At 60.2% G+C, this 66,077-nt stretch overlaps 18 protein-coding genes across 18 annotated transcripts in view; 9 read left to right on the top strand and 9 right to left on the bottom strand.

Moving 5' to 3' along the window:
* A1Q1_04034 (uncharacterized protein) overlaps positions 1–3,958 on the top strand; it is a gene marked incomplete at both ends in the record, with an annotated part of 4,777 nt that extends 819 nt beyond the window's left edge. Inside the window, one exon of the mRNA XM_014322411.1 lies at positions 1–3,958. This exon is cut by the window's left edge and continues 425 nt beyond it. Within this exon, the coding sequence (XP_014177886.1) occupies positions 1–3,958 (3,958 nt within the window).
* A 1,175-nt stretch (positions 3,959–5,133) lies between these two features.
* A1Q1_04033 (uncharacterized protein) lies at positions 5,134–7,330 on the top strand (the record flags this gene model as incomplete). Its single annotated transcript, XM_014322410.1, has 3 exons — positions 5,134–6,191; positions 6,416–6,641; positions 6,701–7,330. The coding sequence occupies 3 exons, from the start codon at positions 5,134–5,136 to the stop codon at positions 7,328–7,330; spliced, it is 1,914 nt and encodes a 637-aa protein (XP_014177885.1).
* Positions 7,331–7,810: 480 nt separating this feature from the next.
* Positions 7,811–9,124, top strand: A1Q1_04032 (uncharacterized protein; the record flags this gene model as incomplete). Its single annotated transcript, XM_014322409.1, has 2 exons — positions 7,811–7,963; positions 8,003–9,124. 2 exons carry the CDS (start codon positions 7,811–7,813, stop codon positions 9,122–9,124), a joined length of 1,275 nt encoding a protein of 424 aa, XP_014177884.1.
* Positions 9,125–9,862: 738 nt separating this feature from the next.
* A1Q1_04031 (uncharacterized protein) lies at positions 9,863–17,055 on the bottom strand (the record flags this gene model as incomplete). Its single annotated transcript, XM_014322408.1, has 12 exons — positions 9,863–11,060; positions 11,155–11,840; positions 11,908–12,220; positions 12,306–12,811; positions 13,040–13,164; positions 13,244–13,321; positions 13,451–13,884; positions 13,944–14,552; positions 14,612–14,736; positions 14,789–15,974; positions 16,102–16,753; positions 16,827–17,055. 12 exons carry the CDS (start codon positions 17,053–17,055, stop codon positions 9,863–9,865), a joined length of 6,141 nt encoding a protein of 2,046 aa, XP_014177883.1.
* Positions 17,056–20,301: 3,246 nt separating this feature from the next.
* On the top strand, positions 20,302–21,894 carry A1Q1_04030 (beta-1,3-1,4-glucanase; the record flags this gene model as incomplete). Its single annotated transcript, XM_014322407.1, has 1 exon — positions 20,302–21,894. The coding sequence occupies one exon, from the start codon at positions 20,302–20,304 to the stop codon at positions 21,892–21,894; it is 1,593 nt and encodes a 530-aa protein (XP_014177882.1).
* Positions 21,895–22,353: 459 nt separating this feature from the next.
* On the bottom strand, positions 22,354–24,854 carry A1Q1_04029 (uncharacterized protein; the record flags this gene model as incomplete). Its single annotated transcript, XM_014322406.1, has 2 exons — positions 22,354–23,581; positions 23,728–24,854. 2 exons carry the CDS (start codon positions 24,852–24,854, stop codon positions 22,354–22,356), a joined length of 2,355 nt encoding a protein of 784 aa, XP_014177881.1.
* Positions 24,855–26,487: 1,633 nt separating this feature from the next.
* A1Q1_04028 (acetamidase) lies at positions 26,488–28,148 on the bottom strand (the record flags this gene model as incomplete). Its single annotated transcript, XM_014322405.1, has 2 exons — positions 26,488–27,158; positions 27,212–28,148. 2 exons carry the CDS (start codon positions 28,146–28,148, stop codon positions 26,488–26,490), a joined length of 1,608 nt encoding a protein of 535 aa, XP_014177880.1.
* Positions 28,149–30,492: 2,344 nt separating this feature from the next.
* On the top strand, positions 30,493–31,647 carry A1Q1_04027 (uncharacterized protein; the record flags this gene model as incomplete). Its single annotated transcript, XM_014322404.1, has 1 exon — positions 30,493–31,647. One exon carries the CDS (start codon positions 30,493–30,495, stop codon positions 31,645–31,647), a length of 1,155 nt encoding a protein of 384 aa, XP_014177879.1.
* Positions 31,648–31,888: 241 nt separating this feature from the next.
* On the bottom strand, positions 31,889–33,742 carry A1Q1_04026 (uncharacterized protein; the record flags this gene model as incomplete). Its single annotated transcript, XM_014322403.1, has 4 exons — positions 31,889–32,830; positions 32,965–33,230; positions 33,309–33,399; positions 33,455–33,742. The coding sequence occupies 4 exons, from the start codon at positions 33,740–33,742 to the stop codon at positions 31,889–31,891; spliced, it is 1,587 nt and encodes a 528-aa protein (XP_014177878.1).
* Positions 33,743–36,002: 2,260 nt separating this feature from the next.
* Positions 36,003–36,291, top strand: A1Q1_04025 (uncharacterized protein; the record flags this gene model as incomplete). Its single annotated transcript, XM_014322402.1, has 2 exons — positions 36,003–36,072; positions 36,119–36,291. The coding sequence occupies 2 exons, from the start codon at positions 36,003–36,005 to the stop codon at positions 36,289–36,291; spliced, it is 243 nt and encodes an 80-aa protein (XP_014177877.1).
* Positions 36,292–43,573: 7,282 nt separating this feature from the next.
* On the top strand, positions 43,574–44,017 carry A1Q1_04024 (uncharacterized protein; the record flags this gene model as incomplete). Its single annotated transcript, XM_014322401.1, has 1 exon — positions 43,574–44,017. The coding sequence occupies one exon, from the start codon at positions 43,574–43,576 to the stop codon at positions 44,015–44,017; it is 444 nt and encodes a 147-aa protein (XP_014177876.1).
* Positions 44,018–44,727: 710 nt separating this feature from the next.
* A1Q1_04023 (uncharacterized protein) lies at positions 44,728–46,417 on the bottom strand (the record flags this gene model as incomplete). The annotated part of the gene is made up of 5 exons (XM_014322400.1): positions 44,728–44,896; positions 45,046–45,328; positions 45,435–45,803; positions 46,009–46,238; positions 46,368–46,417. The coding sequence occupies 5 exons, from the start codon at positions 46,415–46,417 to the stop codon at positions 44,728–44,730; spliced, it is 1,101 nt and encodes a 366-aa protein (XP_014177875.1).
* Positions 46,418–46,770: 353 nt separating this feature from the next.
* Positions 46,771–47,516, bottom strand: A1Q1_04022 (MBF1 protein; the record flags this gene model as incomplete). Its single annotated transcript, XM_014322399.1, has 3 exons — positions 46,771–47,084; positions 47,238–47,379; positions 47,514–47,516. The coding sequence occupies 3 exons, from the start codon at positions 47,514–47,516 to the stop codon at positions 46,771–46,773; spliced, it is 459 nt and encodes a 152-aa protein (XP_014177874.1).
* A 492-nt stretch (positions 47,517–48,008) lies between these two features.
* On the bottom strand, positions 48,009–49,340 carry A1Q1_04021 (uncharacterized protein; the record flags this gene model as incomplete). The annotated part of the gene is made up of 1 exon (XM_014322398.1): positions 48,009–49,340. One exon carries the CDS (start codon positions 49,338–49,340, stop codon positions 48,009–48,011), a length of 1,332 nt encoding a protein of 443 aa, XP_014177873.1.
* Positions 49,341–53,948: 4,608 nt separating this feature from the next.
* Positions 53,949–55,420, top strand: A1Q1_04020 (O-acetylhomoserine; the record flags this gene model as incomplete). Its single annotated transcript, XM_014322397.1, has 3 exons — positions 53,949–53,992; positions 54,047–54,185; positions 54,302–55,420. The coding sequence occupies 3 exons, from the start codon at positions 53,949–53,951 to the stop codon at positions 55,418–55,420; spliced, it is 1,302 nt and encodes a 433-aa protein (XP_014177872.1).
* A 2,590-nt stretch (positions 55,421–58,010) lies between these two features.
* On the top strand, positions 58,011–59,477 carry A1Q1_04019 (amino acid transporter, putative; the record flags this gene model as incomplete). Its single annotated transcript, XM_014322396.1, has 1 exon — positions 58,011–59,477. The coding sequence occupies one exon, from the start codon at positions 58,011–58,013 to the stop codon at positions 59,475–59,477; it is 1,467 nt and encodes a 488-aa protein (XP_014177871.1).
* Positions 59,478–60,598: 1,121 nt separating this feature from the next.
* A1Q1_04018 (uncharacterized protein) lies at positions 60,599–61,631 on the bottom strand (the record flags this gene model as incomplete). The annotated part of the gene is made up of 4 exons (XM_014322395.1): positions 60,599–60,831; positions 60,888–61,026; positions 61,240–61,270; positions 61,321–61,631. 4 exons carry the CDS (start codon positions 61,629–61,631, stop codon positions 60,599–60,601), a joined length of 714 nt encoding a protein of 237 aa, XP_014177870.1.
* Positions 61,632–62,884: 1,253 nt separating this feature from the next.
* A1Q1_04017 (uncharacterized protein) lies at positions 62,885–63,287 on the bottom strand (the record flags this gene model as incomplete). The annotated part of the gene is made up of 2 exons (XM_014322394.1): positions 62,885–62,961; positions 63,011–63,287. The coding sequence occupies 2 exons, from the start codon at positions 63,285–63,287 to the stop codon at positions 62,885–62,887; spliced, it is 354 nt and encodes a 117-aa protein (XP_014177869.1).
* Positions 63,288–66,077: the final 2,790 nt, after the last annotated feature.

The following is a 66,077-nucleotide window of genomic DNA, read 5'->3' as shown; positions in this document are numbered from 1 at the left end:
CGCCACTAACGAAGCGCGCCGTTTGGAGATTGCGAGGCAGGAGATTGCGAAACGCGAGGCTGCATCGATTGCGAAGCGTGACGCCGCCACGTTGTTTAGGCCTGCCAACCCGAGTCCGTTATCTCAAGCCACCACCGCATACACATCCGACGAGGAACCGCCGGCCAAGAAAAAGAAAGAGTCTAAGGCTGCAGCCTCTCCTGCCAAGAAAGCTACGCCCACCAAGTCACCTGCGACTAAGAAGTCTGAAGCTGCAGCGAAGAAGAAGGCGGACAAGCCGACCCGTCGGCAGAGTCGCACGTCTGACCTGCCTCTTGTCTATGGCGACATTCCTCCTGTCGTTGGCAGTCTCCCCACCACTGCTGCGGAAACGACTCAGCCCGCCGAGAGTACGCCCACGGCAACTACGGCCTCTCCGATCACCGCGTCCGGGTCAACGCCGACTACGCCGAAGGGTTCTGGCGCCGCGCGACCGGCAACGCCATTGACGAAGACTCAGCTGGAGATACGGGCGCTCCGACAGCGCCAGGCCGAGGAAGCAGCTCGCAAGGCTGCGGCTTCTGAGTCTGCCGGGACTCCATCGGGGCAGGATGCCGCTGGCGCTGGCACCTCGGACCAGTCTTCGCGACCGACAGAGCCTGCGGTTGAGGCGCTAATCCCACCGAAGGGTCGACCCGGTCGGCCACGGAAGAGTGACTCTGTCGCTGCGCAGGGACAAGAAACGGCGACGTCAGACGTAAGCACCGCGCCGGCGCCTTCCACTGATGCGCCCACTGCGGAAGAGGTCACACCCAAAACCGCCGCCCAGCGCAGGAAGGAGGAAGCTCAGCAGCGCAAAAAGGAGAAGGAGGAGGCGCAGGCCAAGAAGAAGGCTGAGGCGGCAGCGAAGAGAGAGGCTCGTGAGAAGGCACGGGAGGAAGCAAGGGCCCAGAAGGAGGCAGAGAGACGGGAGAAGGCTGCTGCCAAGGCCTCCAAGGCTGCCGAAACTGTCAAGCCGGCGCGTTCCCAGAAGGCGAAGGCCGCTAGCCCTGTTCAGGACAGCGAACTGGAATCTGAAGAGGGCCAATCGACAACCGACACTGCAGAGAAGGTTGACGATGCGGAAGACGACAGTGGGAGCGACGCAGTTGCTGTCGAGGCCACGGAGGTCGAGGTCGAAGAAAGCAGACATTCGACCCCCTCTCAAGATGGCGCGGACGCCAGCGAGGCCCCAAACGCTCCGGGTCCGTCTGCGGTCGCTGAGGAGCAAGCTTCTGCGCAAAAGCCACCTTCCGGCAAGAAGAGGCAATCCAGCTCTGGGAAGGAGCTCTGCATTTATTGCGGCCAAGTCGGGCTTCACAAGCTCCTGAAGGACTGTCCCATTGCCAACGATAAAGCAGCTCTGCTCAATAGAATGGAGGAGCGTAAGGCCGACCTGGCGAAGTGGCGACGGGAGGCGAAGGAGACAGGAGGAAATCCAGCAGACTACTCTGAGGCCTCAGACCTCGTGCTGAAGCAGGTCCGATCGCGGTATCACAGCGCCGACCAAACCATTTCTGCCAAGGTGAACGGCGTCCACAAGCCTTTGGCTGAGTTGGGTCCCAGCAAATACCCGACCAGCGCTTCTGAGCCTATAACTCTTGCCGACGATGACGAGCCTGGAGAAGCATCCGCTGCCGAATCAGGAGCCCCTGCTGCGGAAGCTGTTGCTGAGGTGGCAGACATGACGGTCGAAAGCCCCGAGAGCAGTGGCTCTTCAGAGGCCGACGAAGCCATGGATGTTGATGTCGTCGAAGTGGCGGGAGACGAAGAGGCGAATGAGACGGCGAAGCAGGCCCCTGTCAAGAGCGTTGTCGGCAACGCGATGGCAAGGGCCAGTCCCCGAGCTCCGGTGACACCGCAACGTGAGGCGGGCGCCGAGTCTACTTCTTCAGGCTCCTCCCGCTCCAGTCCATCCGAAAGCGGGGAGGGTGGCACCCCCTTCTTGCCCCAGATGCTGCAGATGAAGGCCGCAAGGGCACGCCGACCCGGGTCCCGACTCAGTGTCTCGGACGCCGTGATCGAGACAGGAGACTCGGACTCTGATGATAGCGACAACTCGGGCTCGGACTCAGATTCTGACTCGGACAGTGCAACCACATCCGATTCCGACAGCAGTTCGTCAGCTGCTGGCTCTGATTACGATGGACAGGTCTTGGCGAGGCAAGTCATGAATGGGCCCCTCAACAAGCGACAGCGGCATCGCGTGAGCGTTTCCGCCCCTGGTATACACGAAACGCAAGCGCTGTCTGATGAAGACATTGCCTCGGCCGATGAGGAAGACGACATCATTCCTCGTCGTCTCACTCAGCGTCGCGACAGCGAGAGCTCAATCGGCGAGTTTGAGGAGGACAACAACTCCCCGGCTCCCTCTGACGTGGAGGAGAGCGACGAAGACGATGAGAGGCGGAGGACACTGCTCTCGGCTGTCGCTGACCGCTCGATGGCCATCGATGACGATCAGGAAGACGCCGTGGAGACCGACTCTGACGAGGAGCCTCCAGCAGCCGACATCGCCAATCGATCCTTCACCCGCTTAGCGGAGCGCGCTGGAACCTCCCCCGCCCTTGACGACCTGCCCGGGGACCAGGCATTGCGAGAGGTCATTCAGGAGGACGACGGCATGGAGTTTACGCAGAACTCCGCGAAGGAGTCGGCGGAGTTCAGCGCGACCCAGCCCATCGAGATGGAGTCTGTCGAGCCTGAGTCTGCCGAGCCTGAGCCGCAGCCTGCCTCATCGTCGCAAGCTAAGCGACGCCCTGGCCGGCCCGCGAAGGCCGCATCCCAACCCGAGCCGTCTTCCTCCAAGAGCAAGACGCCGGAGGAGACTGAATCACCTGAGCCCTCAGCGTCTCAGCCCTTGCGGAGAACAACGAGGGGCGCGGCCGCGAAGGCCAAGGAGCCGCCTGCATCGCAGCCTGCTCCTGGAGGCCGTGTCACGCGTTCATCTGCTCGTGTCGTCAGCTCGAGCCAGCCGGTCACCCGGCGGACGACCCGCAGTAGCTCGAAGGAGCCTGAGGCCGCTCCCGTGTCCTCGTCCAAGGCGCCAACTTCGCAGGATATCGCGGAGGAGGACTCTGACGCGGAACCGGAAGAGACCCCTCGGTCGAAGAAGAAGGTCGTCACGTACTCGCGGTCATCTCGCTCCAAGCAAAAGGCGCCCGAAGTCGACGGTAAAGATAGCGACGAGGAGGATAATGCCGCCAATGAGGAGGTGCTTGTGGAGCCGACGCCGGCGCAGCCCGTGCCCTCTTCGCTTCCGCCCTCATCTCTGCCTCAGTCGAACGGCGTCCCGTCCAGCCAGCCTGCGGCATCATCCCAGCCGGGCAGGACGCAGTCCTCACCGACGAAGCAAAATGGCGAAGGCAGTCCCCTGTTCCTGTCGCAGCCGACGCAGCTTCCTCAGACACAGGCATACAACCCGCACCCCGAGCCGCTCGTGCCCGAGACGCAGGCGCCCGACAGCGGTCCCGTGAGGCCGTCGAGCCCGGTGCCGCGGTCTTCGCCCTCTCCCTCTCCTTCCGAGCGCGGGTCTCCGCAGCCCAACGGCAGGGCGAACGGCAAGGCGGTCATGAACGGCGATGACAGCGAGGACGATGGCTCGGACCAGGATGTCGACTACGCACCCCCGATCAGCCTGTCTCTGTCCCGCCGCAGCACTGGCCCCCCGATGCCCGCGACGGCCTTCCCGACGCTCTCGTCGCTGCCCAAGGAGCTCCTGCGGCAGGGCAAGGACGCAACGGTGGGCTACATCTCGCGCATCACGAAGGGCTCAACGATCGGCGGTGGCCTGCCGAGCGCGACGCAGCAGCACGACGACAGCGACTCGTCGGACGACGATGTCGACAGCTCTGAGGACGAGATTCCCGAGGAGAGGCAGGAGCGCTACGCTGGCCGCAAGAAGCGCCGCAGCACGATTGGCCAGCAGATCGGATGGTAGTGTATTGAAGGTGCATGGTAGCGTAGATTACAATTCAAAGCAATGGTCTCTCAGTAGGACTCACACTGTATATGCATTTAGTTATCTGGTCGTGCCGGGGATGCGGTACTTGTCAGCTGCTTTGTTGCGTGACGGCCTTGTCCGAGGTGTCCGGCAGAACGCGAGAACTAACGCGTCGAGGTACGCCGAAGCGTCTGACCTCTTCGTCATACTTCTCGTTCTCACCGTCTCAAGCGTAACTCGCTTAGCATGAGAAGAAGATGTTGGCACACGACCATTCCCGATGGTACGGAGAACGCCGGTATGCTTCGGTGGGCGCGAGGTATTCCAACACGAACACCTGCTGGCAAACAACTCCACTGGCAATCATCTCGCTGGCAAACATGACAGCCATTCATGCCCTAGCCCAATGGCAAACCCGGGGCCCAGACCGTACATACCTCGCGCATCACTCATCGTCATGCCCAGTCTCACGCGCAGCAGTACAACGCGTCACGCTTCCCACGGCACAAATGCCAGCCTCGTTTCAGTTCCTTCAATCGAGTGACTGAATGGAGGAGGCGTCGAAGTCGAGAAGCCAGCGGCAGGTCAGATTCGGGTGCGGAATGTCGTTGTATTCCAATCTGACGTCTTTTGGCAGATTGTTGCCTGAATGTCAGGCGCGTCCAGCCGAGTGTGTGCCGATGCCGAGCGAAGTCAAAGTGGGCGGCTACATCCACATCTGGGCTGATTTCCAGTTCCGAGGATGATGGCAGCGTGCCTTACCCCTTCAGGCCCTCTGCCAAGCGAAGTCCCGCAGATGCCGCGGTCTTCAAGGAGCAGCAGATGTTAAGCTTATGCCAGGCGCCAACCTGCCCGCTCTCCGTTGTCTCCAGGAAGTCGGCGAAATCTCGGACCCAGCTTTCGGGTGAGAGAAGAGCAGAAGTGCAGGGAAATCGCCGCATCTCCTCCACGGCAACGGCACGATGGGTCCAGGCATATGGCGACCGAGAACGGACACAAATCTGTGCCCGTTTTGAACCTCCACCTCCTCCACTGGTAACCAGCCATCGTTGGTTCACGTTGTTTACATCGCTCGTGTCATTTACCTTCTTCACTCTCTCTACCACCGACAACGCATCTCAAGCGCATCACATCTGTTCCACAGCATTCCCCCGATTTTTCTCTGCCCAACCATGCCCGGAGATTACGTCGAACGGCCCCAGTTAACCTATTTCAAGCCAGGACCACCCTCCAGCGACCTGTCTGAGCAAGATGTCGTCGATCTTCAAGGTCTTCTCTATCTCGAGCTCACACCTATTATCTCATGGCTCGAGTCAGATGGTGAGGACCGTGACTACACCCTCCTGGGCGACTACATCCGCATTGCGGAGGACGTACTCGAAGGCTGGGGCCAGCTTTACGGCTCAATGCCTCGCAACAGGTTTACTCAAGTCTACATCATGTTGGAGAAGCTTTACAAAGAGCTTGCAGCCTGCCAGGACTTTCTAGTCGAGAAAGCCGCCGCTTCGATTGCCCCGGGACGTCTTCCCCCTGTCCCCGGTCTCCGTGGGGCACCTCGCTTGGATATCGATGTGGTCCAATTGACCTCTCTACTCTGCATTCGCGACATGACCTACGCCCAGATTGGCGGCCTGGCCGGTTGCTCAGGCAAAACCGTTCAACGCCGGGCAAAGGAGATGGGGGTCAATCGTCGGAAGTTCTCAGAGATCACTCAGGAAGAGCTGGATCGAGCGGTCATTGCCGCGTACCTTCGAGGATCTGGCGATCAAGGCTACCGAGCCATCCACACCTACCTTGAACTCGAGGGCATCAAGGTCACAAGGGATCAAGTTCAAGCCACCTGTCGCCGTCTCAACCCCGATGGGACCTGGGACCGCTGGATTCGCGCTCGCCTTCGACGAGTTTACCGTGTTCCATGGGTTAATTCTCTATGGCATATCGACGGCCACCACAAGTTGAATCCTTGGAAGATCGTCATCCACGGCGGCATTGATGGCTTCTCCCGACGTATTGTCTTTCTCCAGGCCTCGAACAACAACCTGGCTGTTACGGTGGAAGACTGCTTCATGCACGCCACGCGCTGCTACGGCTGGCCCTCGAGGGTACGCGTGGACTATGGCGGAGAAAACCTCGGCGTGAAGAAACGATTGGAAGAAGTTCGCGGCACCGTTGATTCCAAGGGTCCGCCAGAGGAAGGAGATGCTGTACTTCAACCGCAGCGGCGAACTCGGTATGGAAATGCACCAGTAACCGCCGTCCAAGCCCGTCATTGTACAATATACTACCAGGCCCCTCTCCCGACCAATCGATTAGCTATGTGTTGATCTATGTATGTTCTGTTTCTATGGAAGTTCTGTGACTCTTTAAGTCGTTTTCCATGCCACGAGGATGCATACTTACAACCGTATCGAACCTGGTAGTTGTGAAACCAGTGGAATTGGCTCCGTCCTTAAGTACCGCTAGGGCGGAGCTGGCACGATCTCGAGTCACTAGGGACCGCCCCGTCGGGCACGCCCCGACGGAGGACCGGCGGGGTCCCGAGGTACCTACCTGCGGGACCCGGCCGGGGATAATCGGTCGGGGTAGCGGGTGCTATCCGACCCAGTACCCCCTCGTCGGGACCCTCCCGACGGGGTGTGACAGACGGACATCGGGGGATGTCCGTCTCCGTCGCGGTGCGGTCCGTGACAGGGTCGTTGGCGAGGGACGTTTATTCAAGGTCCCTCTACCCGCAACCAGCGTATCGAGCGACTTTGGGTTGATTTGCAGAGGACCTGCACCTCGCGTTACCGAACGGTCTTCATCCACCTAGAGAATATCGGGCTGCTGTCTCCGGACAACGATCTCGACCTCTGGGCCCTCCATTATGTCTACCTGCCTGTTATCAATGAGGCCCTCAGGTGCTTTGCCCGCTACTGGGACATGCATCGTATCAGGACTGCTGGCAATCAGAGCCCTGCAAAGATGTGGGCCATGAACGAGGCCAAGGCAAGGAAGGTTGGCGTTGAGCCTGTCAGGTATCTCGAGGACCTCCATGGCGAGCAAGACAAAGACATCTCCAACCTACCGGATGATCAGACTCAGCAATTCTTTGAGGACTATGGCGTTGACGACTACGGGCGGCGACCTACAGCTCGTGTTAGGAGAAAGGATCCACACGTCGAGTTCCCCTCGCCTGACGAGGTTAATCCAATCAGCCACCGCGAACTCCTCAACGATCCGGTCTTTCTGCAGGCCTTGGCAGCATCAGTAGGACCATTGTGGCCTGTGGATGACACCTGCGCTGTTCCTCAGTACTTGACATGTCGAGAAATGGTGTACGCACGTCTAGGGTTACAACCACCTCGGCCCGAATGGTGGAATCACTAAGGTGAGCCTGGATCTCGAAGTTTTACAAGTTTATGCATGCCTTTTTCCTCTTTTCTAACAACCTCTGACCACTATGAGTGTATTGCACCTCTTGTTTCGCTCCTGCGTTGCCCAAACGATGCTGTTCTGCCGGTGGCAAACTAGGCCACCGACGAGGTGCAAGTGACAAAGGCCATCCTTTGCATGGCATCATCATTGACTGACATGGTGTTGGCGTTTCTGACCTATCTCGCCTAATACTGGTCCATTCATGCCCGTTCGACTTCGAGCGTACTCTGCTGTCCCTCACGGGGTTCCTCGTCGGTGTCGGAGCTCAATTCACAGGCTCAAACGCTCTCGGTGCCATCACGAGAGTTGAGCACACCGTGTCGCGCCCTCGTACCTCCTCTTCGCACGCCCCCTTCCCATGCTGCAGTATATAAGGCCATCCAGGCCCTTTGCGTTTCCCTATCACCCACTTCTTCACCTGCTCACCACAGCATGCCCGCGAGCCAGCTCAGAGCCTCCGTCTCTCGTTCTAAACGTCCCCGCGCCGCCGCACACAATGCCGGCGTCAAACAGATGAATAAGCTGCGTAGGGCCAAGTCGGGTCAGCGCTTCCAGAAGATCCATGGCCACACCACCCTTGAGGTGGTAAGTTCTCCAGCCTGGTCTCTTGAGCGTGACTGACAGCAGCTTTCTGTCTGGACCGGAGTGGGTCCCCGCGGTACCCCCTTCTCCGACGGCCAGGCGGCCCGCTACTGCGAGTTCGCGTTCGATTGCATCGTCGAGGGCGAACTTTGGCTCGAGTGCGAGAACAAGCAGGTCACCATCACCAACCCCGACACCGGGAAGCGTCAGAAGGTTTACCCCGTCTCGACCCTCGTTGCCCGTGGCTTCTCCGCTGCGGATCCCATCGATGTCGACGCCCAAGACGACACTGAGCAACAGGCCAAGGCCGAGGCCGCGCCTCAGGACGTCTGCCTTGCGGACGGTGACGGTGATGGTGACGTCACGCACAAGGAGGGCGGTGTCAACGCCTACGACAAGGACAAGGACCTGAAGAAGGACAAGGACCTGAAGAAGAGCAGCAATGACGACGGCAAGATGGTCGGTAACCCTCACGAGACTACGCACGATGCCAAGGACAAGTCGGAGCTGGAGACCGTCCCTGCTCTTGACGAGGGCAAGGCCACGGCGGTTGACCAGGGCAACGATGATGGGAAAGACGCGGAGAGTGAGGAGGATGACGAGTCTGTCTCCGACAGCGACAGCATGATCATCGAGGACGAGGAGGACTACGAGGTCCAGATCGTGAGCGAGGGCGCCTACCAGCCCGCTACGAAGCGCCGCCGTCTCGACGCCCTCGGCCGTGCTACCGACGTGATCTCTGTCCATCCAAACATGGACAAGATCACCGACACCCGCTGCCGCCGTTGCAAGCTCTACGGCCAACGCTGCTTCCACGGCACCGTCTTCGGCGATGACACCCGCGCCGCCTCGTGTGCCGGCTGCGTAAGCGTTATGGGTGAATGCCTCTTCGAGCATCTTTCACCCAAGCCAGCTAAGCACGGCAATGGCGTCCACCCCGCGCCTTATCCCCCCGAGCACACCTATGAAGGGTTCTTAGAGCCTTCCAACCGTATCCATTACGACAACTTCCTGAAGATGTTCACTGCCGCTGGTATCCATGACAACTCTTGGCGCGAGGATGCCCTCGACCTCTACGACCAGGTGAAGGAGAAGGCTGACTCATTCGTGGGCATGCTGTACTTCAACCGCAGCGGCGAACTCGGTATGGAAATGCACCAGTAACCGCCGTCCAAGCCCGTCATTGTACAATATACTACCAGGCCCCTCTCCCGACCAATCGATTAGCTATGTGTTGATCTATGTATGTTCTGTTTCTATGGAAGTTCTGTGACTCTTTAAGTCGTTTTCCATGCCACGAGGATGCATACTTACAACCGTATCGAACCTGGTAGTTGTGAAACCAGTGGAATCGCCACATAACATGTTACCATCTGTTCGGACTGCAACCAGTTGCCACGGGCAATGCAGCGTGTTCCTGTATTTATTAACGCGTGCAGATGGATCGAAGGATTGCGTTTGAGTAGCTTTTGCATGCATATGTCATCTTATCGCAGCCAGAATCTCGTGGAAAGTCTCCAAAGTGGAGATTTGGCCTGTCCTCCCAACGCCGTTGTCCCCGACCCTTCTCCATCGCGTCTGATGCATGCTAAACGCTCAGGCACATATGATGGCTGTCACTCTCCAGCCTCAGAGATACGGCAGCAAAAAAGATCGTGCAGAAAGATGCAGTGGTTGTGTAGTTATGCCTTTCTGGTGAGCTGTAGGTTGGGCTGGGCGGAGGTATAGGTGGCAGTGCAGTTTTGAACGTCTCGGGGAGGCGAGGGTCTGCAACTAGCTTATCTCGCCATGCAACATCGATTCAGACTTGTAAGATGGCAAGAGGACTGGCTTCAGTTCCTCTGCACTTATGGCAGGTTCACTTTCATGCATAGATCAAAGAGAAAGGGGGTATCAAAGTTTTCACGGCCGAGAGGAGGGTTGCAGTCTGGTAGAGCGACGGAGAGGTTCGGTGGTCGGCCCTGTACGAGTGGGCTGCGTTGGCGGCTTTCTTAGAGCAGGTACAGACGGCACTGGTATCTGTTCAGATACTAGACTACTCAGACTGCCTGTAGGTGAGCCTTGCGAGGCAAAAGGCTCCGGCAACGGCACTGCTGGAGGCGTGAGACCGACTGCTGGTCCTGGTGGAGTGAAACCAACAGCTGGTGGTGTGCGACCAATGCACTCGGGGTCGCTATAGGGTACGATTACGCCAGCCCTCTGAGATGTTCGCGAAGACCGAGGACCCCGTGAGCGGGGCGGAGTGGATGGAGATCTACTCCGAGCAAGTGGTGCATGTCCGTCAGGCCCTTTGGACCGGATGCCAGTAGCAGTGCGCCTGGACGGCACACTAGACCCATCCACGGGAACTGCAGTGGTCTTCCGTGGCCTGCCTCGCTTTGTTGGTCCTTTGGCAGCCTTCCGAGCGGCAGCAGCCTCCTTGGCTGCAATAGCAGCCTCCTTCGCGGCTGCCCTCTCTGCAGCTGCTGCTTCCTTTGCTGCCGCTGCAGCCTCCCTAGCAGCAGCCCTCTCTGCAGCAGCCGCTTCTTTGGCAGCAGCGGCTGCCTCCTTCGCTGCAGCCCTTTCCGCTGCTGCCGCTTCCCTGGCAGCAGCCCTCTCCGCTGCTGCTGCTTCCCTCGCTGCGGCCCTCTCCTGCGCCAACGCCTCAGCGGCCAAGCGGGCAATCTCCTTCTTCTCCGCTTCACGGCGTTTCTGGGTGAATCTTTGGTGGTCTCGGAGGATGAACGGCTTCGCGATGGCCGCCTCTACTTTCTCAGCCACCCTGAAGTCGACCGGTGACCATCGTTCTCCCAGTGGGATGCCTGCATCGCAGAGTTTCGGGTCTGTGGAAGCCCGGTCATCCGATATGTCACCATCGGAGATGTAATCATCGAGGAAGATGTAGTGCTTCAGGGCGTTGTTGCGATATCCATCCTTGTAGATCCGGCGTAGAAAGTCCCTCAGCAGAGCAAAGTCCTGCTGCTCATCGCAGGTTTCAGCGTGGTGCACAACAAGGAAAGGACAACATCCTTGGTTGATGGTGCACACTGCCTGGCCAGTGGCTTTGTCTAACGATTCTCGGAAGTTGAGTTTGGAGTAGTCTCTGTTGGTGCCATACCAACTGTCATCAGTCAAATGGCTTTTAGCTCACGTTCACGAACCTCAACGTATGATTGCAGCACAGCGGTGGTTGTGCATGGTATGGGTATACAAACCTGCCCAGGACATCCTCGACGAGAGGCTCTAGGTGATCCTTAACGTCCTGTGCCGACATCGTGGTATACAGCGAGGGAATGACACTCAATCCTGCATTGTCGCATGCTTCATGCAGGCGATTTATGCGATGTTCACCTCCGCCGTCCAGGTGCTTGTCGAGGAATGGCACCCAGTGAGCTGAAGGGATAACCGCAATCTGGGATCGATAAGAGAACGACGTAGTTGCAGCTCTACTCACAAATGTGTTCTTCATAGAGATCTGCTCTGCCTTGGTACGCCGTGGTGCAAGCTCTTCTTTCGGCGGTGGGTTCGGAGCCGATGGATTCGAAGCAGCGGGAGTTTGCAGCGGGGAGGAACTGCTTGACAAAGGAGATGAGGTGTGAGGACTTGTGGACACCGCAGACGTTCGCTGCTGTAATTGAGATCTCTGAGTAGCTTGAGAGCTCCCCCGGCGAGCACTGGGTACTGGAGGGAAAACAACATGCTGGGGGAGGCGCCCAACTACGGCTTGTTGACCTAAGAGCAGCGAGCTGACGCTGGACGAGGTTAGGAGCGGACTGTCTTCTCCTGAGGTGGATGGGGTTGACGGGACTTGCATCAGGTCCTGGCCCTCTGACATGCGCTCCCAAACCGCTGATCGGACTTCAGGAGAGTATCTTCCAGTAGCAAAAACCTTTTTGAGCGTCTGGGTGTCTCGGGTTTCGATGAACTGGGGTCAGAGGTATACAGAGATCATTGCCTTCGAAACGTACCCTATTAAGCATTACGACCGTCTCGGGGTCGAGCAAGGCGAGGGGATCGTCACATGACTGTGACGACAAAATTCTGCCGGAATCGTTGGTAGGCATGGGGAGAAGCTGCGAGCAGAGGTTGGTGAGATACGGTGACAAGAAGGAGATAAATGCAGTCGGTTGCAAGACGTCGTTGACAGATGTAAACAGAGGACCCAATACCCGGTGGAGGGATTCAGCGGGGTCAGATTTGTGTCCGTTCTCGTCTACCATACAGGCACGGCTAGCCGGGTCAAGTGACGAGGTCAAATCTGGGTGGTGGATCCCTGAGTGCCTGCTCTGCTCGTGGCGAATATTTCCAGAGATATTTGACCACTCCTGCACTTCCGACTTCCGAGTTTGACTGCTCTGCCGCCTACCTCCATCGGGCAACGCGCATTCCCCCCTGCGCATCTACACAGAGCTGGGAAAATCTTCCCCTCACCGGACATGCTGCATTTGTGCACGAAGCCTTGCAGGAAGGCAGGACGCCAGAGGAAGGAGCAGAAGCATGATGTGGTGATGCACCTCTCTGCAGAGAGCGTTGATCGGCTCGCTCGCCAGGTCCAGACCAAGATGCCGACCGGCACAGGGTCCAGTCACCGATATTGGACCTCGAGCATGCCTTGCTCGCTTCCGACCAGTCAGAATCCAGGAATAGTCGTCGAGATTGGACCACTTTGCCCAGCCTGCTCCCCTTCGTACAACCCGTTCTCACCGTTCCACCCGTCCAGCTCGCCGTACCTTCCACTCTTCGCATCCTCCGGCGGCATTCATCTGCATAGTGATTGGCTCGACCGTGCCTTCCCGCCAGACTTCCTGAGACGCCTGCCCGCGTCCCTGGGAGATATTGGACCACCACGGGGTCCTCACACACCCACCGGCCCTGAGTGGCAGCGCCGTGACAGCGAATATTGGACCACGACCAGCGCGGAAGCTGCGGCAGATTGGACCACTACCCGGCATATTGGACCACAAACCCAGCGAGCAGGTTTGGAATGCCGGCGAGTCCGCCCACACTTCCGGCCTGCTCGCTGCCAGCGGCTGAACGCCGCCTAGCCCAGAGTGGGCAGGAGAAGGCCGCATTTGACCACACAAACGCCAGGATACTCACCCAAATAGCTGGCAAACCGGGCAGAACGGGCCTGGCCAGACCCAACGCACCAGGGAGGGCTGGCGCACGGCCGCTCCGGAGTGGCAGATTTGACCACTCGATTTGACCACTGTCTGCACCTCTCGCTGGAGTTTGCCAGCCTGGAGAAACGCTTCTTCCCACCATTCTCCGGAACGAGACGAGTAGATAAAACCCATTGCTAACCTGGCACTGACGGTCTTCCCCAGCTCACTGCATCCATTCTTACTCCAGGTTTACCCACACCTCGAACACGCACATCCACTAGAGATCCCAAACATCATAACCGGGACTAGAGTCCGGAAGAAATAGAACAACCACACCACAGTAACAAACACTCAAAGAGACAGGAATGCGCCCCGACGCCCGCACCGAGTCCGAGACGACGCTGACGGACCTGCGCGACGTGCGTCTGCCCACTGTCTCGTACTCCTCCTCCCCTCTGTCCATCTCCTCCCGCGCCTCCTCTACCGAGACACTCCCCACCCTCCCTTCCTCCACTGGTGCCCCAGCCTCCCGGTTCCCAGACAAGAACCCCTCCCTCAACCCTACCCCCGTAGACGATGAGCCAGCCAAGCCGACGAAGCTCGAGACGGCCCTGTGCCTGCTCTCGGCGCACCTCCTGCTCGGCACGTTCTTCGGCCTGATCACCTCCTTTGGAGCCCTCCAGCCTGTGTACGGGCAGAAGTACTCCAAGTCGGCGGTATCCTGGATCGGCTCTGTTCAGAGCACCCTTGGCTTCCTCCCCTCCTTCGCGGTCGGGCTTATCTTTGACCGCTGCGGCCCGCGCTGGCTCTGCGTCGCGGGCAGCCTGGTCGGTTTCCTCGCTATGGTCGGCGTTGCTTGTGAGTACATACACATAACCCCCATCCCTCCTTGAACGGACCTGCATCGGACCATCACTGGACCAGCGGACCCACTGTACCCCTTCGAACACGACTGAGCCCCACGCGACTCGAGACCCATGGCGACCCCTCCCATCGGGCGACGAGGTAATGTTCCCCATAAGCACTTTGTCAGACCAGCGGCGCAGCACAGGCTAACATCAGACTCCAACTCGTACCTTGCCGCGACGTGCGTCTGCCCACTGTCTCGTACTCCTCCTCCCCTCTGTCCATCTCCTCCCGCGCCTCCTCTACCGAGACACTCCCCACCCTCCCTTCCTCCACTGGTGCCCCAGCCTCCCGGTTCCCAGACAAGAACCCCTCCCTCAACCCTACCCCCGTAGACGATGAGCCAGCCAAGCCGACGAAGCTCGAGACGGCCCTGTGCCTGCTCTCGGCGCACCTCCTGCTCGTCACGTTCTTCGGCCTGATCACCTCCTTTGGAGCCCTCCAGCCTGTGTACGGGCAGAAGTACTCCAAGTCGGCGGTATCCTGGATCGGCTCTGTTCAGAGCACCCTTGGCTTCCTCCCCTCCTTCGCGGTCGGGCTTATCTTTGACCGCTGCGGCCCGCGCTGGCTCTGCGTCGCGGGCAGCCTGGTCGGTTTCCTCGCTATGGTCGGCGTTGCTTGTGAGTACATACACATAACCCCCATCCCTCCTTGAACGGACCTGCATCGGACCATCACTGGACCAGCGGACCCACTGTACCCCTTCGAACACGACTGAGCCCCACGCGACTCGAGACCCATGGCGACCCCTCCCATCGGGCGACGAGGTAATGTTCCCCATAAGCACTTTGTCAGACCAGCGGCGCAGCACAGGCTAACATCAGACTCCAACTCGTACCTTGCCACCATCCTCTCTCATGCGCTGTACGGCCTCGGCGCCGCTCTTGTGTGGACCCCCGCCGCAGCCATCCCGGTGCAGTACACGAAGCGCTCGTACGCGATCGGGTTCGTTGGCTCCGGCTCCGGTCTCGGCGGAGTAGCGTACCCTTTCCTCCTCCGCGCGCTCTGGGCCCGCCTGGGTTTCCAGAGGGGCATGCTGGCGCTCGCCGGCATCAACCTCGCGCTCACGGTGCCGAGCTGGATCTTCCTCCGCTCGCCCCGCGGCGGCCTTAAGCCTCCTGCCTTCCGCGAGTTCCTGCGCGAGCTCGTCCGTCCCCAGGCCCCGCGCAAGGGGCTTATCGCCTCCCCCCTCCCCTCTCCCCCCAACAGTGCCATGAACTCTGCCGCGCCCTCCGTCGTCTCCTCCCCCGTCCCATCGCGCACGGCCAGTGTCGCAAGCGACCTGGACAAGAAGGGACTGGAGGTCAAGACCAAGAAGACCCCAGTCAAGGTCGGCCTGTTCACGGACCCGGAGCAGCCGCGCTTCCGCGCGACGTACATCTTCCTCCTCCTCGGCGTCGGCATCAGCATGCTCAACATGTTCTCGCCGTACTTTGACGCGGCGCTGCTCCCCGTGAGCTCGCCCGTGGCAATCCTGCAGGCCGGCTCTGCCGTTGGCCGCTTCAGCAGTGGACTCCTCGCGGACAAGTTTGGCGTCTGGCGTACCTTCCTCTGCGCGAGCATGTGCTGTGCGGCCTCCCTGCTCGCTTTCTGGCTCCCCGTGTCTCTCGGCGCGGGCGGCGTCAAGGCCCTCTCTGTCGTTGGACTTGTGGCCTACGGCCTCAGCTCGGGAGCTTGGGTCACGCTCGTGTCTGCGTCTTGCGCGGCGATCTCGCGCCGCCGCACCGGAGCCAGGATCGGGCTGCTCTGGACTGTGGTCAGCCTGCCCATCCTCCCCGGTCCTGTGCTCTGCTCCGTCCTCCTTGAGAAGAGCAAGGCGGGCATGATCGCCTTCTGTGCGGCCACCTTCATCCTTGGCAGCGCTGTCACTTCCGTTCCCGCCCTCAGGCGCCGGATCAGGAAGCACAGGCGCGACGTCGAGGAGAGGGCGGCGGCGGAGAAGGCCGAGAAGCCCCACGAGGAGGGAGAGGAGGAGAAGCACGAGGAGGAGCAGCACGAGCACCGCGAGCAGGCGTAAGTGAACACTGTGTGAGTTGAACCAAAAGTAAGCACTGTATCTTTGTACTATTACTCCAAGGGTTAATTGAGACCGTCACCATGAACTTGAATGCATTATCTGTTGTTACAAACACTGTTGTTTCACTCACTCACGACTCCCTGATGGACACGATTTGCCGGTTCTTGTCCAACTGCACGCGCACGTCGCCAGACGCATCCCAGCACTCGTACACGGGCATGTACCGGTCCACGAAAGCCCTCACCTCGTCCTCAGTCATGCCGCTCCCTCTCTCCTGGATGAGTTTCTCCTCCTGTTCAATCCGCCATTCGTACACCCATTCCCGCGGTGCGTCCAGCGTCACTCTCCGGTCGACCTTCTTGTCTAGCACAGCCTCGAGTTCCCGGAACCCTTCATTGATCTGCTCAAGCGAGGCGAAGGGATGGCGGCTCGATATTGGCGCGGTAGGGTGTCTTTCGGCAAGCAATGAAGTTTCAGCAGGGGAGGTGTTGATGCACCATCCCTCCAACAGGAAGAGGTCGAGCGGTTCGGACAGTTGAGTCGGAGAGCCTCGATCACCGAATCCAGAGTGTGCCGACTTGTCGAACGAGGGCAGGTCAACTGCCTGCCCGGAGCGGATGGATGAGAGCACCGATGAGAGGAGGGGTATGTCATGTGTACCAGGGAGACCGCGGCCTTGCAAGAGGGCATTGTCTGGAGTCGCAGCTGCGACGGCTTTCAGACCGGAGTAAGGAAGGTAGAAGTCTGTCGTCAGCTGAGCCGCGGTCCCGGAAGCTGGCATTTCCACTTCATACTACTCCCCATACTTAGTGCAAAGTATGAGAGAAGTATACAGTGAGAGCGGGAAGGTCTCACTCACCGTCCAGACTCGCCGCGGCACAGCGCACACCTTCCTTCCGCTTCAGCTCGACTAGCGCCTTCACGAGCGCACTCTTCCCCGAGCCCTGGGGACCTTGCAGCGTCACAATGCCAGAGGTGAAGTACGGCGCGAGACGGCGCGCCTTGGCTGCGATCTGCTCGGCGGCGGTGCTCATCGTTCCTTCATTCGGTTGGGGTTGAGTGGGCGACGGAGAGCTGGGGGACGTCATGACGAGCTCGTGTGGAGGCGACTGGTGGAGGTGGAGGTGCAGGCCAGGCGAGCGTGGGAGAGCAACGGGCTGGGCGTGAGCAGGGAGACACGGCAACCAGAGCCGTAGCCGTCGTGCCTTTCTTCCTCCCCTCGTCAGCACCGATCTCTGCAGGTAGCAGCTGATGCTATTGACGTTCATTACTGTCATCAATGCACAGCCCTCGAGAATCGATATAGCTGGACAGACGGTCAGCTCGTCCGTGCCAGTCGATCAGCGGGCAGACCGCGTGCCTGCCCGTCCAGTCCAGCCTCGCCCTGGGACTCGTTGTTCCCGAGAGCGTGTATCCTGAAGCCTGAGGAGTGCGTATAGCCCTCTCCTCCCTCTCCGCCTGTAGAGTCTGCACCGACTTCTGCACTGCTGCTGCACCGCTGAACGTCTCTGCACCGACACAGGTATGCGGCTGGAATGGATTCCTGCACCTGATGCGGGCACCTGAACTCCGAAGAATCCTGGTATTCCTGTGATTTATCCAACTCTGCTCTTCATGCATAACGATACAAGGCGGATGTCGACACCGGTCCGGCGACGTACCTCTGTTTCCCGATGAAATGTCACTGTCCTCAGTGGCCGGTGGCGTTACGGTCGCGCCGTTGAGAGCTGTCACTTAAGACCCACTGCGTGTGTGTCCAGAGACAGACGCAGAGAACAAGTGAACATGTGAACGCTAGATCCCGGCGCAGACATGCGCCTTGCGAGTGTGAGAGCTGACATTGGCGTTGAGGTGGACGCCTGCGCAACGGACACCTCTGGACGGAAGCTTCAGACTCAGCTGCGCCGGTACCGTTTCCAGCAGTAGCTTCCGAGGCAGCTACCGTAGCTGAACAACGCTCGGTCTGTCAGATGAGCTTTTGCTGGAGCGTTGCTGGGCTTCGATGAGAAAGTGCGAAGGAAGCTGCAGAGCAACGCGCAACGCGTCCTGGGCGAGGGACGGAGAGTCGTACTCCATGTTGTTCCGGGAACCGCGACTGTTCCACGCAGAGTCCTGTTAGTCTGTTCGGAACAAGCTGGCGTGGATCAATCTGTGTCTTCTTCGGTGAGCTAACATTGCTTCGAATTCGCCGCTACACGCCGCACACGCCGCATACGTCCTCGGACGCCCGGCGCCTGGCGGATAGGGGAAGTGTGTTTACGGCTTCGAGAAGTGTGCGGTGTGCAATGTGAGAGCGGTGAGGCGGTCGATCACTGCGCGCTAGCCCAAGCAAGGTCTCGCTTCAGGTGTCTGGTTAAGCTCGGCCCAGCCGTCGTTCCGAACGCCCCGGCTTCGCGACGTTACACGCCGGACGCGACGGAGACTCGATCAAGGTTGAGAGACGGTGAAGCCAAGCCTGTGCTCGCGTCGACGGGGGTACCAAAATGGACACGGATGACGGCATTGCAGATGAGGGCAGTACAGCAAGTGTCGAAGATGCAGCTGCGATGCGTGCGCCCAGGTGAGTCCAGGCACGATCCGGAGTAACCCTCTGGAGGTGTTTTGGGTTGCATCCCCTGGCACTGAGGCCCTGCATTTCCCGAGTTTCCTGAATTTCCCCCTGGTGGCCCTGGTGTTTGGAATGCAGTCCACTGCAACTGCTGCTCTTTCGCGTCTTGCAGCTCGCAGATGGTGGTGTTACAGTCCTGCTGTGGTGCAGTTGCTCGCGACTGGCGTGGGCGGGCGACAATTACACTCCTGGCGTCACAGGCTGCAGACATGCTGGCCCTCTCGATGCCATCACCGGCACACGAAAATCTCCCCTTCCATCTAGCACAAACTCAGGCTGACGCAAGGTAGACAAGGCAGGCCGTGATATATACCCACGCCCCGACCTTGCCTCACCGCTCTTCTCGCTGTCCTCGCTCTCTGTATCGTCACTTCTTCCAGACTTCAGCCTAACACCTGGCTGCACACACGCCTTAGCATCATCGCCCCGCCCTTCTCCGGCCCCGACTACGCACCCGTGGCACGCTCTCGATATCGACGACAAAACATTATAAACCCCGCCTCAACGTCCCTTGAATCCCCTCTTCCCACCAAAACAGCCATGCTTGCCACGGCACTTCTCGCTCTTGCGAGCTCGGCGGCTGCCTCGCCGCTCGACATGTCCAAGCGTGGTCCCGAACGCTCCCTCGGCTGGAAGCTCCAAGTACGTCCTGTGTTCTCATCTCGAACTCCACTCTGACATGTAGACAACATACCAGGGTGACAACTGGTACTCAACGTGGAACTTTGAGACCTTCGACGACCCGACGCGAGGCAAAACCAAGTGAGTCCTACCTCCATCTCCTCCTTCCTTCGGGGATCGTCGATGTGTGTAGTGTGCTCCCCCTCTGCGTTGCGCTGGCAACACATAGCCAAAGTTGGGTGCCAAAACCCAGCTGTCCCGGGAAGTTCAGGCCCGGTTCCTGGCACCTTGCTTGCACCTGGGCGGAGGATTTGGCCGGCTGCGTTTAGGTTCGCGCCGACACGCACACCGAGCGTGCAGTGACATCTCTTCCGCACCCGGTCGGATCGGCCGGGTCGTGTACGTGATGCGTGCATGCGTGCATGCGTGCATGCCAGAGGGTGGTTCGGACGCGAGTCACTCATGCGCATCTGGGCGTCCTGTTTGCATCGCATCTGTGCGAGATTCGGACACATGTGCATGCCGCCCTTGCCTTCTTTCCTTCGAAAGCTGCGCCCTTTTCCGGCTCCCCGCATCATCCGCAAGCCCGCAGGAGTCCGCGCGCGTCATGGGTGTGTGCATGCTTCGTGGGGAGCTTCTGTCGGATTCCCGCGATTCCACGTTAGCCATGTCCCTCTGCCCCGCTGCTCCAGCCGCGAGCACGTTTGAGGGATCCACGGCATTGTCCGCAGCGGATGGCGCGGAAGCAGGTGACGGGCCCGGGCCGGCGCGTTAGCATGCGGCGACCTGAGACGGGGCCAGAGGGGGCAGCATCGCATTTCAGTGGTCTCAAACAATTCGGCGAAAGGACTAGTGCCAGCGTAGATCCTGCCACTCCCCTTCTGCATGCCGTTAGTTTCGGAACCCGGTGGCCGGGACCACATCCTGTTGTTCGGTCACTCTCTGCACTTGCACCTCCCTTGCCGTTTTGGCGTTTCACCACCACCACCAGTCTACTGCAGCTACTGCATCGCAGAACCGGAAGCATGCTGACGGCAGCTACGTCAACTTGGACGAGGCGCGTTCGAAGAATCTGACATGGGTCGACGACCAGGGCCGCTTCGGCATGAAGGCGGACCACTGGAGCAAGCCTGCGCGTGACCAGGGGCGAGGGAGGGACAGTATCCGTATCCAGTCGCACGAGCGGTTCTTCGACTCGCTCCTCGTGCTGGACCTAGTCCACATGCCGACGGGGTGCGGCACGTGGCCTGCTTTCTGGACGATCGGCACTGGTGAATGGCCAACGGGCGGCGAGATCGACATCATCGAGGGCACGAACGACCAGGGCAACAACCAGTACACGGTGCACACGACTACGGGCTGCAAGATCCCAAAGAAGAACAATGACGACCTGTCCGGCAACAACGAGGCTTTCACTGGCGAGGCGCGTGCGCTCGACTGCTCCCCTGTGGCCGGGTGCAGTGTCGACGGCTCGGACCCGGACGGCACCACCTTTGGCCCGGGGCTGAACAAGGCCGGTGGCGGGTTCCTCGTCACGCGCATCAAGCAGTCTGCGGGCATCAGCATGTGGTGGTTCCCGCGCAGCAAGGGGATTCCCTCCGTCCTGACCGAGGGCAAGGACCAGGTGGACGAGAAGGAGCTCGGCATGCGTATCGCCCACTTCCCCGCTAGCGACCAGTGCGACCTCGAGAAGAGTCTGACGGAGCAGCAGCTCATCTTCAACCTTGCCATGTGTGGCGGATGGTGCGCCAGCAGGTACCAGGGTGCAGGACACTGTCAGGCCAAGTACCCCGGTAAGAGCTGGGAGGACGTCATCTACGACCACCCCGAGGAGTTCAACGAGGCGTACTGGCTCATCAACAGTCTCAAGGTGTTCCAGCCTTGTGATGAGTGTGGGTCTGGACCGGACACTGTCCCGCCTCCCGCTTCGTCTAGCGCTCAGCAGTCTTCCGCGTCCCCGTCTCCCTCGCAGTCGAGCTCTGAGTCTCCTTCGCCTTCGCCGACGCCTGAGTCGAGCTCCGATTCGCCTTCGCCCTCGCCCACCCCCGAGTCGAGCTCCGAGTCGCCTTCCCCGTTTCCCTCCCCTGAGTCCTCTTCCAGCGAGCAGACTCAGCCCTCTTCAACTATGGAGGAGGTCCAGCCTTCGACTTCGACCGAGGACACGTCCACGCAGACCCTCAGCGTCGGCGAGACGGTCACCATGGACGGCAAGCCGTGGACGTCCACCTGGTCAACTGCTTGGACGTCTGCCTGGACCTCGGCTTGGACGAGCACGTACACTGTCCCTGCCGCTCTGCCGACGGACTGGAAAGGCCACTTCAACGGCGGCATCTATCTCCCCGGTGAGGGCGGCAACGGCGACGGCGAAGCTGGAGCCGGAGACGACGGCGCTGCCCGTGAGAAGAACGAGTTCCAGTGCCTCGGCCAGCACCAGATGCCGGCCGACGATGCGTGGGACGAGGCGTACGAGCGCTGGGCGGACGAGTACCAGTGGCATTACCACTCGCAGGGCAACCGCCGCTGGAAGCATAAGGTGCTCCGCGGTAACGCGAGCGGCGCGAGCGGAGCAAGCGACGCTCAATCGGACGAGTCTGGCAAACAGGAGGTGCAGGCTGAGCCGGCCGCCGAGGCCGCCGAGCCTGTGAAGAGGGCTCAGCGCCATCGCCGCAGCTGGGCCTCGGGAAGCAGGAGGCACTAGACCCCCCACACGTGTTAAACACTGCGCGGCGCGCTCGACGACATACGACCTCTCATTACATAGAGACCAGTACACGGATATACTTCTACAGCGTAGAAACAGAGAACACTGTGACATAGACATAGCCAGATGGACAATTTAGGCACTCGCGCTGCACCCTGCGCCCTGCAGCCTAGCACCTGCGTGCATGCATGTGCATAACGCGCAATGCGCAATTCCGGTTCGAGCGGAGTGTTGACGGCGCATGACCGCGACGCGAATCGAACCTGCTGACAACATGGTTGGCTCCGAGCACAAGGCACGAGGAACGCGGCCCTCAGCGCGGCCCTCGGCACGCCCGGCACGGCGCTCCGATAACTGCTTATCGCGATCTGCAATCTGCAAGCAATCGTTGCATTACAAGAGGGTAAACGTTTATACAACGTGAAGTCGTTAAATATTCTATGCACCTTCACCCCATTATGCCTGCGCCGCCTTCTTCCCGTTCTCACCGGCCGTGCCCGACGCACCCGCGCCGGCAGCAGCAGCGACGGCAGCGAGCGCCTCGGCATCGCACCGCCTCCAATGGGCCACGACCAGCTCCCTCGCCGCGTCTAGGTCAAAACAAGCGCGCCGGCTCGTGTTGCCCAGCAGATTCATGACGACCTCGCGAGCGGGATCTGTGCGCGCCAGCTGGCATCCGGCGAGCACGACGGGCCACGCGAGCCACACCACGCTCCCGAACGTGCTGACTGCCTCGACGGCGAGTTCGAGGACTGCCTTCGCGGCGGCTTGGACTCGGCGGTCGGAGGCGGGACAGTTGAACACGTCGCGGATCAGGCGGATCGTGAGGGCATGTCGGTGTGCGGCGTTGCCGTACGCCGTGCGCTGGTGCCAGGGGGAGAACTTGGCGCTCTCGTCCCAGACCTTGAGCTCGGCCATGAGACTGTCCGCTTCCGCTTCGAGGCTCTCCTCGCCGCCCCCTCCACTCTGAGCACCGTCCTTGGCCCCGTCCGGCTTTTCCCCGACTCCAGAGCCGACGCCCGCCCCTGCACCGGCAGCAGAATCTCGACTCCCCGGCCGCTCCGCCGTCGGTGACTCAGCCTGGCCGCCGCGGACATGCGCAACGAGCGTGCTCGTCTTGGCGATGAGATCGACGAGCGTCCGCGACACACCGAAACCGCGCTCGACGCTCTCCCACTCCTCGTCGGTCGCACTCCATGCCGCTGCATCAAAGAAGACGGCTGCAAATGCCCGGTCCCGCCCCGCCTTTAGAAGCATCGGCTCCCCACTCCCTGCTATCTCGGCCATGCACCCGAGGACGTCGCGCACGGCTAGCTGTTCGAGCACGAATCGCCGGATGCTCAGCTGGTCCTTCGGCGCTGTTGACAATAGGTGGGCGGCACCGCCCAGGTCGGTGAGGAGACCGACAACGTCCCGAAGCAGTGGGGACCATGCTGAGTCTGCGGAGAGGGCACTGGCGACACAGAGACCGAGCAGAGACCCGAGAATGAGGTCGAGCTCCACGCCGGATGGTGGAGTCGAGGATGTGTTGAGGGAGGAACGAACGAGGCCTAGGATTGTTGGCCGCGCGAGTGCTATGATCTTGCCCGCGCCTAACGAGTCGAGCGGGTCGGAGAGGTAGTGCAGGTGTACTGATCCGATAGCAAGGAGGGCTGCACGCAGCGCGTCGCCGGCTGGCGATTCCCTGTGGTGTCAGTGCGGCTGCCCCTGTGTCTCATCCGTGCCTCGGACCAAAGCTTCACTTCGGCCCTCGGACTAGTCCTCGCCGGCCGATCGGCCGCATCCTCAGCATCATGCCTCGGCTCCGCCTCGGAGCCTCGGTCAACTCACCCCGGGAGATGGACAAACGCCAGCGGCGCAAGCAAGCTGACCCACGGGTTCCAGGTGCGTTTCGGATCTGGATCGTCCCTCGCGAGCCCGAGCGGCGCAGTGTGGTGCACAAAGTGGCGGAAGATGAGCCTCTCGTCAACCTGCGGAAAGTACGGGGCGAGAAAGGCCGCGTCCGTCATCAACCCCGCCCTCAGTCGTCGCGGCATCATCCTCTCCCCCATCCCCTTCAGCCCTTTCAAGCCTTGCATGCCCGTCATGGTCCCCGCGATCCCGGCCGGACCCGTGTCGTACCCCCGATCTCGGGGGAGTTTCGGCAACGTCGCTGCGAAAGCTTGCAAGGCGTGGATCGGCACGCGCAACGTCCGCTTCGCATCCTCTGTCAACGGCGGCGGTGGGGCGGGAGGTGCTGCTGGCGGAGAGGAGGCCGGCTTCGAGTCCGACACGAGGTGAAGCTTCATCTTGCGTGGCCTGTTCTTGCGCCTTATCACGGGGTCTTCGGGCGGCCACTCGCACCCCCTTCCGCTGTACTCGCATTTGATGCAGATGGGCGTGCGCTCGTCACACTTGACCTTGCGCTTGCGGCAGGTGTAGCACCCATTGCGCGAGCGCTGGACGGGCCGCGAACCCGATGCCGAGCCAGAGGCGGTGGGCGTCCCGCCCGCCGAGATGGAGGGGCCTGCTGGGGATGCTGGTGTCGCCGACGCAGTTGCGCTCGGATGTCGCGGGTGCGTGATCGGGCGGGCGTAGGGGTTCATCTCGCGGTGTCCGTTGTGCGTGTGTGCGTGCGAGGCAAAGGTCGTATGTGAGTGTCCGGCGTGACCGTTCCTCCCCCCTCGCTGCAGCAGCGGTAAGAGGGCAGATAACGGTGCGCCATAGCTCGGGTTCGTCGGACGGCGGTGCATGGCGGCGCTGGCAGAGGAGGCAGGCGAGGAAGCCGAGGCCGAGCCCGGCGCCGAAGCCGAGTGTGTCGGATGCGCGCGATCGGGATTGTCGAAGCGGTCATGACGCTCTCGCTCTGCGCGTTCTGCTCGCTCTGCGGCGCGTTCCACTCGTTCTGGGAGACGCGGGGCGAAGCCGAGGTGGCTTGGCCCGGCGTGCGGGAGGTCGTGCCCGCGGCCGATCGTCATTGTCGTGCCGCGCTGGCTTTTCGGAGAGCGAGAGGTGTCGCACGGTGGAGAGGATGTGGTGCGACTAGGAGGGTGTTGTGCAAGAGTGCAATGCGTTGAGTGCCGAGCGAGGCAAGCATGCACCGAACACCTGCTTGCAGCAGTGGACCAAACGACCCGCGCCGTAAGAGCGGGTGGATGGAATAGCCTGCACATAGCCGGGTAGCGTGCGCACTGGAAATAGCCGAGCCCCTGTCTCCCCCCTCTCTTCTTCAAGATGCTCCGGCCCCGGCACCCCTCGGCAAGACTCTCTCGCACCTCGCAGCCCTTCTTCGCATGCATCCCCCCTCCTCTCCGCTCACCGCCGCGCGGACCACCTCTGCGCCGCTCGTCCATTGTTCCGCTGAAAGCATAATCTACAATGGCGTCGACGGCGCTGCACACAAGCAGTGATGGCGACGCCCGCCTGTTCCAAAACTCTGTCGAGCAGGCGAAAAACGGTCAATTGCGCGTATCGCGGGTGGGGGACTAAGGGTGATAGGGTGATACCCCACGCGTCTCGCATGCTCTCTCTCTCTCTCTCTCTCGCATTACACGCGCAGACCTCGTCTGCTTCACATCGCGCTCGTCACCCATCACGCCTCCCCCGCCTCCAAAGCCGCCACGGGGGAAGAGGGGGCGGGGGAACAAGCGCCCCCCGCACGATCGTCTGGGGTGTCGGTAGTGGGGAGTCTGGGGCCACCAGACCACTAGATAGCACGTCCGAGCTTGTAGCTCGCAAGGTTGTGATGGCTTGCTGGCGTTTGTCGGTCTTTCTCAGTAGTGGAGAGGAGCGGGGGACACGGCCTGTGCACACCACCCCCGGCTACCCCAGCGGTCTAAGCACAAAACATCGGCGTATATCCAGCCGCTAGACCGTCTTTGGCGAGCACACCTAGCACACACCTAGCATCGATCGTGCATGTGCCGGTTCTGACGCACGCCACTTGTTTTATGATCAGCGTCCTAGCATCCTAGGCTCAGTGCCAAGAGGGCGGCGGAATGCCCCTTGCCCTCTGGGCTGCCCAGGCTGTCCGGGCTGGTTGGGCTGAGACCAGGCGTTTGCGCGCGCTTTTAGCGAGCCCCCTCATGTTCCTCAGGCCGGCTCACGATGCCGGGGTTCTTCACATGCCCAGCCAGATGGCGCGGGCTGGTGGGCGGGGGCGGAGGCGGCGGAGAGCGCTACCGATCGTCCAGTTCTTCAAAACAAACACAGTAAGCTAAGTTGTCCCAGCGTATCACCGTGTCACCGTTGTCACGCTCCGAGGATGGAGTGGGCCAGGGTGAGTCCGCGCAGTCCTCCGCGCGGAGAGCAAACTGTAATCCTGCACCGTTGAATGCAACGATGATGGCGATGACGAGATTCCCACAGCCTTTGCGACCGATCACCGCTGCTATGCTGGTCTGGGGCTCCGTCGGCGGTCGGGAAACTCGGCTTGGGCGCATTCATAAACATTCGCTCGGTAATCTCGCACGCACGGTGCGGTCCGTGGGGAAATCACATCCACCCTCGCCTATACGCATCATGACGTTGTGCTGCATTTCATGGCATATTCATACGTACAACCTTGCTTCTCTCACTCCTATGAATGCTATTCTGGCTTTTCATTATTGTTTACTTCTGAGCCTTGTTCAGCGCATCGATCGCGACGCCAGTCAGCTTGAGCGCCTTCTCCTCGTGGTGCCTGGGCAGGAGCAGCTGGAGGCCGACCGGCATGCCCTCGAGACGCTTCGTGTCGTACTGCTTCCAGAGCCTCTCCTCGTCGGCATTGCGCCAGTCGGTCGGCATCTGCTTGATCTCGTCGTCGGCGCGCGAGAAGCCAGCACGGTACGCGACGCCGCAGAAGTCGGCCACGTTCCAGAGCATGGTGTAGTTGGCGCCGATGACAAAGTCGAGCTTGGGGCTAGCGGGGGCCGGGTACACGCCGCCAATGACGCAGTCGATCGGCCGGCCGGTGCCGGTGCGCTTGCGGGTCGCGTCCCAGTCCTCCATGAACTTGCGCAGGTAGTTGGAGCGGTTCAGCTGGCGCTCCCACAGCTGCGTGATTGTTGGCGGCGTGTCCTTGAGCGCCAGGTAGCGCTCCTCGAACATCTCCAAGTCCTTGGGCCACGGCTCGGGGATGGGAGCGTCAACGACCTGCTTGCGCATGAGGAAGCCGCCGTCGCCGAGCAGCAGCGCCCACGTCGTCGCGCGTCCGGTCGCAACGTCGTACGGCACGTACTCGAGCACCTCGTGTCCGGCGGCGATGAGGGCGCGCGGGCGCGCGCCTGCTCCTCGAGCACACGCTTGACGCACGGCGTGGGCCGCGTGATCCCGTCGTCCATGATGATGCCGAAACAAAGCTTCTCGGGCAGCTTCTCCTCGCGGAAGGGGATGGGCCACGTCCACGGGTCGCGCTCCCACTGCTTGTCCTCGAGGATGGCGCGGGTGAAGAGCTCGAGCGAGCTAAAGTCGGGGCTCATCGGGCCGTTCACAGCCTTGATCGTCTCCTGGCCTGGCTGGCCGGAGCGCGCACCGTGAGAGCTGAAACGGCCATAGGCCGGCTTCAGGCCGTAGATGCCACAGATCGCGGCGGGGATACGGATGGACCCGCCAATGTCGCTGCCGATGCCGAGGGGAGAGCCGCGGAGAGCGAGCAGAGCGCCCTCGCCGCCCGACGAGCCGCCGGCACCGAACTCGGTGTTGTACGGGTTGCCGGTGTGGCCCCAGACATTGTTGTACGAGTCAGCCATGAGCATGGCGGTGGGCACGTTGGTCTTGCAGTAGAAGACGGCACCGGCGCGGCGCAGCGACACAACGCTGTCGGCGTCCTCGGTCGCGGGGTTGCCGCACTGGTTGACGAAGCCGACACTGCTGTCGTACCCGATGTAACCGATGTTGTCCTTGAGCGAGATCGGGAGACCGTGCAGCATACCCCGCGGCTTGCCGGTGCGCGCGTACTCCTCGTCGATGGCGCGGGCGGCGGCAATGCCCTCGTCGAAGAAGATCTCCGTCAGGCAGTTCGTCAGCTGCTGCGCGATCGCGGCGCGCTTGCAGAACGCAGTCGTCACCTCCTCAGAGGTGTACTTCTTGTCGACCATGGCCTGGACGAGGTCCTTGGCGCAGGACTCAGTGATCTCGATCTCGCGGTCGGAGAGGATGCCGCACGTGCGCGGCACGTCCATCACGTTGGTGCCCTTGGGCAGCTCCTTGAGCCTCCACTCGGCGGGAATGCGTTTCTCGCGCTCCGCCTGCTTCGCGTCACGGACTGTCTCCCAGGTCTTGGCCACTGTCATGGTGAGTTGGGTGATAATGAAAGTAGTGTGCGGGGAAACGTTTCAGCGCAGCCGAGCACCAGGTATATAGAGTGTCCGCCGGAGATGTAATATGCGCATTCCCGCTCCACCATGTCCGCGATTCTCTACATGCCCACATGATAGTGCGTGCCCACATTGGACAAGCTCAGCGAGCTGACTGCGGTTACGTACCTGGGCCGCGGGCCCACCGGTCGTCTCCGGCTGCTGATCTGCACAAGTACGAGATCTCGCAATGCAATCGCGGCATGAGCACCCAGTAAGACGGTGGGCAATCGTGTCAGCAAGTTATCGGGTTAGTCCGAGGTTCTGGCGCCGCGTGGCGTTCGGAGGACGGCATCTTCACAAATCGGTATCATCGACGGAGGTGGTCTCCTTGTCCGCTTTCGATCGTTTGGTTCACCCGCTCTTCCAGATCTTGCTTTCGGCGACATCTGCAAGTCGTATCGGGCCACGCGAGCATGGGACATCAATACACCGCGCACCGAACCCACCGCGTCGTATCCTGAGCGGTGCCCGACGGCGTGAGATGTGAACTCCGCGAGACGCCAGACATGAGCAGAGCGACGGAGGTCGGGGTTCTAAATAGAAAGCGCCAGGAATAGAAACCCCACAGGACCACCCCAGGACGCCGTGCGGAGCACAGTGTCCCGTCCAAGGTGGCCCACGCGTGCTGCGCCGCGGCATTCGTCGTGCACTATGCTCCCCGCTCCTCGGTTCCCAGGGTCGGGGTTGCCCGGCGCCGTCAGCGCACGTACCTACCTACCTACCTACCTACGCGTATAAACTGCACGCCGCCTGACATTTCCCCGCCCTTGCTCGGAGCAATCTGTTCTAAACTAGATTCAGTGCCATGGTGACGCAGAAAGCGGAGCCGTTGCGGCGTCCACGGCGTCGGCAGGGCCGTGACTCCACCAGACCGTCAGTAGGGGATGTGACAAGGCTGAGAAGGAGGGGACTGATGTGCCGGCCAGGCAGGTCTTTCTCGGTGTACTCGGTACGCCTTGCGATCAGGCGGGTTGCGCCGGCATGCTGGAAGGAACACCTGACCAGGGTCAAGAGCAGGAGGAGAGTTGAGTGAGTACCCTCGACCCTCAGTAGTTCTCACATCCGCAGCCTTCTTGTTCGGTTCTTTCCCTGGCAATTATCTATTTCTGCCGAGGCACATCATACCTATCCCGTGCCCGTGTTCTAACAATGGTCCGGGCTGATGTCACGATGGACAGGTCGCCGGTGCGGGGTCTCCGTTGAGGTTTTCTTTTGAACGCCGCAGAAAAGGCGGCCCGGACGCACCCCGGACGCGTTTCGGAAGTCCCGGACCTTCTTTCTGAGTGAATGGCACAAGAGAGCCAAGACGCGATCACTGAGACATAGCATCTGTGGACGGGGGACGGGCGCAGCATGGGTTGAGCATTCCGCCGGGGGTGCAGATGGCTGTCTCTACGCTGGGGTAGTCTCTGGCTCCTCACCGAGCGGATCAAAACATAGCTCGAGGGAGGTTGTGCATTCCTGTCTCACGCGAGCTGGACAAGGTTAGAGTGTCTTGCACGCCATGTATGCGGAGCACTACCCGCCGCAGGCTGCCAGCCTCATGAGGCTGAAGGACAGTCAGAGCTTGTAGACGACGTCTCAAGTAGACGCCGAGGTGCGAGGCACCTCGTGCTTGACGAGCTAAGCGAGCAAGCCGCACATCTGGAAGCACGCTCGGCCCCGGCGTATCCTTTTCGGAACATATCTATTTGACCTCTATTTGACCTCATTGGAGGTCAAATGCCGGCGCTGTTGGGGCGGCCGGCGAGCTCGAGCGTGGCGTGGGCATTCGCCGTTACGAGTCCTAAGGTCAGTCCGCCGTGTATGCCGCAGAAAGGTCAGAGTGGGGATGCGGTAGAACTATGTACAGCACAACGTGAGCAAGAGCACACGAGCACGAGCGGGCGAGCAGACGTTGCTCCGCAGGTCGCGTGTGCAGAATGCACGACTGATCGTCAGCGGGCAGGTGACGGTTAGGAAGCTGGAGCCCCGCAGTCCACAACCTTTCCGGGATTTCTTGCTGCCAAGTTATCGATTGCAAGCACCGCTCAGTTGTTGGCGCCGTGAGGTCGAAGAGACTGGAAGATGAGATACAAAGAAGATGCATGAGTCGCAACGAACAAGGAAGACATCTGACTCGACTGGGGCGTTATCTCGGGTCCGAGCGCACGGTCCACCGATCGCAGATCGCTCGTGACTCAACCTCCACCTGCTTCTGATCTTCCTCCATCTCACCTTCCTTCAACCCACCTTCACTCTTCCATCTCAGCGGATGACCCAATTACGCATCGACGACATGTTTGGAGCACCTCGGCCACCTCCCTCCGAGACCCGTCCCAACGCCCGCGCAGACCGCAACGATCACAAAGCCAAGCCGCGCAATCCCAGCCCTCAACGCCCGCCCGAGAAGCTGGCCAAGGACAGCCCCCGCCGCGCCTCCAACCGCGCGCTGGCCGAGGAGAATGGCCGCCTCACAAAACGCGGCTACGACGTGGGCAACGTGCACGTCGACCTGCAAGCGTACGTGGCGCGGTGCAAGCGCCTGACGCGCAGCTACACCGTGGACGACACGGAGCGGATCCTCACCAAGCAGCGCGCGCTGCCGCACACCACAACAACAACCTTTGAAGTCTCAAGTGAGAGCTCCATGGCCGCGGCGCAGAGGCTCGCTGGTCATCGCACATCCACATCAACTTCTGGTGCCAGCTCCAGCGCATGCACAAGCGCACCATCAAATGGCCGTGTCTGCGTGCTCAACTTTGCCTCGGCGCGGCACGTCGGCGGGGGATACCTGACGGGCGCCAAGGCGCAGGAGGAAGACGTCTGCCGCGTCTCTGGTCTTTACTCTTCTCTGCTGTGCGCTCCCGACTTTTACGCCGCGCACAAGGCCCGCGGCGCCGAGAACCTACGCTACTCCCATCGCATGGTGTACTCGCCCGACGTGCCCGTGTTCCGGGACGCGGATAGGAAGAGCGCGAGCGGAGGCTCCGCAGGAGCCGCCGGAGCGTCAACCAGCGGATCAAGTCCAGCGAACGCCGCGAACGGCGCAGGCTCAAGCTCTCGAACGCCAACGCAGAGCACGACGAGCACGACGAGCGGCAACGCCCTCCTCCCGCGCCCGTACATGGTCGACATCCTAACCTCGCCCGCACCCAACGCGACGGCGCTGCGCCAAAACCTCCCCTCGGCCGCGAGCAATCTGGAGGGGATTCTGAAGGAACGCGCCGGCCGCATCCTCGCGCTCGCGCTGGAGCATGGGGCCGAGACAATCGTGCTGGGAGCGTGGGGGTGTGGCGTGTTCGGAAACGACCTGGGGACGGTCCTGGGCGTGTTCAAGGGATGGCTTGAGGGCGAGCTCGGGGGCAGGCTTGCCAAGGTCGTCTGGGCCATGAACGACGATAAGGGGGCAGGGAGGGCTCTACAGGCGTTCCCGAGCGCGACGCGGGTGTAGCTTTCCGTCCTCGTGCCAATCAGTTAGATCACCTCTGTGTAGAATATTTCCTAGAGCCAATAAAGCATCCATGTAAATAATGCGACCCTCCTTAACAGTCGCACGAGAAACGACGCCCAGTGCAAGAATATAGTATGATGCAAAGTGATACATAAAAGCAAAGCAATATCCTAAAAACACAACTGTGTGTCTACATCCCAACCGCTACCGCTTCCCGCGACCAGCGCGTGCGCGTTGACGTTCACCAGAGCGAAGTGACCTCGGTCCGCTGCCTCTTGAGTCCGCGCCAGTCATCGCGATCGGCGGCCGCGATGAGATTCCAGAGTGCAGGCTTGCGAACTTCCATGGGGCGCTCGGCTGCCCTTTCCCTCTCTACGGCGCGCTCGTGCTCGGCGCGTTCGGCGCGTTCGTGGCGCTCGGCACGCTCGGCGCGTTCGTGACGCTCCATCCTCTCCATGCGCTCCATCCTCTCCATCCTCTCCAGACGCTCGATCCGCTCGATCCTCTCCAGGCGCTCGGAATGAGCGTGGTGGTGCGGAGGCGGCGGAGGCGGCAGGGCGCGGGGCATCTCCTCCTCCTCCCTGGTGCTCCTGGCGCGCTTGGGCGTGTGTGGCCTAAAGCTGGCAGAGTAGGCAGGCGGGGGGGAGTGGTGCGCATAGTGGTGCGGGTCGCTGGGCGGGGAGCGCGCAAACGAGGACGGCCGCTTCAGGTGTCTGTACTCCTCCTCGCGCTCGTAGGCGTACTCCCTTGAACGCGGGGAGACGGGGGAGAGGGGCGGGAGCGACTCGCGCGGCTCGCGCGGCTCACGCTTGGTTTCGACGTGCATGTCGCGCTCGCGCATCTCGCGCATGTCTGCACCAGACTCGGCGCGCGACTCGTTCCGGTGCTCCCGGTGCTCGGACCGGGGGAGGGAGTCGCGACTCCCGCCCGAGACGAGGGAGGCGAGGCTGGTCCGGCGCTCGGACTGGGACATGCTCGGCGCGACACTCGGCGCGACGCTTGGCGCGACGCTCGGCGCATAGTCGCTCTCATTGGCACCTTCGTTGGCCTCGTCCTCCTCGATCTCGCGCACACTGTCCAGGAACGAGAGCACGTCGCCTCCGGTCCGGATGCCGTGCGCGTCCCACCAGTCTGCGCGCGTGATGCGCTCCAGCTTGGCAGTGGGCGCTTTGGGTAGCGGGGTCTGTGGTCTGTCAGCCGAGTTTCTAATTTCGGTGCCGGAGTGAGTGAGTGTCCATGCATGCCACAGGAACCTAGTCGCCACGCATCCGCATCAAGTGGTTGCGACGCACACGCAACGCGCAACGCGCAACGGACCATTGACCATGGCACATGGCCGATGCCCGAACCCAAGACCCAGGGTGGGGCCGGCGGGCGCCGGTGGCCAAGCACGTAGGCTGCAGCCAGTAGGAGACCGTGGCAAAGTCCGATCGGAGAACCCGGGGATGGGCCGGGTTTTCCGTGCGGCGCTTCTGCCTTTTGGACCCAGGCACCGACGTCTGCGGCAAATTCATGCGGCGAACCGGACGACCTAATGGCCCACGCTGTCTGCTTGCTTTGCTTACTGCGCAGGCTGGCTCTGCCTGCACTCAGATGCAGTGCAATGCAGCAGAATACGCATGCGTAACTTGCGTAACTTGTGCTCGGCAGACCAGACGCACAGGGGGAAAGCACCGCCCTGTTTCGAGCCCATTTCGAGCCTGCGGCATTGCAGTGCGGCGCGGTGCGGTGACTTGTGGCCCACGACTGGGACTGGAATAGAACACGCATGGACGTATCCGGAGATGCGCGAGGGGTGTTAACTCACATTGTCGGCGTGGCGCCTGACGAGCTCGGCGACGTCGGGGATCGCGAGCACCCACCACAGCGCGTTCTCGCACTGCTGCACGCGCGCCTCGGCCTTCTTGCCTAGGCCGGCGACGGGGCCGCGCCGCGCCTGCGGAGGGGGGTACTCGCACCCGAGGTTGAGCTTGGAGCAGAGGCCGCACGAGGGGCGCTTGTGGTCGCACTGAGCGTTAGCATGGGTCTTTGTTGCCACTGTTGTCCGTCGTGATGAACGCAAAGCTGATGGCGATGCGATGATGGTTGTGGCCATATCGCTTGCGGCTCCAGTCCAGAGCAGGGTTGTAACTCACCTTCCTCTTCTTGGAGATACACCTGAGACAAGCACGGGAGGACATGGTGTATGAAAGTGTGGAAGTGAAAGGTGGTGTCGAAGGAGGAGAAAAGTGGAACCGAGATGATGGTCTTTGGAGTGATATAGTGTTGTCTTGTGTCTTTGTAATGGGATGTCGTCGGTGGCCGGCGGTGAGTGTTGAGGGGTAAAGCGGGGGAGGGGGGCAGTGGTGGGCTGGGATTGAAAAGTCACCGATGGGGGCAGGTAGAGAGCAGTGGCCGGGACAATGATGGTCCGTTTTGACAGGCAGTGGATTTTTAATGGCGCGGGGGGGAGCTCAGAGCACAGGCTAGCACAGGCAGATGGGTACTTCAGGCAGACTAGTCCCAAGTTAGGTTCGGTGTTGGGAGGGATGCTGTATATCCTCTTTCCGCTGGATCCGCTGCTGGGCGTAAGCAGCCGGGGATAATATACGATACGCACACGGACCCGGCCCGCCCGGTCAGGCGCAGGGACAGGGACAGGGGGCATCCAGGGGAAACGGCGAAAGTGCGTACGGCTGATCCTGCATTGCTCAGGGCCGGTACATCTTTTCGCTTCACCATCGGTTCTTGCCGAGAACAGCCCGCACAACCGCACTCCTGCACTCCTGCTTACACAGCTCCGCGGCACGTATCGAGCAAGGGGACCATGTCACGCAGGTAGACAAACCTGTCCGTCTCTATGTGCTCGAATCAGCAAGCAACCGTGGCAGATATTCGGATTCCGATTCCATCAGCACCGTCTTGTGTGCGGACCACCGCGGCGGACGCCGACGCCTGGACCCCATCGCCCTCGCCGCACGCCCCGCACGAGCGCCGGAGCATACCACGAAGCATGCGTCATGCTGCAAAATACAGCACGCCCAGCAGCAAGCAAGCGCTCGCCTGCGTGCCGCGGGGTTCGCGGGGGAGAGACATCAGATGCAGGACGAGGGGCGCGGGCGAGCCGGCTGTCAGTGAGGAATGTCAGAAACGAATGCACAAATGCATTCGGAACGGGCGTAGCGGTGTGCTCCACTTGCTTCGTTTCGCGACGTCTCTTGACTACGGTGCTACTACGGACTACGGAACGCATCCACGACCCCGATGAAGCATTAGCGAACCACGGAGCAGCAAGCGACGTCGGCCGGCGGCTCCAGTCAACCCCCAGTGAGTGGGCTTGTTGCTCGGCGAGCTGCGCGGGTGGCGTCAGGAGTGGTCAGGACGTGTGCATGCATGGTGCATGGTAGCAGTGGTGGTGTGTATGAGCCATCGTGGGCCGGCAGATCTGGTCGGCTGGCTCGCTCTGTCGCTCGCTCGGGAGGTGAAAGTGGCTCCGCATGCAAGCACGCGTGATGGCAGTCGTCTGAGCAGAGTCTCCGGGCCGGATTGACTTTGCGCCGCTTGGCAGCCCAAGGGTGAGCCAAAGGGCTTGGCCGTAGTCATCCAGGTCATCCAGGGAGACTCGGCTCAGGGATTGGAGGGGGCCACTCCACATGCCTCTGGCCTCTGGCGGACTGCGTGGCGCCCAGAAATCACGAACCTCGCTTCCGTCGCTTACACTCTGCGCAGACGGTGCGCGGTGCGGGTCGACGTGTGGGTGCGGTTGGGTGCGGCACCACTGACACCAGGCGCAGATGGCCGACGGTTTAGTCGCCGTCCGCGTGCCCACGCGCCCACGCCAGATACACCTGCCCATGCACCCATCTTTGTCGCCCGACGGCCTGCCCAATCCCCCCTCGTCTTCTCGTCCAACTCGCACATCTCCGGATCCGCTCCGCACTCAAATCCTTCGCATCTCGCATCTCGGCGGACTCGGCGCCGGCCCCAACAGCGGAGCTGACCTGCTGGCGGCCAATACGCTGTGGCCACAACGCTGCCGTTGCCGCTATACGTCGATGTGCAGATCTGCAGATCCGGCGCCCGGGAAGCTAAGTATCGAGAGGTTGAAGATCTGCCTGCGCTCCCGTAAGCACGAAATGCGTAAGGCTGCGGCGCTGCGGCTGTGGTCAGATGGCTGCGGGGAAGCGCGGCAGTTGTGACAATGAGTCTGCGCACCTGCGCCGGGATCGGTAGATTGACTGCGCAGGCCCAGACACTTAGAAGATCTGCCCATTCCTCGATCTGATGGTTGGGTGTAACCGGGCCCAACGATGTTGCGGGAACCGAGCAAGGATCCGCTCTCGTCTGCTCGTTCGTCTGCTTGAAGCACAGTCACCATGGAGCTCGCTCCTGGCTCGCTACGCTCGAATCTTGACGATCGCAAGCGAAAAGTGCACAAGGGACTCGGTGCGTGCCCGGGTGTTGTGCCTGGGATGCACGCGGTACACGTCAGGTCCACCCAGGTACCAGCCAGGTACCAGCCAGGAAAACTCTGATCCACCCCGGGATATCGGCTCTCCTTTGGCTGGGCGTGCTGGGCAAACCCACGCCGCCCAGAGAAAGCGACACAGGGACACACAAAGGAGCTCTGCATCCGGCATTGACCCCGGCAAAAATCCAGGTTGAGACCCTTCGTAATGGGCCGAGCGTAAAGTGTCCGAGTGCATGCTATGCATGCAATGCACTTGATTGTGCCAATAATCCAATGAAGTTGCCGCAGGGCGCGCAGGGCGTGGGTCGCATTACTAAGATACCTAGCAGCTCAGTGCCAACGGAACCGCGATGCCTGCGCAAGCTCACTACGCACGCACGCGCCGAGCGTACCGAGATGCAAAGGTGCGGATGCACGTACCCCACTCTAATTCTGGATCCTGCCTCACTTTGCCCCGCTTTGCCGCTACGCTGTCTGAACGCGTGTGCATCGAGTAGCGTATAGTGGTGGGATGGCCTTCGGCCTCGTCTGGACTGGCAGCCTAACAGACCTACAGACCTACAGACCCACAGACTAACAGACTGACACCCCGCACGCTAAAGGGCCAGTCTCGGGATCCCCGAAGCACGCTACGGGGTTTCTAGCAGAGCTAGCAGAGCAGATCACACTAGCGGCGGAACGCTCGCTCACGGAACGCTCACGCAGTGTCTAGCGGCCAATCTGCTAGTGTGCTTTGTGTAGTGGGTTGCTGTGTCTGGTGACATGGTACGGGTCCGAACCGAGCGACTCGACTCTATACGACTATACACTACTATACACACGCTGTGCAGGAACCGATCGAGCCGACTTGGCACGCGTTGGCGCCCGCATCCGCTGGTGCTTAGCGCGATCTGGCAAGTGTCCGTGTCCGCCATGTTTTGTATATCGTCTCTAACATGATCTGCTTTGATCACCCAGTCGTTCTGGTTCTAATCGAGTTCGGTCTGCAATGCTCCGCATGCTCCGCAATTGGCATCTCCGAATCCCACCTTGGCCCGGCTTGGCCATGACTTGGCTCCGCTCCTCCGCTCGGCCTGGGGCTTGGGTTGTCACCATGAGCACAGTGTGAAAGTTGATCCGAGGCGGTGCGTCAAACGTATCAAACGTGGGCGCGTGTGGGCGGGCATGCTCCGTTCGGCTGATTGTCCCAGGCACATCCTTCCTGTCATCACAACTTGTCTGCATTGCCTCGTTTCACGCACTCGACAGCTGACAAGAGTTACTGACCAGCTGACCCGACTACTGTGCATATCTGTGCATATCTGTGCTTGGAGAGTGCGAAGTTGTCGTCTCGTGAGACCGAAACGCGCACATGATCTCGTTTCAGCAGGAGCAGGGATGAAACGATGCAGTGTTGCCTGGAACGATGCGGTGCTCCTGGCAAGGAACGATAGGAACGGTATTGGATTTTGGTACTTCGCCGATCGATCACGGCGGAGCAGCGGAGGGCCGGGAACGTGCGTGCTGAGTGTCTGCTGACCTGACCTCCGACGTACCTTTGCGCCGAGCCCCGAATTCGAACTCTGCAGAGGCCTGGACGCAGAGGCGGAGTCGGAGTGGCACCGCTCTTGCTTTTTCGTATGACGAGACCAGTCCTCTGGAACTCCCGAATCGCCTCCGTATCCATGAGTTCCCAAACATGGAACATGGCAGTGCAGCCGTGCAGCCGTGCAGCCGTGCTTCGTGTAGAAGGGACGGCTCCAGTGACGGATCTGGGCCGTCATGGGTGAGCATGTGACTGCCACTCGATCGTACAGTGTCGCCTTGGACGACAAGAGGCGGCGCAGCGTTCCGAACTCACTTGGAACAGCGCCGTCTGACGTCTGAGCAGCTCTGGCCCAGTACCTTGGCCCACGGGAGGACCCCGCAGCTGCAACACTTCTGCAGTTTACCTGTAGTTGCCTATGGTAACTGGGATGGCATCCAGTGGCATGCAGCAGCGCCACGTCCGATCAATAGACGACGGGACGCATGCAAAGGCACGAACCACGGTGGCCGGGGAGTACCTGGGGTCCACCTCCGTCACGTCGGGAGGCTTATGGCGGGGCTGTGCTGCACGCCTCTAGCGCCTCTAGTGCGTCGAGGTCCTCACACTTTGGCTGGGGTGTTCCGTCGGCCCGGACAAACGAGAGGCAGAAGAATGGACACCCTTGCACGGTCGACCTGTCAAGAGCGTTGGCGCTCGACGAGAACGCAGTCGCGCAGACTCGTTGCGACTCTTTGCGACTGCCGGCCGCTGTGGCACTGCTGCACCGCTGTTCTTGCCCGACAACTGTGTCAGCTTGCAGTGCTTGGGGGATGAAACGCGTGCTGACCTCCAACGTGGCAAATGTGCATCGCCTGGGATGGCGCTGCGAGAAAGTCGCCGGCCACTTTCTGCAAGGCTTGATTCCGAGATGCTGGGGGTTACTCGGCCGCGTCGCTGTCGTTGAGGCTTACCGGCAGCTCGATAGCAGGTTCAGCAGCCTTCGACTGGTCTCACCGCTCTCAGCGACCAGCTTCACTCGAGCACCCAGCTGTCATCGAGCCACGCACCAGCATGACCGAGTCTGAAGGTCAGCTTGGGGGTTATCGGGCGCATCAGCTTGGACAAACGCTACTCACACTTTAACCGCTCCGCTCCTGTCGCACCGTCTACGGATTCGCTGTGAGTCAGTTCTCTGTGAGGGCCCAGTGAACTACGACTCACTCTTTCGACAGACTGCCCAGCGCCCGTCACCGCCTAGCCTGGCTGCAAGTCAGCTTCGCCGTGAACGGATGTGACAGCTTTCGACTCATCCTCCCTCGACAGTCAGACTGCAATCGTACAAGTCGCGCTCAGGAGATACTGATCATTAGCTCAAGATCTTATGCCAAGAGCTGTGGTTCACCTCTCCGACCTATGGTTCTCAGAAGAACCAACAATGGCCTGCTATCAGCTTACCACCGAATACGCAAGCGAACCTTCCTCCCTATCAGTTATCACAGTCGACAGCTCTCTCCGTCACTCGCCGGCTGGTGGCGGCGCTGGCCGTCAGCTCTGGGCGAGCTGTGGGCACTACTCTTTGGACATTTGTTCCGAGACACAAGCTGTTCGTTAGCTTACGATAGCGATCCTCGCCCAGCTGAAACCCACAGAAACCCACAATAAAAGAATCATTCTCACGGAAGCGCCTCTCCAACGGCCACAATGTCAGTCAATGGCTGGTGATCAGCTGTCACAGAGGGTCGCCACAGCTACCGACTCACTAGTTGCACTCAGTCTTGACTGGTTCCGTTTTCGACGCTCTACGGCTCTTGCTCTTGCTGAGCGTCAGCTTGCCAGACGATGGGCTTAGCTGTGACTCACCCCTCCGGCTTTCCACTCAGCCCCCGTTGTCCACCCCGTTTGAGCTCTCTGGGCACTGACGGTCAGCTGTGCAACAGCTGCGGGCCAGGTGCGACTCACCGCCAAGTCCATGCCTCTGAAGCCTCTCTGGCATGCAAGGTTGCTCTGACGGTTAGCTCCACGAACTCGACCTCGAGCTGTGACTCACGTCTCATGCGTTGGAGCACACAGGGTTCAGAGCACGAGTGAGTCTGTCGTGGCAGCTGGTCAGGTTAAGCAGCTGTCGTCTCCGGCTTGAACATTCGGCGCCCAGGTGAGCGAGACTCTGCCTGTCAGCTGTCGACCCAAAGACGCTATAGCTTGGAACTCACCCGTGCGCACTCTGACACCCTCATCGCCCTTCCTGGTGTTGTGGGGGGGCCTCCGTATCGCTTTCGAGCCGGGGCTCTTGCAGCAAAAAATACTGTCTGTCAGCTGAGACACATCCGGAAGCTATAGCTTGATCCCACCCGCCAGTTTGTACGGGCCTCCTCGTGATCGGCCTCGTTGACGTGCTGCATGGCGTCATGGTCACGGTGTCGCCCAACGACTGCGATGCCATCCTGAGTCGAAAGCCGGTGATATCAATCGGCCCCAGCCACTGCCAACTCGTGGCGCTAGTACTGTGGTCAGCTTCTATCGATCTCGTATCGGAGCTCGGCCGCTCTGAAGACATTGCACGAGACAAAGAGAAGACTGTATCCAGCTCGGCGTGGTGAGGATTCCAGCTCACCATCCCAATGACGTGCGTTAGTGCTCGATGACCCCAGCGAACCGGTCACGAGCAACCTGTGGCACTGGGTCAGCTACACACGAAGCTCTGCGTAGCTCACCCCACCGAAACACTGGACAGCCGAGCAGTCGCTGAGTAAACTGTAGTCAGCTCAATGGCTGAGTGTCCGCAGCTCACCTGCCACAAGAATCCGCGATCAGCGAAAGCAAGTGTGACCTGGTGGTCAGCTGCAACAAGCTTCAACAAAGGGAACGGCACAGCTCATTATCATTTGCCTGTGGTTAGCTTCTATGCAGTCATTACACAGCTTAAGTTCCTCAGAGCAAAGTCAAACTGGATGTCAGCTTACACGTGGTTCTGAAGCTTGCCTCTGAGTCGCTACCCGACGGCCGATACGAAAGCTCCGAACAAACAGAGTCTGTCAAGCCTCTGGTTCTGGCGGTCAGCTCATAGAGGAGGCCTTTGCCAGCTCACCTCTCCATGCTTCTTCGGGAGAGACGGATTGCGCGGGAGGAGTTAGTAGAGTAAACTGTGATCAGCTTGCTGAGGCGCACTTCGCAGCTCACTTCAGCTGCAGTGCGACAAGGCGCTGGGTGGCTTCCTATCCTACAAGGAGCGGCGAAAGACTGTGGTGGCGCTGGTGGTCAGCTCAGCGTATGAAGTGGAGTAGCTGACCCCTGTAGCAATAGACTGCGCAGGACAGAGGGTAGCTAAGACTGTGTGGTGAGCTCATTGCCGCTCATCTGTTCGGTAGCTCACCTGCTGGGAGGATTTGCCTCTCTGTGCCCCTCACGAACCAGCCGCGAGCGCGTGGCACTGAGCGTCAGCTTCGAAGTATCTTGACGTTAGCTCACCGCCCTTCGAGAGACTGCGCTGAACAGAGAGCAAGCTGTATTCGGCTTAGCGAAGGGACCTTGCAGCCTACGTGCTTTGAGGAAGTGGGCACGCGACATCCACACAGCCCAGGCGATGCCACTTTGCTGCTGGTCAGCTGCGCAGAGAACTGGCCAAAGCTCACCCTCGACGAGTCAGGCCGGAGAAGAGAGTGTACTACGGTCAGCTCGTTGGGAGACGCTGGCAGTTCACCTCGAAGCAATGAGCACACTGCAGCCCCCAAGCCCAGCGGCACTGAGCGTTAGCTTCCATCCCCAAGCTGCGAAGCTCACCCCTTCGGAGAGACCTCGACGCAAGCGAGCAGACCGCAGTTAGCTCAGTAGGTGAAGTTGTCAGCTCACCTCAGAGGGTATAGGCATTCAATGACCACCGCAAACGCAGCCCTTTTGGATACGCGGCACTGAGAGTCAGCTTCAGGATGTACAGCATAGCAGCTCACCCTCTCTCGAGGGACTGCGCGGGCCTATAGAGTTGCCTGTCCTCAGCTCATGGTCTGACGTTCGTAGCTTAGCTCACCTTCTTCACTTGGCTCGAACACTCGATACCCGTCGTAAAATAGTCGTGAGTCCGTGTCACTGACCGTCAGCTTCGACGAAGACCTATGTAGCTCACCCCAGCATCACGAAAGTCCGCCAAGAACATAGCAGTCAGCTAACCCGCAGAGGACGCGCAGCTCACCTCCGGCTCTCGGTGGGCACCCGGTGGCCGCCACCGACCCCGCCGTGGCACTGAGTCCCCATCTACTCCCGATGATCATCAGCCCACACCTGATTCGATAGAGCTCCGTAATATCAGTGTGCACTGCTGTCAGCTCGACGTACAGCGGCGCACAACTCACCCAGGAACTGATAGGCGGCTCTATCCTGGCCCAGCCGAGGCGGACGTAGCACTGGTGGTCAGCTTTGCCGAGTGCGGCGTAGGAGCTCACCCCGCTCGAGACCTCGATGCGAGACAACAGAATAGAATGTTATCAGCCTCTATGCCGAGACACACAGCTCATCTCCACCCACTCCCCGTCGGCATTCGACTCCAACAGACGCAGCCGAGACTCTTCCTGTCCTGGAGGTCAGCTTCCATTACCGTCATGTCGAAGCTCACTTCCTCAAGGCACTTCACGTTGCCAAAGTACACCACAGCTGCAGTCAGCTGGCCTTTACAGGGTCTTCAGCTCACCTTCCCAGCACCTTCGTTCTGGGCGATTACTCACCCACCCTGTGAGACCAGGACCAGTTCCGTCGAGTGTGGCACTGCTGGGTCAGTCCTCAGGGCAAACTGTATATTGAGCTCAATTTCTCGACGATACGCTGGTCGAGTACTGTAGACTGCTGATCAGCTCATCGGTCCAAGCGCAGCAGCTCACCCGCCCAAACTCGTGTTACTCTCCAAGACGTCGCGACCGGCCGCTTTGACTACGCCGCGATGACTACGCCGCCATGACTACGTGGCTCTGTAGGTCAGCTTCACCCCAACCCTGTTCTGAGCTCACGTCCCCAAAGGCAGCACGCGTCGCCCCTCTCTACAGTTGCAGTCAGTTGGTCAGCAGCGGCGCATAGCCCATCTCCTGATCACCTCGTGCACTCGCTGCGATCAGACTGACGGTTCAGCTTAACTTCCACACAATTGTAGCTCACCCCCTCCCCCTCCCCGATGGAAAGTCCACTTGGCGTAAGAGGTCTGGCAGTCAGCTCATTATGAGGCAGCTCCTAGCTCACTCGCTAAGACATCGGCATTCAACTACTCCTCGCAGCCCGGCCGCCGCGCTTACGCTATACTGGAAGTCAGCTTCAAGCGTGTTCTTAGCTCACGCACAGACGAGTCAGCGCTCAGGTCCACCGCAGCTGTAGTCAGCTGGCATTTCCAGACTCGTCAGCTCACCCTGCTAGCACCTTTGTTTTGCGCGAGTACTCGACCCTCCCGGTCCCCCGGCCCGGCGCGGGACAGACGCGGGGTGGCACTGGTTGATCAGCTCCACGCATAACTTCGACGTAGCTTACCCGTTCTTCTCCGAAAGGGATCGACGAGGTTGTGCGAGAATACTGCAGTCAGCTAAGTCGCAGTGTCCACAGCTCACCTCATAACCCGGGCGGTAATCGACACTTGACAGGAGTACTAATGAAAGATGTGCGTGACGCTGGCGGTTAGCTTCAACCGACGTACCCATGGAGCTCACCCACTGCCGGACGACAGTCCTAGCCGAGTAAACTGTGGCCAACTCAGTGGTCGGACTTTTGGAGCTCACCATTCCTACCTTCCAGACGTATCGATAACTCCTCCGCTAGAGCTAGGACTGGCGCGTGACAACTGATTGTCAGCTTCATCCCACTGGATCTAAGCTCACCCACTGTCAAACGACAGCTGGCCGAAGAATGTAAACTGTAGTCAGCTCAGTGAACCAAGAATTCTAGCTCACCCCCGATACATCAGACTGCGCGTCACTCGACGAACCCATCCCTACCCCAGCCACATGAATTCCATAGCACTCGAGCCTGGAGGTCAGCTTCAACACCCCAAACGTCAAGCTCACCCCGTCCCCGCACTCCGCCCCAGTCTCGCACAAAAGCTGCAGTCAGCTCACCATTACAGACTCATCAGCTCACGTTTCGAGTATCCTTCCACTCGTGTCGACGACACTCTCGCTAGACAGTCTTTGACAGTGCGCGTGACACTGATGGTCAGCTTCGGACCGAAGAGAATCATAGCTCACCCATCGTTGGACACCCCCGAGTCCACCGCAGCTGTCGTCAGCTCACAGCTGGAAGGGACCCAGCTCACACTTCCAGGACCATCCCCCTTGCGCCGACACCCCCCCCCCACCTGGACCGAGGACAGACACGGCGGCGCTGGAGGTCAGCTTTTCATCAACGGATTATCGAAGCTCACCTCGCCCCCGAGTGTCCGCTGTCCGTAAACACGAGAACGCGAGAGCATCGTGAGAACATGAGAGCACGAGAACGCGAGAGCCAAGAACACTGGTCTCAGCTCGTCGTCTGGCAATCTACAGCTCACCTCCTCCATACCTCGGCGCTGTCGGTTCACCCCATGCCCCACTCTCCGGCCCAGAAGGCACGCGTACTGATGGTTCAGCTTACCAGGCCATGAGTACCTAGCTTACTTACCTCCTCTTACCTCCGCACTCCGCTGATGAGTGCCCGGAACGTCCGGAACAAGGATGTGGTATGTGGTCAATGAATCGTCAAATCGTGACCTCGTGAGCTGGTCGAGCGGGGGTGAGTGGACAATGACGAGGCAATGACGAGGCAACGGCAAGGGCGTGAGCATTGTGCTCCCGTTCAACGGGTGTTTGATCGGCGGACGCAGGGCGTGGGAGAGCATCAGCATGCTAGCAGGCCGCAATAATGTTCTCCCTCGCACTCCTCTTCCATTCACCCGATACGAGGGACAGCGCGCCTCATGGAAACTCTACACACATGCACATGCAAGGACTCTCTGTGTCTCTGTGTAGTCAGACGGGATGTTAGTGGGACAAAACTGTAATCAGTGAGAAAGACATTTAGAACGTTAGAGATGAAAGATAACCTCCCGGACGTCTTCTCGAGGCAAAAGTCAGGATACATATGGCAATTACGGTGTCGCGAGCGTCTCTGCGGCCGCTCAAACTTAACAGATGAACATGAGGTTCGTGTCGATCGGGTGCGAGGCCGAGAGCTGGGGTTTCTGATCGTAGCGGCCTGCGAGCTCGTCTCGGATGCTCCTCAGCAGCATCACGTAGCTCTGGCGCGGGTTCTTCGTTAAAGCCGCAATGAAGGCGTACGACATGGCGCCCGTACTGCGTCTTTGTGGTGTCAGCGTTGTCACAAAGGAAAGGAGAGCATGAGGGATGTGTAGGTGGGGCTGTGCGGAGTGGACGTCGGTGGGGTGAAAGCAATGGAGGCGGTGGAGGTGGTGATGAGTGAACGGAGTGAGAGGTCAACTTACCCAGCCTCTGTTGTGTCCGCGGAGGTCTGCGAGTCCTTGCACCCAGACCACATGACGACGTCTGCGGGCGACGTGCGCGTCTGCTTGGTGACCTCGCCAGCCTTGGAGTTGGATCCCATCAGGTTCTTGCCGACGCTCATGAGGCCGGATACGACCCCGCCAATGTCGCCGCGGAGGTACGACATGCCTGCGCCGAGCACGCCCTGCCCTGCCTCGGCGAGCAGGTTGGGTTCCTTGATCTTGCCCTCGGTCGAGTACACGTACGGCAGGTCGAGGCAGGTGGCTGAGTGGCACGAGTCGAAGATGGCCGTGAGACGGCATCCGGCGGGGAGGGGGCGGACAAGGCGCATGTGCACTGCTGTCAGCTCCTGCAGTCTTGCGCAACTTACACTCGTCGTCGACAATGTGGCCGGCCTGCTTAAAGTCGACAGGGTAGATGACCTCGTCGTACCCGTCGTCCTCGTCTCCGTCCTTGTCCTTGGTCTGGCCGCCGTGGCCCGAGTAGTGGAAGAAGAGCGCGTCGTTGGCACGCGCGCCCTGCACGAGCCACTGCATCGCCGCAATCATGTTGGCGCGCGTCGGGATCTGGCGCGGGTTCCGCGAGTCGTCCGTCAGCACCACCATGTCGTCGGGCTTGTACCCGTGGCGCTCGATCAGGAACTTTTGCACATTGTGCACGTCGTTGATGCACCCGCGCAGCTCGCCCGACTGGCCGCGGTAGTTGATGCCGATCAGGAGTGCCTTTCGCTTGCCAGTACCTGATTAAGCAATGTGTGAGGTCCATGCGCAAACGCGAATCCGTGTCAGCGCCTTGTTACACGTCGCCACTAGGCTACTCACACTGCGAGTACTGGAAGTACGGCTGCTGCTGCTGTCCGTGGTGGCCTTGGAACTGCGGGCCGTAGTGCTGGGTTCCAGACGGAGGGGCTGATGTTAGCTGCCATTACGAGCCGCGCAGCTTACGAGGAGGAGCGCCCTGGGGGGGCTGGTAGTGCTGCTGGGGCGGGCCGGACGGGGGCTGGTAGCCCGCGGCGGTCGGCTGGTAGTGGCTAGGCGGGGGAGCGCCGGTGGGAGGCGGGTAGTGCTGCTGCTGGTAGTTCTGAGGAGGGGGCGCCTGCTGGTACCCGCCCTGCTGGTAGCCTCCCTGCTGGAATCCACCTTGCTGGTATCCGCCCTGCTGGTATCCCCCGTAGCTGGATGGTCAGCGCTGTTCGCGTGATCGCCGACGTCACAACATTGCGCCGGCGTCGTCCGGCGCCGTCCTGAGGCTTGGACGGCAAACGCCAAGAACTCGGGCCAATCATCACTGTCATCGCGCGTACTTCGCCCACTGAGGGGGAGGGGGGTTGTTCTGGTACTGGTTGTAGGCCATGTTGCTTTGTGTTGTGACTAGGCAACGATGAGAAAGCAAGTTGACAACAACAGGGTGTGCACTAGGGCAACCCACGTCAATAGCTGGCTGGGCACAGGTTCGTGATCGACGCGTGCGGGCGACGGGCGACGGCGATGCGGAACCATTTGAACGGGCTAAAAGTAGCGCACTATTACGGCCATAGCCGCCCAAGGCCGTACCGCCCCCGGAAAGCGCAGACCGCAGCACACAGCGGTGCAGCAACCTCTCTTCAGTCGCTTAGTCAACGTAGTGCAATGCATATAACTGATCGCTGAGTCACTCTACAAAAGCTGCTGTACTGCTGTCCTGCTGCTCACGCTCGCGCCGCCCTCTTACTTCTTCTTGGGTCCGTGGAGGGGCTGGCCGATCTGCGACGCAGCACCACGCAGCTTGACGCCGACAATGCGCTCAAGCTTGCCGAGCAGCTGCTGGTTGGGCAGCGCGCGTCCAGACTCGAGGTCGGCAATGTCCTGGGGCTTGGCGTTGGCGGCAGTCGCGAGCTCCTTCTGGGTCATCGACTTTCCGTCCGCGTTCTTCTTCGCCATACGGGCAGTAGCGAGCGCCTTGCCGACCGAGATGTCGACCTTCTCAGGGGGCTTGGGGGCGTCGTCGGCGTCGAGCTTGCCGAGCTTCTGGTAGTTGGTGGCTGCGGGTTAGCTATGAATCGGGCCTCGTGAGCTTGGGCGGGGCGAGCGGCGTCCGAACATTGATTGCACACAAACAACAGATCGCCGCTCGATTCTAGATGACGCAGATCCACAATGGTCTCCGCTCATCTCCGACCCAGAAAAGCACTCACCACCTCCTCCCTGGGCACGGCCCTTGGCAGTGGTCGAGGTGACGGTACCGGCGCGCTGGGCGGCGTTGAGGGCAGAGCCCTTGGCGACGGTAGGGCGCTTGGTTCCGAAACCGATGACGGTAGGCTTCTCGTCCCAGCCAGACTGTACATTATGAATGCGTGAGCGGAAGGTGGCCAAGTGATGCGTGTCGCGTGCAAGGGTTTGTAATGTCGGTGGAGGCCAAGAAGAGCGGCACGTCAGCGCCCACAGCGTCTCGAGTTTCCGCAGCGACTCACCATGTTTGCAGATGAGTTGATCGGGGTGTTGCGGTAATTTGAAAGGTGAGAACTTTGGAAGAACAAGCTGTTGTGTGCTTGCTGTTATCAGTGGAAAGCGGTGGAAGCCGTTGCAAAACGAGGCCTTGCATGCTGGCGAGTCGTGATCTCGTCAGGAGTCAGAACGGTCGGAGCCGCAAATTCGCGGGAGCAAATGCCATGTGGCACAATGCGTCATCGGTCGGTGCGAAGGCGACTCCTGCTCTTGCGCAGCTTCAGTGCGGAACTACTTCGGAGAGATCGATGCAGGGCCCTTGGCTAGGCGGCTGAAGGCGGCTTGCACTCGGCTCTGTCGATCATCAACGATTCAGTGGCACTCAAGCGTTATCGTGGTAAATCATCGAGCACCAGGCTCATGCATGAAAGGCGTAGCTTGCAAGCGTAAAAGGTATGAAGAGACTATGGCGTGAGGCATACGGAAGATGCGCAATGATGGGGTGTTTGCCGTGCTGCTCCTTACTGGTTGCAGACGGTGCAGCGGCCAACGTTCTCCTCAAAGTAAACTCCGGGCTTCTCCTTGGAGACAGTGTTGCCACCGGGCGAGTAAACGCAGCGGAAGTTGAGCTTGCGCGCCATGCCGCCCTCGGCAGGGCAGGTGTAGGTCCAGCCGCATCCGACCTCGGTGGCCTCCTTCCAGACCATCTGCGTAAAGTGGGAGTAGGCCTGCGCGGCGGGGTTGTCAAAGGGGTACTCCTTCCACTCGTCGGCCCAGGCCTTGCAAGCCTGACCACCAGCCTCGGAAGCGGACTCGTACGACGCCGAGAACGTGTGAAGGTTGTCCTCGCCCTTGTGCTCCCAGAGGCAGTCGTTCCAGTCCGACCTCGCCCTGCGCGCGTACTGCTCGTTCCAAGCGAGGGGCTCGGCACCAAAGTTGGCACGGAGGTCGTTGTGGAACTTGAGGATCGACTGCGACAGCGCAGAGGTACCCTTGTAGTCCTCATCGGTAGGCTCCTGGTCGATGCGGAGGCCAATGTCGTAGGTGGGGACGGGGTCGCCGGACTCGCGCTTCGAGGCCTCGTTCTTCTCAGCCTCGCTGTAGTCACCGCCGTTGCTGGTGTCCGTGTGAGTCGACATGAACTCCTCACCAGACGAAGTGGGGGCGGGGGGCTTGTACTCGGACGAGGTGCTGGGGTTGGCGTTTTCGACCCGAGCGTCGGCGGAGGGGGCAGGAGCGGCAGAAGCCTCAGCGGGGGCGGCAGAGGACTGGGCGTCATGGGACTGGGCAGGGGCAGGCGCCTGCTCCTGAGCCTGGGAGTCAGAGCCAGACTTGTCGCTGCCAGCGTCAGCCAGGTTGGCACCGCCAGTAGCCTGAGGGCTGCCCCAGGTGGAGGTCCAACCCCAAGTGGAGGTCCAGCCCTTGTTGGGCATGTAGTGACCACCGTTGTGCTGCTTGGCGGCGTTCTCCTTGACGGGGGCCTCGGCGGCAGAGGGGCTGGGCTCGGCAGAGTTGGCGGCCGAAGGGCTGGGCTCGGCGGAGCTGGCGGCAGAGGGGCTAGGCTCAGCCGAGTTGACAGCGGAGGAGCTAGCCTCAGCCGAGCTAGCGGCCGAAGGAGCGGGCTCAGCAGAGTTGGCAGCCGAGGACTCGGCAGCGGCGCTCGAGGGGACGACCGAGGAGACGGCAGACGCGTCGGTCGGGGCGGGCTGGGCGTCACCACCGGCAGGGACAGTGACGGTGACGGTCTGAGTGACAGCCTTGCAACCGCCGTGCTTGGCGTGGCGGTGCTTGTAGGGGTGAGCCTCGACGGCCACCAGGGCAGTGAGGGCGGTGAAGAGGATGGCGTTCTTCATTGTTATCGTCGTTTGTGAAATGCAGGTGCGAGGTTGATACAGATGATGCTTAATGAGTGTGAAAGGAGTGGGGGTCTTCAACGCTGGGTCGAGAGGATGAACGATAACAAGAGGTCGAACAAAGGAGAGGAAGGAGAAGGGTGTCGAAACGGTCACAGACTGTTTGCTGGTTGCGGAAAGAGAAAGGAGGAGGGAGAAGACGTCGCAAGGAGAAGCGTTATATAGAGTGGGTACGACTTTTGCACGTTTAGGAGACTGCCTTGGCGTTGCGGGGCAGAGATGTGCGATGGCCCATCTGAAGCCACTTGTCAGAGTCACATCAGGAGCCAGGGCCCCCTCTCGCGCGCAGCTGCAGGATATCAGTCTGTGGTGGTGAAGTAGAGTTCCAGAACAACGACTCTCTGCACGCGTCCTGCAGGATGCTTTCGGTGGATCGCGCTCTGGACTTGCTCTCTCTCGATCGGCACAAGGGGGAGGCGTCCCCCAGACATGTGCCCTGAGACGATCAGGGAGGCGCAAGGGCTTTGGCGCCAACTCTGACGGTAACGAGGGACTCGCGACTCGGGTTGCCCGTCGATGCGCCAATCAGCATGGCCGCAGCGGGTCGCGACGACCCACCGGTACCTGCTTCTTGAGCTTGTCATTCCTTCCCTGCGGGTCCAGCTCTTTGCCATTTCACGCACGTCCATTCATCCTCAGCATCCTCAGCCATGCTGATCAGGACTCGACACAAGGCCAGACCACGCCTCGATCCCCTCGGAGAAGAGACACCCCACTCGCCCACACTTGGCCGATGCTGCTCACCACAACTTGACACTGCAGGGGGAGCTCCTCATATCCCCTCCCTCTCTCTCGTCATTCTCCTCTCTGTCTCCTGCTGTATCGAGCATGTTTGCATCTTTGGGTCGACATTCTGGAACACCCGACTAATCTGATATCAGCCATTCAATCCAACCTCATCGGTCTATTGGACGTGCACTTTTCGGCTCAGCAGTGGGGTAAGAATCCCGCTATCACCTCACAACCGAGCACATGTGTCGCACCTCCTGCTGACTACTGTCACTGCACCCCCTCGGCATCGCTAAGCTGACCCAGTTTCTGCCCTTGACCATACTGCATGCGGGCATGCACGTCCATCCACCGCCGAGACCGCCGAACAAGCTCACCAGTCATCACTTCTCCGCCCGTTTCGGCTGCGGGGCGAACAAAAATCCAAACTCTACTCCATCTTTTGGTCCACCCCCCGGAACCCATTCGCTTTCCAGTGAAGCGCTGAGCGTCTGCATGCGGCCGCACGTCGACATGCCCGAAGGACCACCCACCCATCCGGCCCACCACCCGATCGGCCGGTACGAGCAAACTTTGAGGCGGGTGCCGTGTCTTCCCTGCAGCCAGAGGAACTGTCCTAGTGAACTCTGTTGCTCCAGAGCTAGAAGTCTGCTATTCACAATCGGCAACAGGACGCCAGGCAGGCACTCGGCTGCGTCTGCCCACACCTGGGTTCTTCTCGTTGGCTGAGCGTACTGCACGGCCAACGCGAGAAGGCTTACGAGATCCACCTGCACCACTTTGCGTTTTGCTCCATCTGACGTCCCTCTGAACGTCGAACGGCGTACCTTTCCCCGGCCCGAAAACGACCCCAACTCGCCTCCATCATTCACAGAACGTCTGCCTGTGCTCACTTTCTACTTTCTCTTCCCTCGCCCGATCCTGCCAGATTCGGGAACCCGTTCCAGTACACTGGTGTACGCACTCCCTCTTCGTCTGGCGCCTGGCTCGTTGCCCGTTCATCGAAAGGGGCGCAGGCATGACCACCCGTCTGCCCAGCCTGATGGCCAGAACATCTCGAGATTCCAGTTCCTCGTCTGTTCTCCTCCCACATCCAGCTCCCCATTACTTTCTCCCTCGTTGCTACGTTTCGTCTCGGACCTCACTTCCTCCACACCAGTTGAACACTGCAGAGCCTCGCCGAGGCACGGGCTGCAACGCACGCAGCACCTGCTCATCCTGCGTGCTTCGCTGCGGGGCCAGACTCCGTTGCGCCCCAACGGCTAACTTCTATGTGCCCTCATCTCGGTGCCCAGATTCAAACCTCTGACAGCAGATACAGTCCGCTCCGACCTATCGGCCTATCGAAGCCAACTTACAGGCCGCCTCGCCAGCTTTCGAAACGGGCCTCGACACATCCTCCTTCACGCCCTCGCAAGCGCATCGCATCAGCGACAAGGCAGTCTCCAGGCCCGAGCACAGCGCTTCAGCGTCACCTGATCACTAACCCGGTGGCCGTCACCATCTCGACGCAACTCTGTCCACCTCGCGACGGCTACAGGTGCGTCACAGTGTTTACAGTGACAGGCAACAGACTCGGCCTGTGCCGACCGCCGCACCGTGGTGGTATTCTGGGTAGAGTGGCCCATCCGTGCCTGAAACTCTGCTCTTCCGTAATGGTGGGTCGTGGTCGACGCGTCGCGTGTGCTCAGAGAGCGCGTCGCTCTCGACGAAGTCACGTGTTTCTTTAAACGCGCCGGGGCTGCGGAGGATGACCGCTGGGCACACTATGCAGAAATGTCGCGAATGTCGACGCGTCGTAAGCTAAGAGGTGGCACCGGGGGGGGCGCCGGGGAGGACGAAAAGGTTGAGCTTGCCATCTGGTCTAGCACCCGCAGTCCGTTTGGCCCGACAGGCTGATCCCCGCATTGATGCCTCCGGCAGAACGAAGAGGAGCCGGGCTCAGCAAAGAACGTTCGAAATGTTCCTTTTCACAGCGGAAGAAGAGACCAAAGTTCGGCCAAAGTGTGATGAGGGTCAATCACTTCAAGCTCTCACCGCAAGCTCAAGGACGCTGAGCATGAGCATGGATGAGGGTTGTTGCTCCCATCTTGTAATATTCCCACGAGCTCACCGTTCTCTCCCCATCACAGAGTACCGAAGAGCCGTGAATGGTCATGTGCTGTGCACTGGACACTTGGTCAGATGTCCATCTCGTTTCAGAGAGCCAGAGCTTGAAGCCAGCAACGAGATCTGACGTCCTTCGCTCCACGCGCCCCAGTTGCGGCCAAGTCGCATCCTCGCAACGAGGACCCCTAAAGAGAGATAAGATCTGGAGCCGCGGGTGATCTCTTCGCTTTCCTCCAGATATAAGCGCTGAAACGCGATCATCAGGTGAGTCACATCCACCACGGCCTGCCTCAGAGCTCAGATCTGGAGTGCCGGTTCGTTTCCAAGCGCGATGCTTCAATGCTCAAGCTCTCGGCGATCGTTGACTCATTCCTCAAATTCTCATGTCGAAGTGGCCAAGGTTTAGCGCTGAAACATCGTTGTCCGTATCTTGGATCCCACAAACGGCTTTCAGTGGAGCTAGTGGAGCAGGAGCGGAGACCCCAGCACTCCAGGTTGTACAGCGGAGCTCCAACGATCCAGCCAGCTCTGGCCAGCTCGGTAACTCACGCCAAGTAGAATGCTGAAACAGACAGAGTGATTAGCAAGTCGCGTCCATCACAGCCCCCAGCGTGAGATCTGAGATCGAGCGGAGTCAAGGCGATGAGCACCGAGATCTCCACGATCCACGCCAGTACGCCAAGCATATCGAGCAGGTCGAACATGGAAGGTATCGAACATCCCGACTCCACTTGTTCGACTGAGATCTGGTCGCCCACCGCCTTTCGGTCCCGGACTGCCGCGCCTTCGGTTTCTAAACCTGTTCGGCATCCTCCCACCGCCCCGATCTGATCGTCGATCCGCATTGGGAGGTCTGGAAGGTCTAGAACGTTAGTCGATCTCGGGGCGTCGTGACGTGTTAGTGTGTGATGGCGTCTAGCTGGTAAGTCGGTCTGAACGATTAGACTGTGCCGTGTAGGTAACGATCGGTGGGCCGATGCTGACAACTGCCGTGGACGGCCCATCGCCAGACTGATGGATATATGCAAGTAGGGGGGTAGTCACTGATGGGCCTGTGCAGTGGTGATTGTGATATAAGAGCATGACGCGAGAGTAAGATGGCGCAAGCATTCGAGCAATCGCTCGAAGCGTTCTCGAGTTAGTCCGAGGTGCATCTCTCTGATTGGTTGTGAGGGAGGGTCACGGTGCAGTGGTACGGGCCGGCTAAGTGAGTATTCCGATTATCTCTGGCAGGGAGTGATCGCGAGATTATGCCGAGGTTCCCCTAAGGCTGAAAAGCGATGTCGTGATCAGTTGGCCCGCCCCCATACAGCGCGCAATGTCACGCGCTAATCGCCCAATCACGGTTCCTAATTGCCGATTAGTCCTGAAGTTGGACCACGCACAGATGCCGAGACTAGCGAGCACTGTCCTACACTTGCCCACTGATACTCCTTGCACGGCCATCGCTCTCGACCGCCAGAGCCCGCAGAGCCCGCACAGTGCGCAAAGATCCCAGATTGGCCTCCCAGCGATGGCGCAATCACGTCATTCACTACTGCTCCTACACTGCACCGATCCACTACACACTCACCGCTTCACCGCCCGACTCCCGAACCGAGGATTCCCCGCAGCCCAAGACTCGCTCTCGCTCTCGCCGCAATATAACCCCCCGCCAGCCATCCCGTTAAGCATCTTTCTCTCCCAACTTTGTTCCCCTACACCACAACCATGGCTCAGTACAAGAACTTTGAGACCCTCCAGCTCCACGCCGGGTAAGTCTTACCAGGAGCTACCAGAGATGTGGGCGCTGACATTCCCCTTTGCAGCCAGGAGACCGTCGACTCGACCAAGTCGCGCGCCGTCCCCATCTATGCCACGTCGTCGTACGTCTTCGACGACTCGGCCCACGCCGCCCGTCTCTTCGGTCTCAAGGAGTTCGGAAACATCTACTCGCGTATCATGAACGTGAGTAACCAGTGTCGGCGAGAGGAAGGAAGGTGGCTGCGGTGACCTTTTTCTTCCCAGCCAGCCGGCCTAAGTCTCAGCCGGACGAGCTCACGGACACACGCTGATCCGCACAGCCCACCGTCGACGTCTTCGAGAAGCGTGTCGCCGCTCTTGAGGGTGGTGTCGCCGCCGTCGCCACCGCTTCGGGCCAGGCCGCTCAGTTCCTGACCATTGCTGCGCTCGCGCACGCCGGCGACAACATTGTCGCTACCACCAACCTCTACGGCGGCACCTACAACCAGCTCAAGGTCATCCTCCCCCGTCTCGGCATCACGACCAAGTTTGTCGCCGGCGACAAGCCCGAGGACATTGCCGCCGCGATCGACGACAAGACCAAGGCCGTCTACCTCGAGACGATCGGCAACCCGCGCTTCAACGTCCCCGACTTTGAGGCGATCACCAAGGCCGCGCACGAGAAGGGCGTCCCCGTCATTGTCGACAACACCTTCGGTGCGGGCGGCTACTTCTGCCAGCCTATCCAGCACGGTGCGGACATTGTCGTCCACTCGGCGACCAAGTGGATCGGCGGCCACGGCACGACCATTGGCGGTGTCATCGTCGACTCGGGCAAGTTCAACTGGGGCGAGAACGCGGCGCGCTTCCCCCAGTTCACGGAGCCGTCCGAGGGTTACCACGGCCTCAAGTTCTGGGAGACCTTTGGCCCCATTTCGTTCGCGATCCGTGTCCGCGTCGAGCTCCTCCGCGACCTCGGCCCCGCCCTCAACCCCTTCGGCGCGCAGCAGCTCATCCTCGGTCTCGAGACGCTCTCGCTCCGTGCCGAGCGTCACGCCTCCAACGCCCTCGCCCTCGCCAAGTGGCTCGAGCAGAACGAAAACGTCAACTGGGTCTCCTACCCCGGCCTGGCCTCGCACCCCTCCCACGAGACGGCCACCAAGTACCTCCCCCGCGGCTACGGCGGTGTCCTCGCCGTCGGTGTCAAGGGCGGCGCCGCCGCCGGCGCCAAGGTCGTCGACAGCTTCAAGCTCATCAGCAACCTGGCCAACGTCGGCGACTCCAAGACCCTCGCCATCCACCCCTGGACCACGACGCACGAGCAGCTCTCCGACGAGGAGAAGAAGAACTCGGGCGTCACCGAGGACCTCATTCGCATCTCCGTCGGCACCGAGCACATTGACGACATCATTGCCGACTTTGAGCAGGCCTTCAAGGCCGCCAACGCTGTTGCCGCTTAAGCGGCGCGAGCGCCGAGGCAAAGCCGAGGCGTGAACGCAGAGCTGATATAGCTCTCTCACCGCCAACGCAACCTATAGTTTAAAAGGACGTTCGCTAAACTGCACGCGTCCAGATTGTAGATCTTCCTTCTTCAGAGGTTATAAATGTAGATTTGGGATTTCGTCAGGACCACTGGACGCCGAGGCCGAGCGACAGCGAGGCGACTGAATCGATCTCTGACTGACGGACGACGGACTCGACTGCGCTTACACCGCCAGCATATACTGACGACCTCACCGGAACCTCCGGTATCGCAGAAGCCCGCCACGACAGCCGCGAACAACTCGGTGCAACGTTGGCATTACGAACTGAGGAATAAATTATTCGTCTAGGGGTCTACCAGAGGATAGCGTTCGAGGAGCGGCAGCGAGCTCGGTGCAGGATGATGCCGTGCAAGCTTGCAAGCGCAGCCATTGGGGGTTACATCGATCGAGGAATTGCAAACATAGCAAAGGGCCTCGCCTTGCGTATTAGAGATAACGATGCGATTGACCTCGGCGTGACTTCCAGTGTTTGTTAAGGTGAGGCACGGCTCCGGATAGCAGAACAACGACAACAACACGCACACATGCAGCAACAGAAGCGCCGGCACCTACGACAGGCCGGCACTCGGGCTTGTGTACGATCACTATCCCGTTCTTCATTGCGTTCTCGGTGCACAGCCGCCAGGCCAATACTTTCGCTCTGTACGACAACAGCAGAAGTGAAACACGGCCCGGTCCGCATACGACGATCAGGTCCGACGTCTTTCCGTCGGAAGTCGTTGAAAGTGCTTGCTCGCTTGCTCGCTCGGAAGTATGGGCCCTCTCAGACTCTCCAGCCGCCTCAGTATCCACGACGTACGACTTGGGCCTTTGGGTCCAGAGCGATCCTACCTGCAATTGAGACCCGTTTCGAAGCATTTCAGTTGCTTGGCGGCAGCAAGCGAGCCCCACGCGAAGTCTCCCTTCCCCCTCAGCGTTAAGATCAGCCGTATCCGCGTCTTCGCATACCGCGTACCGACTCGCGCTACTCTCGCTACGTCCCACCGAGGTCAGTGCACGTCAAGACGCCGCTCACTCTATTAGATCTTAAGAGGTGATCATTGCGCAGAAGATTTCGAAACGGCTCGCATAAGGAGGGATGTTTTCATCCTACCGCACGGATGGAGAAGAGGGCGGGTTTGGCCGTGAGAGATTCCGGTTGTAGCCGGGTGTCCTCTTACGGCTGACGGTAAGAGAGAAGCGTGCTTGTGGGACAGGCACATGTCCGGCATGGCTGGCACATGCCCCCCGCCCCACTGTCCCCGGCAAGAGACATGGCGTCAGCCAAACCCCGTCTGCCTCCACCACTCCTCCAGCTGCTCATGGATGGCCACTCCGAATACACACCCAGCCCCGAGCAAGTACCAGCGCCACACGGAAGAACTAAGATGCGCACCGACTCTGGCCGGACCAGAGTTGGTGCAGAGTGCCAGTCTGGAGCTCCCCGGGGTTCTCGGACGTTGAGTGGATGGGAAGATGGGTAAGGGATACGCAACGCAAGAGTTAATTTTCCGCCTGTCAGCGATCTCAGGCCGAATTATCGCCGACCATACCACAGAACTGGCCAGTCGCATCCTTTCTACTCCACCTCTGTGCCTCCGTTCCTGCTTCGCTTGGCCGTTTACTCTGCTCCATTCTGCCAGAAGAGCAAGGGAGAAGAGAGGGGCAGAGCAAGGGTTGTGTGGGGTAAGAGGGCAGGACAAGGCAGGTTTTTGCGAATGCTGGATGCTGGTGGTCAAATGAAAAGTGACAGGCATACCTGCGGCCCTGCTGTTACCCTGGGAGCATTTCCCGGATTCAGTTTCCGGCTTGCCCACCGTCTCCACGTCTTCAAACATAGGGCAAGCCGCAATCAGCCGCCCAGTCATGACCAGTCAGCAGCCACGCTAGTTCAGGATTCTGGACCCCGGCTGCCCTACTTTCGCCCTGGCTGCCCCAGTCACAAGACCAGCAGGTTGTTCTAATAGTGGCCGCTCCGGGGCGTGCGGACGGCAGAGCGGCGGCAGCTGGGCACCTGGGCACCTGGGCTGACGGTCGTCTCGGCTGAACTGCGCGTTTGCAGCAAAGTTTGCAGTTGGACATCAGTGCGACCTCAGTGGACATTGGCCCCACACTCGTTGTCCCTTTCCTGGGCCCTTGGTTCTCCTGCCCAGTTCCCCGCGCGGCCGCGCACTACTCGTTTAGTCCCCGTCGCGCCAGCTCCAGGCCAAGACGCAAAGCAAATTTCGGCGGCATCTCCAGGCGGGCCAACTGGCCAGATGAACCTGCGGGCATATGACTCGAAGCGTATCCAACGGCATCGCCGAGGCGTGCCCTAAGCGTGCGAGTCGGATCGACACGACTCCATCTCTCACTCTCTCACACCACGGTCACGGTCACGGTTGCTTGTGAGCTTCCTGTTGCCCACTTGCACATTTACTCTTTCACACACTTTACACACTCTCTTTACTACTTTTTTTTTAGACCCCGGCCAAACGACCCCGACTACTCAGCTCGACAGCGACACCGGGCAGTTGACATCTTCACGATGACGGAAAAGAAGAAGGCCGGGCTGTTCCACAGCTCCAGCGAGAAGAAGCGGTTCGACGACAACTCGTCTGGCGCCTCGGTCACGAACCCGGACAACATTGAGGCGTATCCCAGTGTCAAAACGCAGATTGCGGCCGATGACAGGCGGCACGACGCCGTCTTCGGCGAGATCACAGAGAAGGGCCCCGACTACCGCAACGTCGGCTGGCTGGGCGCGACGGTGCTCATGATCAAGTCGGCGTTCGGTCTCGGTGTGCTGTCCATCCCCTTCGTGTTCCAGGCCGTCGGCATCGTCCCGGGCATCATCCTCATCATTGTCATCGAGGCCATTGTCACGTGGAGCGCCTGGGTGCTCGGCGAGTTCAAGCTCGCCCACCGCGACACCTACTCTCTCGCCGATGTCGGAAGGACGCTCGGCGGCCGCGTCGGCGAGGAGTTCTTCACCCTCGCCGTGTGCATCTGTATGCTCTTCTTCTCTGGCTCGGGCATGGTCGGTGTCACCACTGCGCTGAACGCGGTCTCGACCCACGCCACCTGCACCGCTGTCTGGATGGTGGTCGTCTTTGTCGTCTCCTTTGCGGCCGCCTCGATCCGCACCCTTGGCAACATCACGTGGCTCGGTTGGGTCGGTCTCATCTCGATTCTGTCCGCCGTCCTCGTCATGACGATCAGCGTCGGCGTCCAGGACCGCCCCTACGACGCCCCCAAGGCTCCCGCCCCCTGGGACAAGGACTTCAAGGTCGTCGTCCCCACCACGTTCGCGAACGGTATCTCTGCCGTGGCCACGATCCTCTTCGCGGCCGCCGGAACGCCCACCTACTTTGGCATCATCTCCGAGATGCGCAACCCGCGCCTCTACAAGCGCGCGATGCTCATCAACCAGGCCTTCGTCACCACCGTGTACATTGTGATTGCCTCGGTCGTCTACTGGTACTGCGGCAAGTATGTGACGCAGCCTGCGCTCGGCTCCGCGGGCCCGCTCATGAAGAAGATTGCGTACGGCCTGTCCATCCCCGGACTCTTCTTTTCCGTCTTCCTCTGGATCCACATTCCCGCCAAGTTCATCTTTGTGCGCCTCCTCCGCGGCTCGCGCCACCTGAACGCCAACACGCCCACGCACTGGGCCACCTGGGTCGGCCTCGCCTTCCTCGGCACGACGATTGCGTACATCATTGCGTCGGCCATCCCTATTCTTGACTCGATCATCTCCCTCGTCGGCGCCCTCATCGCGCCCACCCTCTGCATCATCCCCTTCGGATTCATGTACCTCCACCTCAACGTGCGCTACCGCCGCTGGAGCGACCTGCCCCTCAGCACCAAGATTGGCGCCATCTGGGCCTGCATCGTCATCCTCATCGGCCTCTTCATCACCGTCGCCGGCACCTATGGCGCCGTCGTCACCATCATCAACCAGCCGGGTGACGGAAAGCCGTGGTCGTGCGCGGACAATTCGAACTCGGTCTAAGCGCTGCCGCGAAGCGAGCGCAGCGAGCGAGCGGGCGAATACGACGGGCCCACGGCGGTACGCGATCGCCACTGTCCGATGTCGCGCCCCGGCAGTCACCCTTTCGACCTAGCTGCACACATTTCTTTTTCAACAAATCCACTTGACCAAACCAACGATCTTCTGAAGCAACAAGAAGCAACAAACTCATCATGTACCACTAGCAAAACCGACCATACCATTCTCTCCATAGGTCCGTCCGTCCGACCATAGGGCGTGCGAAAAATGTCATTTTCTCCTTTTTCCTCTTGCCATCATCGCGGCTGTGTGAGCCACTGCCACAGCTCGCGCACAGCACCAATGAGCATACGGGACCAGCTGAAATCACACTCGACGAAGCGGCGCGTCTTTGCCCCTGCCAGGGTCCACTCATCAGCGGACTCTCCGGGGGGTCTGGGCGTCAGCCATACCTCCTTCTCCTTCCCTTTTGAGGGGGCGGGACTCACGCAGCAATCTCATGCACGAATCTGCCCCTCAGACGCGCACATGTCAGCCCATTGAAGAGCAGACTGATCGCGCTGCTGATCCAGAACCGGGTGCCCGGCGTGTCCTCGCCGTGATACCAGTCCCTCAAGGCTGGAGTTACGACGCCTGCTGTCAGGCCTAGGAAGAAGATGGCGCAGAAGGTGAGGAGGGGCGTGGCGCCGGGGTGCGAGACGAGGAGGTACGTTGGCGCGTCGAAGTGCAGGTCCTCTGTGGGGTCTGGCATTTCTGGCGTTCGGGGGAGGGGGACGCGGCGGGTTAGGGAGGACATGGGGCGAGGGGGGATGAGTGAGGTCTCAACATGGAAGAGGTGACTGGCGATTGACGCCCGTCCGGGACGGCTGGTCGGCACTGCCAAAGGACCCCGGACCAAACTCCCAATTGCTACACTCGCCCCTGATGAAGTGCAAGACAGGCACCGACGATCACATGATGCTATATCTTGCATCACAACTGTTTAGCCTGCTATGCCTTATGCCGGCTTGTTGATCTTGTTGATCTCGCTATCACTAAGGACACTCCACGAAGCGCCTGATCCGCAACCCGTCAACGAACTCGGCGCCAATGTCGACGTTCCTGTTCCCCTGTCAGCGCGCTCCTTAATCAAAGGCCCACGGGGGCACCTCGCGCACCCTCTCTGCGCTGTAGCCCGCGCAGAACCAGATACCGACAGCATCGTCAGGATGCTGAGCCACCCGAGCTCGGGGTCTCTCTCCCCCGAGGCCATTGAGCGCAAGAGGGCGGGGAGGAAGCTGCGTAGCTAGTCTCCCAGCAGGACGAGCCAGAAGGGGGGCGGCACCATGCGTGTCCGTTACGATTAGGATGACTGGTTCTTGGAAGGGCAGAGTTGGCATTGGTGTGGCTGCTGCTGAAGAGAGAAGAACTGACGACTAGTGGTAGAAGCGATAGAGGAAGTGGGGCGACGGGGATAGTTCCCAGCTGTGAGGGCGCTACCGGCGTATCTGAAACGAGTGCGGGGACGACCGGGCGTAACTCGTCCCCTTGTCCCAGAGGTGGTGTGCGTCATCTAAAGGATGGCAGCATGGGACTTGGATTAGACGTCTTTGCATGGGAGTAGTGCATCGACAACTTAAGGGCGCTACGTACGAGAAGCACGAGTATGGCCAAGAGCGACTCATCGCCACGATGACCACGCCGAGTTGGCTTTCTGCCACAGCCAGCGTCCGATATCCACTGCCGTTTGCATAAGGCTCAAATCGCACTCCACAAAGCAACGTACGGGAACGCCGTCCACTTGCAGCCCCCCGCGTCTGTATCGTCAGTACGTCTTCCCCGGAACTGACCTCCAAGATCAACTCACACCGTGATCTCGTGCACCTGCGTTCCCCGCAACTGGGCGAACTCGTACGCCGTTCTAAGCAGGATGAGGCCCAGGCCGGTGTAATAGCGTTTGTCGCCTATTCCGGTACCAGTCAAGTCGTGCACTGCCTCGACAACAATACAGCCTAGAGACAGTCCACACAGAAACACGTCCGTCATGATACTGAACATGGATGAGGAGGCGCCGCACTTCACAAGCATGAAGGAAGGCGCATCGGTGTGGATGTCGAAGTCGGCGCGCTGGGCGGCCTGCTGGTTAGCCTGGGGTGCGTCGTCGCGGTTGTCCGGCATATCTGTATAGAAGAATGGATAAGTCGTGAAGGAGTGACAGGAGCCGGATGGGTGAAGTAAAATGACGAACTGCGACTAGCCGACAACTCAAAACAAGGTTTCATCGACTTGGTGCTCCACACCCGCGAGCTCAGCTGCGTGCCTGACGTTTCATGTTTGCCAGCCCCTCAGCGTCGAGTGTGTATGCGATCCAAAGGTTATATACAGAGCACACTGGCGGGGTTTCGAGATTATGGCTCCTTGATGTCATCGGACGCACGCCCGCCGTCCTCCTCGATATCGCCTGCACCGGGCCTGACGTTAGTCATAAAAGCAGGCTTATTGCCATATCTCACAAAATGTTGTCATTCATTGCGCGCCCGCGGATGAAGTACGCAGCAATTCCATAGGCGACAGTGTAGGCGAACGCGATCCAAACAGTCCAGCTGTCCCCGCTCGGTTCTCCTATCCATATGGCAACCAAGCACTGGACCCAAACGGAGAAGTATGCGCCGAAAAGGAACAGAATGGCCGCCGTCGTGAAGGGGCTCCAGCGGGACTTGACGAGGATTTGCCTCTCCTTGAACAGACCGATGGGCATGTTGGGCTTCTTGAGAGTAACGGACTGACGCAGAGATAATAGCGAGTAGTCAAACGATGACGGGCTTGAAGGTGCACAGATCAGCAACGATCTAGCGGTGTAGGCGCTCACGCCTCCCACGCGCAGCCGAGGTTGAATCGCCACTTTCTCATCAGCAATCTCGCAGACTGTGGGCGTTCAGGGCGTGCATCTGAACACAATTGGACGAGCTGCATCTCTTAGCGCTACGGATTGAGGACCATCAGGGACAAGCGGGGTAGGTTATGCCTCAATATCTATGTGCTATCTTGCGTCGAACAAACTGGCGGAGCTGCAGATAGTCGGCGAGGTCAGTTCCAAAGACGACTAAGTAGAGCAGAGTCGACTTCGCGCCGAAGCCGCAGCCGCCAGTCATGTCGAGGTGCCTGAGATCAATGTTCATGGGGTCAAAGAGGGGTGAGTAAGGAGTTGTGGGGAGTTGGAAACACCAGAGATTGCATGTTGGGAGCTCCGCAGCGACCGTCGCAGTTGGGCCAAATACGGCAAATAAATAAGGTTTACGTGCCACAACCAGCCCGAGGACGAAAGTCCACCTCCTAGACTGCAGGAGACCGAGACTATAACTTCGGCTCCAGGATTCCAGGGGCTGGCGTTCCAGTACGCATCACATGATGCAGTCACGCTGCGGCTGTGATCAGCCGATGGTGACCAAAGCCACTGCTGACAGCTCGGTCAGCGATACCTGTCGACCACACGGAGCACGGTCTCCGTCTGTACGCCACGCCTAGCATCAGACTTATATTCATGGCGGCGGACTCACGGAGTGATATCGCACACCCTTCGCGGACGCATCCAAAAGACATTTGTTCCCAAGCAAGGGACAGCGACATACGGTGACCAGCGCCAGCCCGTATACTCAAAAGAGCAGAGTTCGCCCCCGCGCTCGCACCACCATACAGTAGGAGCACATTATTGAAGAGCCGACCTATGGCGACCTCCAGGAAGACCATGAGCAGCAAGGAGATCCACGGACCATACCCAAACGGGTCGTGCACTAGGATGTACTTGCGCTCCTTGTCGTCCATTGCGGGCGGCATTGTCGTATTGCGTATCGAATGGAGGATTGATGGGAGAGTGTACAGATTCACAGTAAAGTGTTTGCCAAAGCAGAATTGCGGCCGTCGTTCCGTTCCTTTGAATCCAAGTAGAGTAAACTCTGTTCCGCAGAGATTCAGCTATATGTGGAATCTCGCGTAGGTCACGCTCCCCACTCGCATGGACAGAAAAGCCGCCCGCGCTCGGCAAAGCAGCATTAAAGTAAGAGAGGATGACACTGCCGACGGCCCACATCACTTGTTAAACATGGCAGGCAAAGCTTATCAGTAAAGTCCGGGCTCCTTCTTGGAAATGACCTGCGAATTGAAGGGAAGGTGTACCTTGTCCCTGCTCTAGCGATGCGAGGTTAACGTTGGAGATGCGAGGCTGGCTTGTTGGAGCACTTTGTTTCAGGGCATCTAGGTTGAGTTTATCGAGGTATCGAAAGCCGAGTTACGCGGCAGCTTGGCTGCCGGCGATCCTGGGTGTCGAAGACGCGACAGGATCGCTGCAGGGGATGGTGGCCGTGGAGCAACGACAAGTGCCCGTTGAGGAGCACTATAACAAGAGCTGCACCAGCGACAGACCGAACGAGTGCACAATGAACTATCGGTTCAACATTGAATGTCCCGACCCCAACTAGGTCGATGCTACGTCGAGCCATGTTAGTAGTAGTTGCTAAGTACATCGTTGCGTTTCAAGTCGGTATGAATGAGGATTGTTTACAAAAGATCAGCAGCAACCGCATGCGCTTCGTGAATGCTGATGGCTTCGTCACCCTTCTTTGTGCTCTGTCCTCACGCTCGAGCTCGACTGGCCAGTTGTCTGGCTGCTTGCTTGCGTCAGTGCCGAGCCTGTACCCGTCTTTGTTTGGCAATCGTAACAAGTTAAAAGCAAGAGGCAGAGCACTTTCCACCATACTATCAACCTCCAGCTGCTCAACGACCTCTCAATCCCACGAAACCTTTGACCATGCGCCCGTACCCAGACACACCGCACCATTCCGCGGCCACCGCAAACCCGAACGAACGCCGAGACGCAATTCCGGGCCCTTTGACGGACTCTTGCATCCTTATCAGAGTCCCGCGCAACCAGGGGCCCGTCCGGACGGGCGCCATCCTGATTCTTACAGGTGTTCTTGTCGGGCTGCTCATCTCCGAGTTCCTGCTCTTGTGGAGTGGCGGCTGCCCTAGGATGTCGGCCACGACGCATGCTTTGGTCGCGTTCTCGTTGATCATCTCGGGCGTCCACGTACTCGATCTGGCGAGAAGGACTACTGTCGTCCACCTGCCGCGTCAATAGAATGTTGGACACAGTGAGGAGCTCAGGGAAAACTAGGCTAGATGATGATTAGCGAGTCGATAGTATCAGCTGCAGCGTCAATCATTAGAATCGGTTCGAATTCAGAGCTCGAGACTGGCAGAAGTTGTGTCAGTTAATGTTGTCAAGTGTGAGAAGAGCCTGCGCCGCCGGAGAGTAGCATTGTCGGCGTCGCGGGGCCGACGGTGCACGGACCTCGGCGGTGGAGGTGGCTTGAACATGAGCGGACATGGCCCCTCGGTGTAAGCTCGTCACGTGATTGGACATGATATCGCCGGAATCTCCGACCGCGTGGCTTTCCGATGTAGTCACGAACTTTTGTTGGAGGGGCATGGCTGGCACGCTCAGGCACGGCGGCCTACAGTGAGGGAGAGGCTGCGCCTGGGCCACCCAAGCCTAAGGCATAACGGTGAGCCTACCGCCAGCCGCCAGAGCGCTCGACGGCGACGAGTCTGTCACAGTCACTGTCGACGGCAACCATCTCCAACCCACCTCAAACTTTCCCTCTCACAACCCCCCCTACCAACCCCAACAAAACAACCGCCACCATGCGTGAGTAGCGCACATCGCATGCAGAGACAAGCCCCAGTCCGATGCGCAAGCGACGCCGAAATCCCATCCCGATCATGCGAAAACTGACGGTCCACAGCTCCCAAGAAAAAGGCTCAGAAGATGGCTCTCGCCGACTTCTTCGCCGAGACCAGTACGTTCTTATCCGCGAAGAAGCGCTGACCATTTCCAGCCGGCGGAAGCTCGTGGGCCGACGAGATGGAGTCGCTCCCCACTGCGCGTATGTTTACCTATCGGGTGCTAGGGACCCCCAGGGACTCTGGAACTGGAACATTGAACGGGGACTTGGAACTGACGCTTTCACAGCCGCCGCTCGTGAGGACACTGGTCCCCGCCGCGGCGAGCCCGGCTACCTCGACAGCATGCCCGACCGCTCTGCGCGCACGTTCCCCGGTGCGCCGATGGGCCGCGCCGAGAACCCGCTCCCCGATGTGCCGCCGTTTACGGCGTTCGTCGGCAACCTCACTTTCGAGGTGCAGGACGACGAGGTGCGCGACTTCTTCGCTGAGCTCAAGCCCATCTCGGTCCGCCTCGTCAAGGACTCGGAGGGCAAGGCCAAGGGTTTCGGCTACGTCGAGTTCGGCTCTCGCGATGACCTCAAGAACGCCCTCGACCTGACCGGCCAGAATCTCGGCGGACGCACTGTGCGCATCAACGTCGCTGAGGCTCCCGCTCCCTCGCGCCCCGGCCGCGAGTACACCCCGTCGGCTGCCGACGAGGCTTCGCAGTGGCGCCGCACTGCCCCGCTTGCTCCGCGTGAGCCCCCCGCCCCTCGCCGCACGTTCTCGGGCGCCTCCCATGACGACCGCGACTGGGGAGCGGCCCGCGGCGCCAAGTTCACCCCCTCGCGCGAGAGCTCTGGCTACGGCCGCCCCCGTGGTGAGCGTGAGCACCACCACGAG

The sequence above is a fragment of the Trichosporon asahii genome (assembly GCF_000293215.1).
Source record: "Trichosporon asahii var. asahii CBS 2479 unplaced genomic scaffold scaffold00070, whole genome shotgun sequence".
Taxonomy (NCBI): Eukaryota; Fungi; Basidiomycota; class Tremellomycetes; order Trichosporonales; family Trichosporonaceae; genus Trichosporon; species Trichosporon asahii.
This window is presented reverse-complemented; position numbering and strand designations above follow the sequence as displayed.